Raw genomic sequence first — 72,089 nt, forward strand, 5'->3', positions numbered from 1 at the left:
TAGACAGTTGATATGGATGGTATAGACAGTTGATATGGATGGCATAGACAGTTGAAATGGATGGTATAGACAGTTGATATGGATGGTATAGACAGTTGATATGGATGGTATAGACAGTTGATATGGATGGTATAGACAGTTGATATGGATGGTATAGACAGTTGAAATGGATGGTATAGACAGTTGATATGGATGGTATAGACAGTTGAAATGGATGGTATAGACAATTGATATGGATGGTATAGACAGTTGATATGGATGGTATAGACTCTATACCATCCATATCAACTGTCTATACCATCCATACCAACTGTCTATACCATCCATATCAACTGTCTATACCATCCATATCAACTGTCTATACCATCCATATCAACTGTCTATACCATCCATATCAACTGTCTATACCATCCATATCAACTGTCTATACCATCCATTTCAACTGTCTATGCCATCCATATCAACTGTCTATACCATCCATATCAACTGTCTATACCATCCATATCAACTGTCTATACCATCCATTTCAACTGTCTATACCATCCATATCAACTGTCTATACCATCCATATCAACTGTCTTTACCATCCATACCAACTGGAACCATCCATACCAACTGGAACCTGTCTTTACCATCCATACCATCTGGAAACTGTCTTTACCATCCATACCAACTGGAACCATCCATACCAACTGGAACCTGTCTATACCATCCATACCAACTGGAACCTGTCTATACCATCCATATCAACTGGAACCATCCATACCAACTGGAACCTGTCTTTACCATCCATACCAACTGGAACCTGTCTTTACCATCCATACCAACTGGAACCATCCATACCAACTGGAACCATCCATACCAACTGGAACCTGTCTTTACCATCCATACCAACTGGAACCTGTCTTTACCATCCATACCAACTGGAACCATCCATACCAACTGGAACCTGTCTTTTCCATCCATACCAACTGGAACCATCCATACCAACTGGAACCTGTCTTTACCATCCATACCAACTGGAACCTGTCTTTACCATCCATACCAACTGGAACCATCCATACCAACTGGAACCTGTCTTTACCATCCATACCAACTGGAACCATCCATACCAACTGGAACCTTTCTTTCCCATCCATACCAACTGGAACCTGTCTTTACCATCCATACCAACTGGAACCTGTCTTTACCATCCATATCAACTGGAACCATCCATATCAACTGGAACCATCCATACCAAATGGAACCTGTCTTTCCCATCCATACCAACTGGAACCATCTATACCAACTGGAACCTGTCTTTACCATCCATACCAACTGGAACCTGTCTTTACCATCCATACCAACTGGAACCTGTCTTTACCATCCATATCAACTGGAACCATCTATAACAACTGGAACCTGTCTTTACCATCCATACCAACTGGAACCTGTCTGTACCATCCATACCAAATGGAACCTGTCTTTACCATCCATACCAACTGGAACCATCCATACCAACTGGAACCTGTCTTTACCATCCATACCAACTGGAACCATCCATACCAACTGGAACCTGTCTATACCATCCATATCAACTGGAACCATCCATACCAACTGGAACCTGTCTTTACCATCCATACCAACTGGAACCTGTCTTTACCATCCATACCAACTGGAACCTGTCTTTACCATCCATACCAACTGGAACCTGTCTTTACCATCCATACCAACTGGAACCATCCATACCAACTGGAACCTGTCTTTACCATCCATACCAACTGGAACCTGTCTATACCATCCATACCAACTGGAACCTGTCTTTACCATCCATACCAACTGGAACCATCCATACCAACTGGAACCATCCATACCAACTGGAACCTGTCTATACCATCCATACCAACTGGAACCATCCATACCAACTGGAACCTGTCTTTACCATCCATACCAACTGGAACCTGTCTGTACCATCCATACCAACTGGAACCATCCATACCAACTGGAACCTGTCTTTACCATCTATATCAACTGGAACCTGTCTTTACCATCTATACCAACTGGAACCTGTCTTTACCATCCATACCAACTGTCTATACCATCCATATCAACTGTCTATACCATCCATATCAACTGTCTACACCATCCATATCAACTGTCTATACCATCCATATCAACTGTCTATACCATCCATATCAACTGTCTATACCATCCATTTCAACTGTCTATACCATCCATTTCAACTGTCTATACCATCCATTTCAACTGTCTATACCATCCATTTCAACTGTCTATACCATCCATATCAACTGTCTATACCATCCATATAAACTGTCTATACCATCCATTTCAACTGTCTATACCATCCATTTCAACTGTCTATACCATCCATTTCAACTGTCTATACCATCCATTTCAACTGTCTATACCATCCATATCAACTGTCTATACCATCCATATCAACTGTCTATACCATCCATATCAACTGTCTATACCATCCATATCAACTGTCTATACCATCCATATCAACTGTCTATACCATCCATTTCAACTGTCTATACCATCCATTTCAACTGTCTATACCATCCATTTCAACTGTCTATACCATCCATACCAACTGTCTATAGCATCCATTTCAACTGTCTATACCATCCATTTCAACTGTCTATACCATCCATTTCAACTGTCTATACCATCCATATCAACTGTCTATACCATCCATATCAACTGCCTATACCATACATTTCAACTGTCTATACCATCCATTTCAACTGTCTATGCCATCCATATCAACTGTCTATGCCATCCATATCAACTGTCTATACCATCCATATCAACTGTCTATACCATCCATTTCAACTGTCTATACCATCCATATCAACTGTCTATACCATCCATTTCAACTGTCTATACCATCCATTTCAACTGTCTATACCATCCATTTCAACTGTCTATACCATCCATTTCAACTGTCTATACTATCCATTTCAACTGTCTATACCATCCATTTCAACTGTCTATACCATCCATTTCAACTGTCTATACCATCCATTTCAACTGTCTACCATCCATTTCAACTGTCTATACCATCCATATCAACTGTCTATACCATCCATTTCAACTGTCTATACCATCCATTTCAACTGTCTATACCATCCATTTCAACTGTCTATACCATCCATTTCAACTGTCTATACCATCCATTTCAACTGTCTATACCATCCATATCAACTGTCTATACCATCCATTTCAACTGTCTATACCATCCATATCAACTGTCTATACCATCCATATCAACTGTCTATACCATCCATATCAACTGTCTATACCATCCATTTCAACTGTCTATACCATCCATATCAACTGTCTATACCATCCATATCAACTGTCTATACCATCCATATCAACTGTCTATACCATCCATATCAACTGTCTATACCATCCATATCAACTGTCTATACCATCCATATCAACTGTCTATACCATCCATATCAACTGTCTATACCATCCATATCAACTGTCTATACCATCCATACCAACTGTCTATACCATCCATATCAACTGTCTATACCATCCATATCAACTGTCTATACCATCCATATCAACTGTCTATACCATCCATATCAACTGTCTATACCATCCATATCAACTGTCTATACCATCCATTTCAACTGTCTATGCCATCCATATCAACTGTCTATACCATCCATATCAACTGTCTATACCATCCATATCAACTGTCTATACCATCCATTTCAACTGTCTATACCATCCATATCAACTGTCTATACCATCCATATCAACTGTCTTTACCATCCATACCAACTGGAACCATCCATACCAACTGGAACCTGTCTTTACCATCCATACCATCTGGAAACTGTCTTTACCATCCATACCATCTGGAAACTGTCTTTACCATCCATACCAACTGGAACCATCCATACCAACTGGAACCTGTCTATACCATCCATACCAACTGGAACCTGTCTATACCATCCATATCAACTGGAACCATCCATACCAACTGGAACCTGTCTTTACCATCCATACCAACTGGAACCTGTCTTTACCATCCATACCAACTGGAACCATCCATACCAACTGGAACCTGTCTTTACCATCCATACCAACTGGAACCATCCATACCAACTGGAACCATCCATACCAACTGGAACCTGTCTTTACCATCCATACCAACTGGAACCTGTCTTTACCATCCATACCAACTGGAACCATCCATACCAACTGGAACCTGTCTTTTCCATCCATACCAACTGGAACCATCCATACCAACTGGAACCTGTCTTTACCATCCATACCAACTGGAACCTGTCTTTACCATCCATACCAACTGGAACCATCCATACCAACTGGAACCTGTCTTTACCATCCATACCAACTGGAACCATCCATACCAACTGGAACCTTTCTTTCCCATCCATACCAACTGGAACCTGTCTTTACCATCCATACCAACTGGAACCTGTCTTTACCATCCATATCAACTGGAACCATCCATATCAACTGGAACCATCCATACCAAATGGAACCTGTCTTTCCCATCCATACCAACTGGAACCATCTATACCAACTGGAACCTGTCTTTACCATCCATACCAACTGGAACCTGTCTTTACCATCCATACCAACTGGAACCTGTCTTTACCATCCATATCAACTGGAACCATCTATAACAACTGGAACCTGTCTTTACCATCCATACCAACTGGAACCTGTCTGTACCATCCATACCAAATGGAACCTGTCTTTACCATCCATACCAACTGGAACCATCCATACCAACTGGAACCTGTCTTTACCATCCATATCAACTGTCTATACCATCCATATCAACTGTCTATACCATCCATATCAACTGTCTATACCATCCATATCAACTGTCTATACCATCCATATCAACTGTCTATACCATCCATATCAACTGTCTATACCATCCATATCAACTGTCTATACCATCCATATCAACTGTCTATACCATCCATACCAACTGTCTATACCATCCATATCAACTGTCTATACCATCCATATCAACTGTCTATACCATCCATATCAACTGTCTATACCATCCATATCAACTGTCTATACCATCCATATCAACTGTCTATACCATCCATTTCAACTGTCTATGCCATCCATATCAACTGTCTATACCATCCATATCAACTGTCTATACCATCCATATCAACTGTCTATACCATCCATTTCAACTGTCTATACCATCCATATCAACTGTCTATACCATCCATATCAACTGTCTTTACCATCCATACCAACTGGAACCATCCATACCAACTGGAACCTGTCTTTACCATCCATACCATCTGGAAACTGTCTTTACCATCCATACCAACTGGAACCATCCATACCAACTGGAACCTGTCTATACCATCCATACCAACTGGAACCTGTCTATACCATCCATACCAACTGGAACCATCCATACCAACTGGAACCTGTCTTTACCATCCATACCAACTGGAACCATCCATACCAACTGGAACCATCCATACCAACTGGAACCTGTCTTTACCATCCATACCAACTGGAACCTGTCTTTACCATCCATACCAACTGGAACCATCCATACCAACTGGAACCTGTCTTTTCCATCCATACCAACTGGAACCATCCATACCAACTGGAACCTGTCTTTACCATCCATACCAACTGGAACCTGTCTTTACCATCCATACCAACTGGAACCATCCATACCAACTGGAACCTGTCTTTACCATCCATACCAACTGGAACCATCCATACCAACTGGAACCTTTCTTTCCCATCCATACCAACTGGAACCTGTCTTTACCATCCATACCAACTGGAACCTGTCTTTACCATCCATATCAACTGGAACCATCCATATCAACTGGAACCATCCATACCAAATGGAACCTGTCTTTCCCATCCATACCAACTGGAACCATCTATACCAACTGGAACCTGTCTTTACCATCCATACCAACTGGAACCTGTCTTTACCATCCATACCAACTGGAACCTGTCTTTACCATCCATATCAACTGGAACCATCTATAACAACTGGAACCTGTCTTTACCATCCATACCAACTGGAACCTGTCTGTACCATCCATACCAAATGGAACCTGTCTTTACCATCCATACCAACTGGAACCATCCATACCAACTGGAACCTGTCTTTACCATCCATATCAACTGTCTATACCATCCATATCAACTGTCTATACCATCCATATCAACTGTCTATACCATCCATATCAACTGTCTATACCATCCATATCAACTGTCTATACCATCCATATCAACTGTCTATACCATCCATATCAACTGTCTATACCATCCATATCAACTGTCTATACCATCCATACCAACTGTCTATACCATCCATATCAACTGTCTATACCATCCATATCAACTGTCTATACCATCCATATCAACTGTCTATACCATCCATATCAACTGTCTATACCATCCATATCAACTGTCTATACCATCCATTTCAACTGTCTATGCCATCCATATCAACTGTCTATACCATCCATATCAACTGTCTATACCATCCATATCAACTGTCTATACCATCCATTTCAACTGTCTATACCATCCATATCAACTGTCTATACCATCCATATCAACTGTCTTTACCATCCATACCAACTGGAACCATCCATACCAACTGGAACCTGTCTTTACCATCCATACCATCTGGAAACTGTCTTTACCATCCATACCAACTGGAACCATCCATACCAACTGGAACCTGTCTATACCATCCATACCAACTGGAACCTGTCTATACCATCCATATCAACTGGAACCATCCATACCAACTGGAACCTGTCTTTACCATCCATACCAACTGGAACCTGTCTTTACCATCCATACCAACTGGAACCATCCATACCAACTGGAACCTGTCTTTACCATCCATACCAACTGGAACCATCCATACCAACTGGAACCATCCATACCAACTGGAACCTGTCTTTACCATCCATACCAACTGGAACCTGTCTTTACCATCCATACCAACTGGAACCATCCATACCAACTGGAACCTGTCTTTTCCATCCATACCAACTGGAACCATCCATACCAACTGGAACCTGTCTTTACCATCCATACCAACTGGAACCTGTCTTTACCATCCATACCAACTGGAACCATCCATACCAACTGGAACCTGTCTTTACCATCCATACCAACTGGAACCATCCATACCAACTGGAACCTTTCTTTCCCATCCATACCAACTGGAACCTGTCTTTACCATCCATACCAACTGGAACCTGTCTTTACCATCCATATCAACTGGAACCATCCATATCAACTGGAACCATCCATACCAATGGAACCTGTCTTTCCCATCCATACCAACTGGAACCATCTATACCAACTGGAACCTGTCTTTACCATCCATACCAACTGGAACCTGTCTTTACCATCCATACCAACTGGAACCTGTCTTTACCATCCATATCAACTGGAACCATCTATAACAACTGGAACCTGTCTTTACCATCCATACCAACTGGAACCTGTCTGTACCATCCATACCAAATGGAACCTGTCTTTACCATCCATACCAACTGGAACCATCCATACCAACTGGAACCTGTCTTTACCATCCATACCAACTGGAACCATCCATACCAACTGGAACCTGTCTATACCATCCATATCAACTGGAACCATCCATACCAACTGGAACCTGTCTTTACCATCCATACCAACTGGAACCTGTCTTTACCATCCATACCAACTGGAACCTGTCTTTACCATCCATACCAACTGGAACCTGTCTTTACCATCCATACCAACTGGAACCATCCATACCAACTGGAACCTGTCTTTACCATCCATACCAACTGGAACCTGTCTATACCATCCATACCAACTGGAACCTGTCTTTACCATCCATACCAACTGGAACCATCCATACCAACTGGAACCATCCATACAAACTGGAACCTGTCTATACCATCCATACCAACTGGAACCATCCATACCAACTGGAACCTGTCTTTACCATCCATACCAACTGGAACCTGTCTGTACCATCCATACCAACTGGAACCATCCATACCAACTGGAACCTGTCTTTACCATCTATATCAACTGGAACCTGTCTTTACCATCTATACCAACTGGAACCTGTCTTTACCATCCATACCAACTGTCTATACCATCCATATCAACTGTCTATACCATCCATATCAACTGTCTATACCATCCATATCAACTGTCTATACCATCCATATCAACTGTCTATACCATCCATATCAACTGTCTATACCATCCATTTCAACTGTCTATACCATCCATTTCAACTGTCTATACCATCCATATCAACTGTCTATACCATCCATTTCAACTGTCTATACCATCCATATCAACTGTCTATACCATCCATATAAACTGTCTATACCATCCATTTCAACTGTCTATACCATCCATTTCAACTGTCTATACCATCCATTTCAACTGTCTATACCATCCATTTCAACTGTCTATACCATCCATATCAACTGTCTATACCATCCATATCAACTGTCTATACCATCCATATCAACTGTCTATACCATCCATATCAACTGTCTATACCATCCATATCAACTGTCTATACCATCCATTTCAACTGTCTATACCATCCATTTCAACTGTCTATACCATCCATTTCAACTGTCTATACCATCCATACCAACTGTCTATAGCATCCATTTCAACTGTCTATACCATCCATTTCAACTGTCTATACCATCCATTTCAACTGTCTATACCATCCATATCAACTGTCTATACCATCCATATCAACTGTCTATACCATCCATGTCAACTGTCTATACCATCCATTTCAACTGTCTATACCATCCATATCAACTGTCTATACCATCCATATCAACTGTCTATACCATCCATTTCAACTGTCTATGCCATCCATATCAACTGTCTATGCCATCCATATCAACTGTCTATACCATCCATTTCAACTGTCTATACCATCCATTTCAACTGTCTATACCATCCATTTCAACTGTCTATACCATCCATATCAACTGTCTATACCATACATTTCAACTGTCTATACCATCCATTTCAACTGTCTATACCATCCATTTCAACTCTCTATACCATCCATTTCAACTGTCTATACCATCCATATCAACTGTCTATACCATCCATTTCAACTGTCTATACCATCCATATCAACTGTCTATACCATCCATTTCAACTGTCTATACCATCCATTTCAACTGTCTATACCATCCATTTCAACTGTCTATACCATCCATTTCAACTGTCTATACCATCCATTTCAACTGTCTATACCATCCATTTCAACTGTCTATACCATCCATTTCAACTGTCTATACCATCCATATCAACTGTCTATACCATCCATTTCAACTGTCTATACCATCCATTTCAACTGTCTATACCATCCATTTCAACTGTCTATACCATCCATTTCAACTGTCTATACCATCCATTTCAACTGTCTATACCATCCATATCAACTGTCTATACCATCCATTTCAACTGTCTATACCATCCATATCAACTGTCTATACCATCCATATCAACTGTCTATACCATCCATATCAACTGTCTATACCATCCATTTCAACTGTCTATACCATCCATATCAACTGTCTATACCATCCATATCAACTGTCTATACCATCCATATCAACTGTCTATACCATCCATATCAACTGTCTATACCATCCATATCAACTGTCTATACCATCCATATCAACTGTCTATACCATCCATATCAACTGTCTATACCATCCATATCAACTGTCTATACCATCCATATCAACTGTCTATACCATCCATATCAACTGTCTATACCATCCATATCAACTGTCTATACCATCCATATCAACTGTCTATACCATCCATATCAACTGTCTATACCATCCATACCAACTGTCTATACCATCCATATCAACTGTCTATACCATCCATATCAACTGTCTATACCATCCATATCAACTGTCTATACCATCCATATCAACTGTCTATACCATCCATATCAACTGTCTATACCATCCATTTCAACTGTCTATGCCATCCATATCAACTGTCTATACCATCCATATCAACTGTCTATACCATCCATATCAACTGTCTATACCATCCATTTCAACTGTCTATACCATCCATATCAACTGTCTATACCATCCATATCAACTGTCTTTACCATCCATACCAACTGGAACCATCCATACCAACTGGAACCTGTCTTTACCATCCATACCAACTGGAAACTGTCTTTACCATCCATACCAACTGGAACCATCCATACCAACTGGAACCTGTCTATACCATCCATACCAACTGGAACCTGTCTATACCATCCATACCAACTGGAACCTGTCTATACCATCCATATCAACTGGAACCATCCATACCAACTGGAACCTGTCTTTACCATCCATACCAACTGGAACCTGTCTTTACCATCCATACCAACTGGAACCATCCATACCAACTGGAACCTGTCTTTACCATCCATACCAACTGGAACCATCCATACCAACTGGAACCATCCATACCAACTGGAACCTGTCTTTACCATCCATACCAACTGGAACCTGTCTTTACCATCCATACCAACTGGAACCATCCATACCAACTGGAACCTGTCTTTTCCATCCATACCAACTGGAACCATCCATACCAACTGGAACCTGTCTTTACCATCCATACCAACTGGAACCTGTCTTTACCATCCATACCAACTGGAACCATCCATACCAACTGGAACCTGTCTTTACCATCCATACCAACTGGAACCATCCATACCAACTGGAACCTTTCTTTCCCATCCATACCAACTGGAACCTGTCTTTACCATCCATACCAACTGGAACCTGTCTTTACCATCCATATCAACTGGAACCATCCATATCAACTGGAACCATCCATACCAAATGGAACCTGTCTTTCCCATCCATACCAACTGGAACCATCTATACCAACTGGAACCTGTCTTTACCATCCATACCAACTGGAACCTGTCTTTACCATCCATACCAACTGGAACCTGTCTTTACCATCCATATCAACTGGAACCATCTATAACAACTGGAACCTGTCTTTACCATCCATACCAACTGGAACCTGTCTGTACCATCCATACCAAATGGAACCTGTCTTTACCATCCATACCAACTGGAACCATCCATACCAACTGGAACCTGTCTTTACCATCCATACCAACTGGAACCATCCATACCAACTGGAACCTGTCTATACCATCCATATCAACTGGAACCATCCATACCAACTGGAACCTGTCTTTACCATCCATACCAACTGGAACCTGTCTTTACCATCCATACCAACTGGAACCTGTCTTTACCATCCATACCAACTGGAACCTGTCTTTACCATCCATACCAACTGGAACCATCCATACCAACTGGAACCTGTCTTTACCATCCATACCAACTGGAACCTGTCTATACCATCCATACCAACTGGAACCTGTCTTTACCATCCATACCAACTGGAACCATCCATACCAACTGGAACCATCCATACAAACTGGAACCTGTCTATACCATCCATACCAACTGGAACCATCCATACCAACTGGAACCTGTCTTTACCATCCATACCAACTGGAACCTGTCTGTACCATCCATACCAACTGGAACCATCCATACCAACTGGAACCTGTCTTTACCATCTATATCAACTGGAACCTGTCTTTACCATCTATACCAACTGGAACCTGTCTTTACCATCCATACCAACTGTCTATACCATCCATATCAACTGTCTATACCATCCATATCAACTGTCTATACCATCCATATCAACTGTCTATACCATCCATATCAACTGTCTATACCATCCATATCAACTGTCTATACCATCCATTTCAACTGTCTATACCATCCATTTCAACTGTCTATACCATCCATATCAACTGTCTATACCATCCATTTCAACTGTCTATACCATCCATATCAACTGTCTATACCATCCATATAAACTGTCTATACCATCCATTTCAACTGTCTATACCATCCATTTCAACTGTCTATACCATCCATTTCAACTGTCTATACCATCCATTTCAACTGTCTATACCATCCATATCAACTGTCTATACCATCCATATCAACTGTCTATACCATCCATATCAACTGTCTATACCATCCATATCAACTGTCTATACCATCCATATCAACTGTCTATACCATCCATTTCAACTGTCTATACCATCCATTTCAACTGTCTATACCATCCATTTCAACTGTCTATACCATCCATACCAACTGTCTATAGCATCCATTTCAACTGTCTATACCATCCATTTCAACTGTCTATACCATCCATTTCAACTGTCTATACCATCCATATCAACTGTCTATACCATCCATATCAACTGTCTATACCATCCATGTCAACTGTCTATACCATCCATTTCAACTGTCTATACCATCCATATCAACTGTCTATACCATCCATATCAACTGTCTATACCATCCATTTCAACTGTCTATGCCATCCATATCAACTGTCTATGCCATCCATATCAACTGTCTATACCATCCATTTCAACTGTCTATACCATCCATTTCAACTGTCTATACCATCCATTTCAACTGTCTATACCATCCATATCAACTGTCTATACCATACATTTCAACTGTCTATACCATCCATTTCAACTGTCTATACCATCCATTTCAACTCTCTATACCATCCATTTCAACTGTCTATACCATCCATATCAACTGTCTATACCATCCATTTCAACTGTCTATACCATCCATATCAACTGTCTATACCATCCATTTCAACTGTCTATACCATCCATTTCAACTGTCTATACCATCCATTTCAACTGTCTATACCATCCATTTCAACTGTCTATACCATCCATTTCAACTGTCTATACCATCCATTTCAACTGTCTATACCATCCATTTCAACTGTCTATACCATCCATATCAACTGTCTATACCATCCATTTCAACTGTCTATACCATCCATTTCAACTGTCTATACCATCCATTTCAACTGTCTATACCATCCATTTCAACTGTCTATACCATCCATTTCAACTGTCTATACCATCCATATCAACTGTCTATACCATCCATTTCAACTGTCTATACCATCCATATCAACTGTCTATACCATCCATATCAACTGTCTATACCATCCATATCAACTGTCTATACCATCCATTTCAACTGTCTATACCATCCATATCAACTGTCTATACCATCCATATCAACTGTCTATACCATCCATATCAACTGTCTATACCATCCATATCAACTGTCTATACCATCCATATCAACTGTCTATACCATCCATATCAACTGTCTATACCATCCATATCAACTGTCTATACCATCCATATCAACTGTCTATACCATCCATATCAACTGTCTATACCATCCATATCAACTGTCTATACCATCCATATCAACTGTCTATACCATCCATATCAACTGTCTATACCATCCATATCAACTGTCTATACCATCCATACCAACTGTCTATACCATCCATATCAACTGTCTATACCATCCATATCAACTGTCTATACCATCCATATCAACTGTCTATACCATCCATATCAACTGTCTATACCATCCATATCAACTGTCTATACCATCCATTTCAACTGTCTATGCCATCCATATCAACTGTCTATACCATCCATATCAACTGTCTATACCATCCATATCAACTGTCTATACCATCCATTTCAACTGTCTATACCATCCATATCAACTGTCTATACCATCCATATCAACTGTCTTTACCATCCATACCAACTGGAACCATCCATACCAACTGGAACCTGTCTTTACCATCCATACCAACTGGAAACTGTCTTTACCATCCATACCAACTGGAACCATCCATACCAACTGGAACCTGTCTATACCATCCATACCAACTGGAACCTGTCTATACCATCCATATCAACTGGAACCATCCATACCAACTGGAACCTGTCTTTACCATCCATACCAACTGGAACCTGTCTTTACCATCCATACCAACTGGAACCATCCATACCAACTGGAACCTGTCTTTACCATCCATACCAACTGGAACCATCCATACCAACTGGAACCATCCATAACAACTGGAACCTGTCTTTTCCATCCATACCAACTGGAACCATCCATACCAACTGGAACCTGTCTTTACCATCCATACCAACTGGAACCTGTCTTTACCATCCATACCAACTGGAACCATCCATACCAACTGGAACCTGTCTTTACCATCCATACCAACTGGAACCATCCATACCAACTGGAACCTTTCTTTCCCATCCATACCAACTGGAACCTGTCTTTACCATCCATACCAACTGGAACCTGTCTTTACCATCCATATCAACTGGAACCATCCATATCAACTGGAACCATCCATACCAACTGGAACCTGTCTTTCCCATCCATACCAACTGGAACCATCTATACCAACTGGAACCTGTCTTTACCATCCATACCAACTGGAACCTGTCTTTACCATCCATACCAACTGGAACCTGTCTTTACCATCCATATCAACTGGAACCATCTATAACAACTGGAACCTGTCTGTACCATCCATACCAAATGGAACCTGTCTTTACCATCCATACCAACTGGAACCATCCATACCAACTGGAACCTGTCTTTACCATCCAGACCAACTGGAACCATCCATACCAACTGGAACCTGTCTATACCATCCATATCAACTGGAACCATCCATACCAACTGGAACCTGTCTTTACCATCCATACCAACTGGAACCTGTCTTTACCATCCATACCAACTGGAACCTGTCTTTACCATCCATACCAACTGGAACCTGTCTTTACCATCCATACCAACTGGAACCATCCATACCAACTGGAACCTGTCTTTACCATCCATACCAACTGGAACCTGTCTATACCATCCATACCAACTGGAACCTGTCTTTACCATCCATACCAACTGGAACCATCCATACCAACTGGAACCATCCATACCAACTGGAACCTGTCTATACCATCCATACCAACTGGAACCATCCATACCAACTGGAACCTGTCTTTACCATCCATACCAACTGGAACCTGTCTGTACCATCCATACCAACTGGAACCATCCATACCAACTGGAACCTGTCTTTACCATCTATATCAACTGGAACCTGTCTTTACCATCTATACCAACTGGAACCTGTCTTTACCATCCATACCAACTGTCTATACCATCCATATCAACTGTCTATACCATCCATATCAACTGTCTATACCATCCATATCAACTGTCTATACCATCCATATCAACTGTCTATACCATCCATATCAACTGTCTATACCATCCATTTCAACTGTCTATACCATCCATTTCAACTGTCTATACCATCCATTTCAACTGTCTATACCATCCATTTCAACTGTCTATACCATCCATATCAACTGTCTATACCATCCATATAAACTGTCTATACCATCCATTTCAACTGTCTATACCATCCATTTCAACTGTCTATACCATCCATTTCAACTGTCTATACCATCCATTTCAACTGTCTATACCATCCATATCAACTGTCTATACCATCCATATCAACTGTCTATACCATCCATATCAACTGTCTATACCATCCATATCAACTGTCTATACCATCCATTTCAACTGTCTATACCATCCATTTCAACTGTCTATACCATCCATTTCAACTGTCTATACCATCCATACCAACTGTCTATAGCATCCATTTCAACTGTCTATACCATCCATTTCAACTGTCTATACCATCCATTTCAACTGTCTATACCATCCATATCAACTGTCTATACCATCCATATCAACTGTCTATACCATCCATGTCAACTGTCTATACCATCCATTTCAACTGTCTATACCATCCATATCAACTGTCTATACCATCCATATCAACTGTCTATACCATCCATTTCAACTGTCTATGCCATCCATATCAACTGTCTATGCCATCCATATCAACTGTCTATACCATCCATTTCAACTGTCTATACCATCCATTTCAACTGTCTATACCATCCATTTCAACTGTCTATACCATCCATATCAACTGTCTATACCATACATTTCAACTGTCTATACCATCCATTTCAACTGTCTATACCATCCATTTCAACTCTCTATACCATCCATTTCAACTGTCTATACCATCCATATCAACTGTCTATACCATCCATTTCAACTGTCTATACCATCCATATCAACTGTCTATACCATCCATTTCAACTGTCTATACCATCCATTTCAACTGTCTATACCATCCATTTCAACTGTCTATACCATCCATTTCAACTGTCTATACCATCCATTTCAACTGTCTATACCATCCATTTCAACTGTCTATACCATCCATATCAACTGTCTATACCATCCATTTCAACTGTCTATACCATCCATTTCAACTGTCTATACCATCCATTTCAACTGTCTATACCATCCATCAACTGTCTATACCATTCAACTTTCTATACCATCCATTTCAACTGTCTATACCATCCATATCAACTGTCTATACCATCCATTTCAACTGTCTATACCATCCATATCAACTGTCTATACCATCCATATCAACTGTCTATACCATCCATATCAACTGTCTATACCATCCATTTCAACTGTCTATACCATCCATATCAACTGTCTATACCATCCATATCAACTGTCTATACCATCCATATCAACTGTCTATACCATCCATATCAACTGTCTATACCATCCATATCAACTGTCTATACCATCCATATCAACTGTCTATACCATCCATATCAACTGTCTATACCATCCATATCAACTGTCTATACCATCCATATCAACTGTCTATACCATCCATATCAACTGTCTATACCATCCATATCAACTGTCTATACCATCCATATCAACTGTCTATACCATCCATTTCAACTGTCTATACCATCCATATCAACTGTCTATACCATCCATATAAACTGTCTATACCATCCATTTCAACTGTCTATACCATCCATTTCAACTGTCTATACCATCCATTTCAACTGTCTATACCATCCATTTCAACTGTCTATACCATCCATATCAACTGTCTATACCATCCATATCAACTGTCTATACCATCCATATCAACTGTCTATACCATCCATATCAACTGTCTATACCATCCATTTCAACTGTCTATACCATCCATTTCAACTGTCTATACCATCCATTTCAACTGTCTATACCATCCATACCAACTGTCTATAGCATCCATTTCAACTGTCTATACCATCCATTTCAACTGTCTATACCATCCATTTCAACTGTCTATACCATCCATATCAACTGTCTATACCATCCATATCAACTGTCTATACCATCCATGTCAACTGTCTATACCATCCATTTCAACTGTCTATACCATCCATATCAACTGTCTATACCATCCATATCAACTGTCTATACCATCCATTTCAACTGTCTATGCCATCCATATCAACTGTCTATGCCATCCATATCAACTGTCTATACCATCCATTTCAACTGTCTATACCATCCATTTCAACTGTCTATACCATCCATTTCAACTGTCTATACCATCCATATCAACTGTCTATACCATACATTTCAACTGTCTATACCATCCATTTCAACTGTCTATACCATCCATTTCAACTCTCTATACCATCCATTTCAACTGTCTATACCATCCATATCAACTGTCTATACCATCCATTTCAACTGTCTATACCATCCATATCAACTGTCTATACCATCCATTTCAACTGTCTATACCATCCATTTCAACTGTCTATACCATCCATTTCAACTGTCTATACCATCCATTTCAACTGTCTATACCATCCATTTCAACTGTCTATACCATCCATTTCAACTGTCTATACCATCCATTTCAACTGTCTATACCATCCATTTCAACTGTCTATACCATCCATTTCAACTGTCTATACCATCCATATCAACTGTCTATACCATCCATTTCAACTGTCTATACCATCCATATCAACTGTCTATACCATCCATATCAACTGTCTATACCATCCATATCAACTGTCTATACCATCCATTTCAACTGTCTATACCATCCATATCAACTGTCTATACCATCCATATCAACTGTCTATACCATCCATATCAACTGTCTATACCATCCATATCAACTGTCTATACCATCCATATCAACTGTCTATACCATCCATATCAACTGTCTATACCATCCATATCAACTGTCTATACCATCCATATCAACTGTCTATACCATCCATATCAACTGTCTATACCATCCATATCAACTGTCTATACCATCCATATCAACTGTCTATACCATCCATATCAACTGTCTATACCATCCATATCAACTGTCTATACCATCCATATCAACTGTCTATACCATCCATATCAACTGTCTATACCATCCATATCAACTGTCTATACCATCCATATCAACTGTCTATACCATCCATTTCAACTGTCTATGCCATCCATATCAACTGTCTATACCATCCATATCAACTGTCTATACCATCCATATCAACTGTCTATACCATCCATTTCAACTGTCTATACCATCCATATCAACTGTCTATACCATCCATATCAACTGTCTTTACCATCCATACCAACTGGAACCATCCATACCAACTGGAACCTGTCTTTACCATCCATACCAACTGGAAACTGTCTTTACCATCTATACCAACTGGAACCATCCATACCAACTGGAACCTGTCTATACCATCCATACCAACTGGAACCTGTCTATACCATCCATATCAACTGGAACCATCCATACCAACTGGAACCTGTCTTTACCATCCATACCAACTGGAACCTGTCTTTACCATCCATACCAACTGGAACCATCCATACCAACTGGAACCTGTCTTTACCATCCATACCAACTGGAACCATCCATACCAACTGGAACCATCCATACCAACTGGAACCTGTCTTTACCATCCATACCAACTGGAACCTGTCTTTACCATCCATACCAACTGGAACCTGTCTTTACCATCCATACCAACTGGAACCATCCATACCAACTGGAACCTGTCTTTACCATCCATACCAACTGGAACCATCCATACCAACTGGAACCTTTCTTTCCCATCCATACCAACTGGAACCTGTCTTTACCATCCATACCAACTGGAACCTGTCTTTACCATCCATATCAACTGGAACCATCCATATCAACTGGAACCATCCATACCAACTGGAACCTGTCTTTCCCATCCATACCAACTGGAACCATCTATACCAACTGGAACCTGTCTTTACCATCCATACCAACTGGAACCTGTCTTTACCATCCATACCAACTGGAACCTGTCTTTACCATCCATATCAACTGGAACCATCTATAACAACTGGAACCTGTCTTTACCATCCATACCAACTGGAACCTGTCTGTACCATCCATACCAAATGGAACCTGTCTTTACCATCCATACCAACTGGAACCATCCATACCAACTGGAACCTGTCTTTACCATCCATACCAACTGGAACCATCCATACCAACTGGAACCTGTCTATACCATCCATATCAACTGGAACCATCCATACCAACTGGAACCTGTCTTTACCATCCATACCAACTGGAACCTGTCTTTACCATCCATACCAACTGGAACCTGTCTTTACCATCCATACCAACTGGAACCTGTCTTTACCATCCATACCAACTGGAACCATCCATACCAACTGGAACCTGTCTTTACCATCCATACCAACTGGAACCTGTCTATACCATCCATACCAACTGGAACCTGTCTTTACCATCCATACCAACTGGAACCATCCATACCAACTGGAACCATCCATACCAACTGGAACCATCCATACCAACTGGAACCTGTCTATACCATCCATACCAACTGGAACCATCCATACCAACTGGAACCTGTCTTTACCATCCATACCAACTGGAACCTGTCTGTACCATCCATACCAACTGGAACCATCCATACCAACTGGAACCTGTCTTTACCATCTATATCAACTGGAACCTGTCTTTACCATCTATACCAACTGGAACCTGTCTTTACCATCCATACCAACTGGAACCATCCATACCAACTGGAACCATCCATACCAACTGGAACCATCCATACCAACTGGAACCTGTCTTTACCATCCATACCAACTGGAACCATCCATACCAACTGGAACCTGTCTTTACCATCTATATCAACTGGAACCTGTCTTTACCATCTATATCAACTGGAACCTGTCTATACCTTCTATATCAACTGGAACCTGTCTATACCATCCATATCAACTGGAACCTGTCTGTACCATCCATATCAACTTCGCACAGCCGTTGAAGAGGAGTGGGGCAACATTCCACAATCAACAGCCTGATCAACTCTATGTGAAGGAGATGTGTCCTGCTGCATGAGGCAAATGGTGGTCACACCAGATACTGACTGGTTGTCTGGAATTTATTTCAATTGACTGATGTCCTTTATATGAACTGTAACTCTGTAAAATCCTTGAAATTGTTGTGTGTCTATATTTTTGTTCAGTGTATATAGCATTTGTAAACACTGTTAGGCTACACCTGTTGTTTACAAAGCATGTGACAAATACAATTTAGTTTGATTTCGCCCCCCAAAAAACATGATTACTTGCCTCTGAAATGAAACCATCAATATGATATATTTAAACAAATGCAAGTCTGTCATTGAACAAGCCACGATTAGATAGTAAAAAACAACATATATTTCATATATTTATTTAAACAACAAAAAGAAGCGGTCGCTAATTGGTTGAATTTCTGAAATTTGATATACAGCGTTTTGGAAAGAAACCCTTCACGCGGAGGAGGGAAAGAAGCGGTCGCTGATTGGTTGAATACCAGGGGGGCAAGATTGAGTTGTCAACAAATCACATGACAGAAATATGATGCCAAGTTTTGAAGCTATATAAAGTGATCTGTGCATTTGAACAACGGCATAAATACACCTATTTCACAATGTTCATGCCAACAACCGAATGACCACTGCTGCACATGTAACAGTATACCTTTAGACCGTCCCCTCGCCCATACCCGGGCGTGAACCAGGGGCCCTCTGCACACATCAACAACTGACACCCACGAAGCATCGTTACCCATCGCTCCACAAAAGTCTCAGAGCAAGTGACGTCACCGATTGAAACACTATTTAGCGCTAACTAAGATAGCCGTTTCACATCCGTTACACACATGCTGCCACTGTTTTGAACAAAATAGATAACGAACAGCCAGGTCGCGAATGAACGAGTGTCACCAGGCAGAACACAACAAACAATAAGTGAAAACACATGATCTAACTGGGGCTAGCTAGCTAACATAACATCACAAAGCATGATGCGCTAACCAGTTAATGTTCATTCTGAAATAACGTAATATTTCCAGTTAGCTATGAGTTTGGAAAGACTTGATATTGGCATGGTGGATAATTTGATTAGAAAAATAATCGACCAAACTATTTCTCGATGTTTCTCAAAATTACTGTAGCTGGGTAATTAATTTGATTATGCTTTGTCATAGACCCGGCTTTATGCTGTTTTTGTCCACAAAATATGTCGCCCTGTCAACATCTGATCCTGGGCTGAATCACAACCGGCGGTGATCGGGAGTCCCATTGGGCGGGGCACAGCGTCGTCCGGGTTAGGTGAGGGTTTGGCCAGGGGAGGGTTTGGCTGGGGTAGGCCGTCATTATAAATAATAATTTGTTCTTAACTGACTAAAAAATAAAAACACGTCGCCTAAAATTGAACCTGACAAACAACGCCAGGAGGTAACAATAAAATTGGCCATGCTTTTTTGTCCTACCAGATCCCTGATGAGATGGCTCTTGCTATTGTAACCATCTGTCCTTTTTTGGATGTAGTTTTCAGGTTTCTCAGGTCCCAGGCTCCTATAATGAGGTACTAGATTTTAAAAACCAGACATTCGCCATTAGCCTATTTAAAGGTTGACAACAATGTACATTCCTCTTTGATTACTACGAAGGATCGTTCACGAGCAAATGTTTTTGTTAGGGACCGGACATATGAAGTCAAGTGTTGATTTGATAGAAATAAACGAATCATAAACAATTGCATTTAAATATCTTGTTCGCTATAACTATTGCATTGAAGTGCAAATTGCAAAAAAACAACAACAACAACACCATCTGTCCTACTTTTACAACTTTTGATTTGCATAAAACAACAAGTGTTCATTTGATTGAAATAATCAAATCATATAAAAATGCATTTCAATCTGTTGTTCGCAGTAACTTTTTAAATTTGTTGTCATAGAAACATCAAAACAAGTGCAAAATATTCTAAAAACATCTGGGAAAGATACTCAAAGAAGAAACATACACTTTAGTTGGAGAAACAGAACGGAAACCGGAAGGAAGAAAACAGGGCGGATGGACATCAAGAAGAGGACAACAGGATGCAGACAATATTTAAACATTTCATGATTAATCCTGTCGTCAATGCTTCACCCTTTATTATATAGAAACTCCCACTGTCTCCTTCCTAGAAAATGTCAACCTTCTAAACTGTAAACCATTTGTCAACAGTATCTGTTGAATCTCAATTGCTCAAACAGTATGCCGCATTAGGCTATAAACTCCACAGCACATTTTCAAAGCGTTGTGTAAAAAGGAATTGAACCCCAGTGTGACGTTTGCCAATGCGCGTCACAGTTCACAACATTAATGAATGTTGAATGTCAACACTTTATTTTATAATTTCACTGACAGGGCAGTTTCTGAAACATTTCAACATTTATTTTTCAATAGTTTCAATAAACTACTAACCTAAGTAACCCATATGCCACTTGGGTGAGTTACGTTTTCATTGTTTTTAGGCAGGTTTTATTATCTGGTTGTTGCCGGTGCGTCTTGGTCAATGCATTAGTCGATTAGCAGACGCTCTTATTCAGAGCGACTCATAGGAGCAATTAGGGATAAGTACCTTGCTCAAGGGCACATCGGTAGATTTGTCACCTATCCGGCTCTGGCATTCGAACCACCAACACTCTTAACCACTAGGCCACCTGCCACCTGATTTATTTTCAGAAAAATGTCGCCCTCATCAATCTGTCACGTAATCCTGCCTAATGGGAAGGTCAGCCCTGGAGGAAAGTATTGGCTGTAAGAAGTAAGAGAACATAACATCTGGTTGTTTTAAATGACTTCTTATAACATTGCATGAATAAACAATGTAATTAATATTTTTCCCAATCTGCGTTTCCAGTCAGCAGATGGCGATATGATTCTTTCAGGGGCGGCAGCGTAGCCTAGTGGTTAGAGCGTTGGGCTAGTAACCGGAAGCTGTACCTCCCGAGCTGACAAGGTACAAATCTGTCATTCTGGCCCTGAACAGGCAGTTAACCCACTGTTCCTAGGCCGTCATTGAAAATAAGAATTTGTTCTTAACTGACTTGCCTAGTTAAATAAAGGTAAAATTTAAAAAAAGGTGATGCTTCTTGCGTGACGTATAATCTAGTGGACGGAACTGGACGCTTCAACTGCGACAACAGGATTGGATTCAACCACCTTGGTAGCAAACATAAAACCGAAACATTGAAGCGATTTAGACCAATCTTGTGTATATTAATCTGTGTTTTTAACATTCTGTTTACGTATTTACTAGTTAACAAACGCAATTTGCTTGTTATATGACATTTGTTAATTTGCTAAATTGATACAGAACAGAGTCTATCACTTTTCAAGTCGCTAACTAGCTAACATCCCCGACCATGAGCTCACTAAATTACTCGCCCCTTGCTAAAGAAGAGGGGGTCTGCTGGACGGAGAAAGAATCTCTGGGGCTGAACATTATTGTGAAAGAAGAAGACGATGAGATTCCAGTGGATGGAGAAGAAGAACCCTTTGGAGTGAAAGAGGAAGAGGGGGAGGTAGAACCGTTTAGAAATATTAAGGAGGAAGAGGAGGCTATCGCATTGAAAGAAAAGGAGGATGATATAGTGAAAGAGGAGGAAGAACCTTTTGGAGTGAAAGAGGAAGAGGAGGCTATCGCAATAAAAGAGGAGGAAGACGTTTTGGGAGTGAAAGAGGAGGAGACTGAAGATGAGGAGACTGACGATGAGGAGACTGAATATGAGAAGAATGAAGATCTGAATAACACCAGTGAGTATTATCTTTAAGAAACAGGGGCATAGACTCTGGACTTGTTGAACTAATGTGTTTTTACGGGGTTTTCTACTGTAGTTCTACACAGGAATATGTTCAGTACTGTAGAAATAGTTGAATAAGTAATCTGGGATTGGTATATGCAGGCTGGGTAAAATCTGTGGAACGTTCCAACAGGAATCTGTTCCAAAAACGTCATGCACAAGGATGCCAACAAACAACGCATACAAAGTAGCATGATCAAATCACCTAGCTAACTAGCTGCTGAATAGGCATCAACTCACCACGTAGTTTATTCTTAATGTTTGTCCATATTCTTAATGTTTGTCCGTAGGCTACCAGAGTGGATAAACGTGGTGAGTGAAAAAACGTAATGAAATAACCCACTCTCTACCCGGTATCTTATTCTGCCTCTATACAACTGCGCTGTTTGTTACAGATTCCTGTTGGAACGTTCCACAAATTATACCCACCCGTATATGCATTTTTTTTAAAAACTTGTTAATTAATGATATATAGGCCTGGCGTAGTCCGTTCATAGACGCTAACTAGCCATACATTGGTGCCCTCGGCAAAACAGTATCTTGTTTACGGAGGGAGTTTTGTTACGAGCAACTATGCTCGGGCTGAACGTTAATTAACACCGATCGGTTGCTGTACGGTCCTGGAAACATAAGCATATATTTTACACCAGCAAGAATTACTTTTCAAAAAAACAAAATAAGTGTTCTCAAGAGTATAACCTAATCTTAGACCCCTTTTCTTGAATTACTTCATTTATTAATAAGACGGGTCTAATGACATTGTACAACGATTCGCATTCGAGGTAACTCACGTCTAAAATCTGTATCTGTGTAGCCACACTTGTCCCACTTTAGAATTAGTATCCATTGTCAGTTCAGTTCTACTTAAAAGGTTGTTACTTACGTCACTGAGCGCTGCCCAGGAAATAATTAAATCCTATTGTTAGATGCTAGATTTGCAAGGTATCTTATTGATGTGAACTGACTCACTCAAGGATATATATATATATTTTTTTAAAGTTCGGGTGGGGTAGATCAGCTTTAATATTCTAGATTGTTGCTTCTATCAATGTAATCGCCTGCTTCATTTCCAATCCCCCATATATTTTCTTGTAAATGTACATAATATACACACACACACACACACACACACACACACACACACACACACACACACACACACACACACACACACACACACACACACACACACACACACACACACACACACACACACACACACACCCAGTACCAGTCAAAAGTTTGGACACACCTACTCATTCAAGGGTTTTTATTTTTTCTATTTTCTACATTGTAGAATAATAGTGAGGACATCAAAACTATCAAATAACACATATGGAATCATGTAGTAACCAAAAAAGTGTTAAACAAATCAAAAAATATATATATTTTAGCCACCTGGCGACTGCTTTGCACACTCTTGGCATTCTCTCAACCAGCTTCACCTGGAATACTTTTTCAACAGTCTTGAAGGAGTTCTCACATATGCTGAGCACTTGTTGGCTGCTTTTCCTTCACTCTGTGGTCCAATTCATCCCAAATCATCTCAATTAGGTTGGGGTCGGGTGATTGTGGAGGCCAGGTCATCTGATGCAGCACTCCATCACTCTCCTTCTTGGTCAAATAACCCTTACACAGCCTGGAGGTGTGTTGGGCCGTTGTCCTGTTGAAAAACAAATGATAGTCCCACTAAGTGCAAACCAGATGGGATGGTGTATCACTGCAGAATACTGTGGTAGCCATGCTGGTTAATAAGTGTGCCTTGAATTCTAAATAAATCACTGACAGTGTCACCAGCGAAGCACCATCACACCTCCTCCTCCATGCTTCACGGTGGGAACCACACATGCGGAGATCATCCGTTCACCTACTCTGTGTCTCACAAAGACACGGCCGCTGGAACCAAAAATCTCAAATCAGACCAAAGGACAGATTTCCACCAGTCTAACGTCCATGGCTCATGTTTCTTGGCCGAAGCAAGTTTATTCTTCTCATTGGTGTCCTTTAGAAGTGGTTTCTTTGCAGCAATTCGACCACCAAGGCCTGATTCATGCAGTCTCCTCTGGGTCTTCCTTTCCTGTGGAGGTCCTCATGAGAGCCAGTTTCATCATAGCAGAGGTAACTCTGGGTCTTCCTTTCCTGTGGAGGTCCTCATGAGAGCCAGTTTCATCGTAGCAGAGGTAACTCTGGGTCTTCCTTTCCTGTGGAGGTCCTCATGAGAGCCAGTTTCATCGTAGCAGAGGTAACTCTGGGTCTTCCTTTCCTGTGGAGGTCCTCATGAGAGCCAGTTTCATCATAGCAGAGGTAACTCTGGGTCTTCCTTTTCTGTGGAGGTCCTCATGAGAGCCAGTTTCATCGTAGCAGAGGTAACTCTGGGTCTTCCTTTCCTGTGGAGGTCCTCATGAGAGCCAGTTTCATCATAGCAGAGGTAACTCTGGGTCTTCCTTTCCTGTGGAGGTCCTCATGAGAGCCAGTTTCATCATAGCAGAGGTAACTCTGGGTCTTCCTTTCCTGTGGAGGTCCTCATGAGAGCCAGTTTAATCATAGCAGAGGTAACTCTGGGTCTTCCTTTCCTGTACAGGTCCTCATGAGAGCCAGTTTCATCATAACTCTTGATGTTTTTTGTGACTGTACTTGAAGAAACATTGAAAGTTCTTGACATTTTCTTGGATTGATTGACCTTCATGTCTTAAAGTAATGATGTACTGTCATTTCTCTTTGCTTATTTGAGCTGTTCTTGCCATAATATGTTCTTGGTCTTTTACCAAATAGGGCTATCTTCTGTATATCACCCCTACCTTGTCAAAACACAACTGATTGGCTCGAATGCATTAAGAAGGAAAGAAATTCCACATATGAACTTTGATCAAGGCACACCTGTTAATTGAAATTGAAATGCATTCCAGGTGATTACCTCATGAAGCTGGTTGAGTCATCAAGGCAAAGGGTGGCTACTTTGAAGAATCTAAAATAGAATCTAAAATATATTTTGATTTGTTTAACACTTATTCTTTTGGTTACTACATGATTCCATATGTGTTATTTTATAGTTTTGATGTCGTCACTATTATTCTACAATGTAGAAAAGAGTAAAAAATAAAGAAAAACCCTAGAATGAGTAGGTGTGTCCAAACTTTTCACTGGTCCTGTATGATTTAAAAAAGATAAATGTACCCCACCGGAATCCCCTCCGGCGATACGAGGTCGTCAAGGTTCTCTTTAACAGCTTTCAGAAAATCCTTGTAGATTATGCTCTCCCATCCGGGGGGCTTCGACTTTTATAGGACCAACCCTGCCAGGAAGGCTCAGGCTATTGAGTGGGTGGTGCTGCTTCAGTGGGTCTCTGACAGCGTCCACCTTTTTTTGTCTTGGCTGCATAGACTACTTGCATTAGGCCTGTAAAACAGATAAGGACTTCTCCTTGGTGGGTGGGTCGCTCAGGTGGGTGTCTAGGATATAGGGCTGGCAGCGTTCCTTCATAATAGGACAAAAAAATAAACACACATTATATTTGTATGTCCCATTTCTGTGCGAAAGTGAAGACTCTCGCTCTGTCATTACTTCTGCTCACAGACACACGTGGGTTTTGGCAATTGCAGCCATTTTCCTTACTCGCTCATCACACTTTTCCAATCACACAAACACACGGACGCCCCATCTTCCAACACACCCGCACTCGCCGCACACAGTGTTTTCTGAAAGAATTCAAACCCCTTGACTTTTTCCACATTTTGTTACGTTACAGCCTTATTCTAGAATGGATTCAATTGTTTTTCCCCTCATCAACACAATAGCCCATAATGACATCACAATAGCCCATAATGACATCACAATAGCCCACAATGGGGAAAAAAAACGGAAATATATCGTTTACATTAGTATTCAGACCCTTTACTCAGTACTTTGTTGAAGCATCTTTGGCAGCGATTACAGCATCGAGTCTTCTTGGGTATGACGCTACAAGCCAAGGCTGGGCAATATGGCAATATGCCAAACGTCAGCCTCGAAACCTTAATGATTTGGAGAAGAGGAGTGGGACAAAATCCCTCCTGAGATGTGTGCAAACCTGGTGGCCAACTACAAATACTTATTTCCCTCGTTAAAATGCAAATCAATTTATAACATTTTTGACATGTGTTTTTCTGGATTTTTGTTGTTGTTATTCTGTCACTCGCTGTTCAAATAAACCATTAAAATTACAGACTGATCATGTCTTTGTCAGTGGGCAAACGTACAAAATCAGCAGGGGATCAAATACTTTTTTCCATCACTGTGTATATATATATATATATTTTTTTTTTCATTCGATAATGATAATTATCCCGATATTAATCAAATAATGTTTAAAAGGTGCCTATCAGCTTCACACTCAAGAATGCCTGAACAAACCAAAGGCTTTCATGTTTCTCATTTATTGTCAGAAGTAGAACTCACCAATGACATTTTAAATCCACTTTTTTTGTTTTAAAGCTGTAAACCCTTACAAATCATGAGCAAGAAATTAATAAATAAAATAGTGCAAGTCAATATGCATTATAACCGTTATAACTGTTTACAACTGTTAGCCTAATGGTACATCACAGTTGGGGTAGTTGTTTATAACTGTTAGCCTAATGGTACGTCACAGTTGGGGTAGTTGTTTATAACTGTTAGCCTAATGGTACGTCACAGTTGGGGTAGTTGTTTATAACTGTTAGCCTAATGGTACATCACAGTTGGGGTAGTTGTTTATAACTATTAGCCTAATGGTACATCACAGTTGGGGTAGTTGTTTATAACTATTAGCCTAATGGTACATCACAGTTGGGGTAGTTGTTTATAACTGTTAGCCTAATGGTACATCACAGTTGGGGTAGTTGTTTATAACTGTTAGCCTAATGGTACATCACAGTTGAAGTTGGGGTAGTTGTTTATAACTGTTAGCCTAATGGTACATCACAGTTGAAGTTGGGGTAGTTGTTTATAACTGTTAGCCTAATGGTACATCACAGTTGGGGTAGTTGTTTATAACCGTTAGCCAAATGGTACATCACAGTTGAAGTTGGGGTAGTTGTTTATAACTGTTAGCCTAATGGTACGTCACAGTTGGGGTAGTTGTTTACAACTATTAGCCTAATGGTACGTCACAGTTGGGGTAGTTGTTTATAACTGTTAGCCTAATGGTACGTCACAGTTGGGGGAGTTGTTTATAACTATTAGCCTAATGGTACGTCACAGTTGGGGTAGTTGTTTATAACTGTTAGCCTAATGGTACATCACAGTTGAAGTTGGGGTAGTTGTTTATAACTGTTAGCCTAATAGTACATCACAGTTGGGGTAGTTGTTTATAACTGTTAGCCAAATGGTACATCACAGTTGGGGTAGTTGTTTATAACTGTTAGCCTAATGGTACGTCACAGTTGGGGTAGTTGTTTATAACTGTTAGCCTAATGGTACGTCACAGTTGGGGTAGTTGTTTATAACTGTTAGCCTAATGGTACATCACAGTTGGGGTAGTTGTTTATAACTATTAGCCTAATGGTACATCACAGTTGGGGTAGTTGTTTATAACTATTAGCCTAATGGTACATCACAGTTGGGGTAGTTGTTTATAACTGTTAGCCTAATGGTACATCACAGTTGGGGTAGTTGTTTATAACTGTTAGCCTAATGGTACATCACAGTTGAAGTTGGGGTAGTTGTTTATAACTGTTAGCCTAATGGTACATCACAGTTGAAGTTGGGGTAGTTGTTTATAACTGTTAGCCTAATGGTACATCACAGTTGGGGTAGTTGTTTATAACCGTTAGCCAAATGGTACATCACAGTTGAAGTTGGGGTAGTTGTTTATAACTGTTAGCCTAATGGTACATCACAGTTGGGGTAGTTGTTTATAACCGTTAGCAAAATGCTACATCACAGTTGAAGTTGGGGTAGTTGTTTATAACTGTTAGCCTAATGGTACATCACAGTTGGGGTAGTTGTTTATAACCGTTAGCCAAATGGTACATCACAGTTGAAGTTGGGGTAGTTGTTTATAACTGTTAGCCTAATGGTACATCACAGTTGGGGTAGTTGTTTATAACCGTTAGCCAAATGCTACATCACAGTTGAAGTTGGGGTAGTTGTTTATAACTGTTAGCCTAATGGTACATCACAGTTGGGGTAGTTGTTTATAACTATTAGCCTAATGGTACATCACAGTTGAAGTTGGGGTAGTTGTTTATAACTGTTAGCCTAATGGTACATCACAGTTGGGGTAGTTGTTTATAACTGTTAGCCTAATGGTACATCACAGTTGGGGTAGTTGTTTATAACTGTTAGCCTAATGGTACATCACAGTTGGGGTAGTTGTTTATAACTGTTAGCCTAATGATATGTCACAGTTGGGGTAGTTGTTTATAACTATTAACCTAATGGTACATCACAGTTGGGGTAGTTGTTTATAACTATTAGCCTAATGGTACGTCACAGTTGGGGTAGTAGTTGTGTGTTTCTTCCACCAATCCAGTGGATTTGGTTTCTCTGTCAGCATCAGGAGACTGAAGGTAGCAGCGGAGTTCCTTGTCTACCAGCTGGAGTTCACTAAGACCTGTGGTGGTGGAGCATGGCTTTATGAAAAAACTGCCCAGTGACTTTTCTCTTTGTAGCTGTCAGTTGTGTTGAAGCAGCAGCAACGTCTCCCAGTGCTGGGTTTGGGTTTTCATGCCCCTTACTTGACCATCTCTGAGACGGCTCTTATGTGGCCCACCTTCTCCTCTTTGATGCAATGTGTTTTAAACCGAGGGTCGACCAACGAGGCCTTGTCCAGGAGGTCATCTGTGACTAGGTCATCATCTCATTCAGATAGTCCATGACAGTCGTTTTGATGTTTTACTTTTTTATTCAACCAGGCAAGTCAGTTAAGAACAAATTCTTATTTTCAATGACATCCTAGTGGGTTAACTGCCTGTTCAGGGGCAGAACGACAGATTTGTACCTTGTCAGCTCGGGGGTTTGAACGTGCAACCTTCCGTTTACTAGTCCAACGCTCTAACTACTAGGCTACCCTGCCGTCCCTACACTCTAACCACTAGGCTAACCTGCCGCCCCTACACTCTAACCACTAGGCTAACCTGCCGCCCCTACACTCTAACCACTAGGCTACCCTGCCGCCCCTACATTCTAACCACTAGGCTAACCTGCCGCCCCTACACTCTAACCACTAGGGTACCCTGCCGCCCCTACACTCTAACCACTAGGCTACCCTGCCGCCCCTACACTCTAACCACTAGGCTACCCTGCCGCCCCTACACTCTAACCACTAGGCTAACCTGCCGCCCCTACACTCTAACCACTAGGCTACCCTGCCGCCCCTACACTCTAACCACTAGGCTACCCTGCCGCCCCTACACTCTAACCACTAGGCTAACCTGCCGCCCCTACACTCTAACCACTAGGCTACCTGCCAACCCTACACTCTAACCACTAGGCTACCCTGCCAACCCTACACTCTAACCACTAGGCTACCCTGCCGCCCCTACACTCTAACCACTAGGCTAACCTGCCGCCCCTACACTCTAACCACTAGGCTACCTGCCAACCCTACACTCTAACCACTAGGCTACCCTGCCGCCCCTACACTCTAACCACTAGGCTAACCTGCCGCCCCTACACTCTAACCACTAGGCTACCCTGCCGCCCCTACACTCTAACCACTAGGCTACCCTGCCGCCCCTACACTCTAACCACTAGGCTACCTGCCGCCCCTACACTCTAACCACTAGGCTACCCTGCCGCCCCTACACTCTAACCACTAGGCTACCCTGCCGCCCCTACACTCTAACCACTAGGCTACCTGCCGCCCCTACACTCTAACCACTAGGCTACCTGCCAACCCTACACTCTAACCACTAGGCTACCCTGCCGCGCCTACACTCTAACCACTAGGCTACCCTGCCGCCCCTACACTCTAACCACTAGGCAACCTGCCAACCCTACACTCTAACCACTAGGCTACCCTGCCGCCCCTACACTCTAACTACTAGGCTAACCTGCCGCCCCTACACTCTAACCACTAGGCTACCCTGCCGCCCTACACTCTAACCACTAGGCTACCTGCCGCCCCTACACTCTAACCACTAGGCTACCTGCCAACCCTACACTCTAACCACTAGGCTACCCTGCCGCCCCTACACTCTAACCACTAGGCTACCTGCCAACCCTACACTCTAACCACTAGGCTACCCTGCCGCCCCTACACTCTAACCACTAGGCTAACCTGCCGCCCCTACACTCTAACCACTAGGCTACCCTGCCGCCCCTACACTCTAACCACTAGGCTACCCTGCCGCCCCTACACTCTAACCACTAGGCTACCTGCCGCCCCTACACTCTAACCACTAGGCTACCCTGCCGCCCCTACACTCTAACCACTAGGCTACCCTGCCGCCCCTACACTCTAACCACTAGGCTACCCTGCCGCCCCTACACTCTAACCACTAGGCTACCCTGCCGCTCCTACACTCTAACCACTAGGCTACCCTGCCGCCCCTACACTCTAACCACTAGGCTACCTGCCAACCCTACACTCTAACCACTAGGCTACCCTGCCGCCCCTACACTCTAACTACTAGGCTAACCTGCCGCCCCTACACTCTAACCACTAGGCTACCCTGCCGCCCTACACTCTAACCACTAGGCTACCTGCCGCCCCTACACTCTAACCACTAGGCTACCTGCCAACCCTACACTCTAACCACTAGGCTACCCTGCCGCCCCTACACTCTAACCACTAGGCTACCTGCCAACCCTACACTCTAACCACTAGGCTACCCTGCCGCCCCTACACTCTAACCACTAGGCTAACCTGCCGCCCCTACACTCTAACCACTAGGCTACCCTGCCGCCCCTACACTCTAACCACTAGGCTACCCTGCCGCCCCTACACTCTAACCACTAGGCTACCTGCCGCCCCTACACTCTAACCACTAGGCTACCCTGCCGCCCCTACACTCTAACCACTAGGCTACCCTGCCGCCCCTACACTCTAACCACTAGGCTACCTGCCGCCCCTACACTCTAACCACTAGGCTACCTGCCAACCCTACACTCTAACCACTAGGCTTCCCTGCCGCTCCTACACTCTAACCACTAGGCTACCCTGCCGCCCCTACACTCTAACCACTAGGCTACCTGCCGCCCCTACACTCTAACCACTAGGCTACCTGCCAACCCTACACTCTAACCACTAGGCTACCCTGCCGCCCCTACTACAGGTGTAGTACTGGCTTCAGATAAGACACACGGACATAAGACTCACCAGACAGAGCATCTGTGAATTCTAGGAGTGCTAAGGGTTCTAGGGTTCAATAACTGGTTGATGGACTCCAGAACATCTCTATCTGTGTAGGTGGGAGCTCAGTGCCGGGGCTTCTGGTCTCTGACCTGTGAAATGTCTTTCTACTGCTCCTCCTGGCACCATGTTTTGACCTGATCCCCACTTGGTAGGCGACTCTGTCACCAACTTGTTCTGAGGTAGAGGTTGTGTTCTTTTTGGCGCAACTGTCAGGTCTCTCTTCTTTTTCCACCAATTAGGAAAAGGCACCTACCACTTTCTTACACACTTCAATTGCATCGATCCACCCGTTTTGTCTCTACCCCACTCTCTCTAAGAGAAATCAAGATCTTTTAATCAAATGTTAATCACAATAATCCCTTTAGTTATGTACAAATGTAATTTAATTTTATCAGTTGATGGGGGAAAAAAATTCACATTTTAGTTTCATCTAACCAATCACTTCAATATACACAATTGACAAGGTTACTTTACCAATGGCCAAGTGCAGACGATGTCCAAAACATTGCAGTCGGGTCCATTTGTTGATTAGAGCGGCTTTCACCACGTTCGCACCCTTATCCGTTGTAATGCAGACCTGTCTGTCTCGACTGAGTCCCCAGGAAGCGAGAGCGTCAGGAGGCATGAGTCCCTCTGCTATATGTGGTCGTCGGGAAAGTATGTTTCAAGGCATTTATTTAGAAGATTCCAGTCTGTCAATATAGTGGATAGATTCCGCTCTTTGTCAGTATAGTGGATAGATTCCGCTCTTTGTCAGTATTGTGGGTAGATTCCGCTCTTTGTCAGTATTGTGGGTAGATTCCGCTCTGTCAGTATAGTGGATAGATTCCGCTCTGTCAGTATAGTGGATAGATTCCGTTCTGTCAGTATAGTGGATAGATTCCGCACTTTGTCAGTATAGTGGATAGATTCCGCTCTTTGTCAGTATAGTGGATAGATTCCGCTCTTTGTCAGTATAGTGGATAGATTCCAGTCTTTGTCGGTATAGTGGGTAGATTCCAGTCTTTGTCAGTATAGTGGGTAGATTCCAGTCTTTGTCAATATTGTGGGTAGATTCCGCTCTGTCAGTATAGTGGATAGATTCCGCTCTGTCAATATTGTGGCTAGATTCCGCTCTGTCAATATTGTGGCTAGATTCCGCTCTGTCAATATTGTGGCTAGATTCCGCTCTGTCAGTATTGTGGCTAGATTCCGCTCTGTCAGTATAGTGGATAGATTCCGCTCTGTCAGTATAGTGGATAGATTCCGTTCTGTCAGTATAGTGGATAGATTCCGCTCTTTGTCAGTATAGTGGATAGATTCCGCTCTTTGTCAGTATAGTGGATAGATTCCAGTCTTTGTCGGTATAGTGGGTAGATTCCAGTCTTTGTCAGTATAGTGGGTAGATTCCAGTCTTTGTCAATATTGTGGGTAGATTCCGCTCTGTCAGTATAGTGGATAGATTCCGCTCTGTCAATATTGTGGCTAGATTCCGCTCTGTCAATATTGTGGCTAGATTCCGCTCTGTCAATATTGTGGCTAGATTCCGCTCTGTCAATATTGTGGCTAGATTCCGCTCTGTCAGTATAGTGGATAGATTCCGCTCTGTCAGTATAGTGGATAGATTCCGCTCTGTCAGTATAGTGGATAGATTTCGCTCTTTGTCAGTATTGTGGGTAGATTCCAGTCTTTGTCGGTATAGTGGGTAGATTCCAGTCTTTGTCAGTATAGTGGGTAGATTCCAGTCTTTGTCAGTATAGTGGTTGGATTCCAGTCTTTGTCAGCATAGTGGGTAGATTCCAGTCTTTGTCAGTATAGTGGGTAGATCACAGTCTTTGTCAGTATAGTGGGTAGATTCCAGTCTTTGTCAGTATAGTGGGTAGATTCCAGTCTTTGTCAGTATAGTGGGTAAATTCCAGTCTTTGTCGGTATAGTGGGTAGATTCCAGTCTTTGTCAGTATAGTGGGTAGATTCCAGTCTTTGTCAGTATAGTGGGTAGTGAGGCTAATATAAGACTCTGACGTGCGACTAGACCACAGATCGGTATTCGTAGCAAAATACATCAAATCTGTCTTGAGCAGTTCCTCAACATTTTCCCTACACTCGGCGTAGAGTTTACGCAGTGCGTTGTGAGAGAAATGTTTGCAGCCAGGGGAGCACGTACCTGGGGTCAATTCAATTGGTAAGCCTCTTGGAACCTCCCTTTTCGACTGTGCTAATAGGTAGCATGTCCTTAGCAATGCAATGCACAATAGCATGTGTGATGTCTTTTGTGTCTTTTCGATGTTTGCTCGCAGGGCATAAACGCTGTCAGTGTTGACTGCTTCGGGCGAACGTCCCTAGATCGTCTGGTGCTCGCAGGGCATAAACGCTGTCAGTGTTGACTGCTTCGGGCAAACCTCCCTAGATTGTCTGGTGCTTGAGGGGCGTTTATCAACACCGTGGAGCAAACTCAAACATCCCTAGATTGGCTGGTGCTTGAGGGGCGTTTATAACCTTAAGGAATACGTTTTTGAAGTGTCCAAACTTTTGACTGGTACTATATATAGACTGGATAACAATAATATATATATATATATATATATATATATTATATATATATATATATAATAATATATATATATATATATATATATATTTATATATTTTTTATACCTAAAGGGGTCCTAGAAATAAAAATCAAACGGCTAAATACTCCACAGTATGGCCATCTTAAAACAATTCCAACCAATAAAATACAGCTAAATTTGGAGAGGACAGCATTCGGAAATCCAGATTTTGTTACGTTACAGCCTTATTCTAAAATGGATTCAATTAAGTTTTTCCGTCATCACAATAACCCATAATGACATCACAATAACCCATAATGACATCACAATAACCCATAATGACATCACAATAACCCATAATGACATCACTATAATCCATAATGACATCACTATAACCCATAATGACATCACTATAACCCATAATGACATCACTATAACCCATAATGACATCACAATAACCCATAATGACATCACTATAACCCATAATGACAAAGCAAAAACATGTTTTTAGGAATTTGAACTGAAATACTATATTTACATAAGTATTCAGACCCTTTACTCAGTACTTTGTTGAAGCACCTTTGGCAGTGATTACAGCCTCAAGCCTTCTTGGGTATGACGACACAAGCTTGGCACACCTGTATTTGGGGAGTTTCTCCCATTCTTCTCTGCAGATCCTCTCATGCTCCGTCAGGTTGGATGGGGAGTGTCACTGCACAACTATTTTCAGGTCTCTCCAGAGGTGTTCAATCAGGTTCAAGTCCGGGCTCTTGAAGGGCCACTCAAGGACATTCAGAGACTTGTCCTGAAGCCACTCCTTTGTTGTCTTGGCTGTGTGCTTAGGGTCATTGTCCTGTTGGAAGGTGAACCTTCGCCCCAGTCTGAGGTCCTGAGCGGTCTGGAGTAGGTTTTCATCAAGGATCTCTCTGCACTTTGCTCCGTTCATCTTTCCATCAATCCTGACTAGTCTCTCAGTCCCTGCAACTGAAAAACTTCCCCACAGCATGACGCTGCCACCACCATGCTTCACCGTAGGAGTGGTACCAGGTTTACTCCAGACCTGACGTTTGGCATTCAGGCCAAAGATTTCAATCTTGGTTTCATCAGACCAGAGAATCTTGTTTCTCATGGACTGAGAGTCCTTTAGGTGCTTTTTGGCAAACTCCAAGCGGACTGTCATGTGCCTTTTACTGACGAGTGGCATCCGTCTGGCCACTCTACCATAAAGGCCTGATTGGTGGAGTGCTGCAGAGATCGTTGTCTTTATGGAAGGTTCTCCCATCTCCACAGAGGATCTCTGTCAGTGACCATTGGCTTCTTGGTCATGTCCCTGACTAAGGCCCTTCTCCCCCGATTGCTCAGTTTGCCCAGGCAGCCAGCTCTAAGAAGATCAATCCATCAAATGTTGAAACTGGAGCAGCATCACGGACAGGTGGACTGGGGACAGCCAGGAGTCATCAGGCCATGTAGTCCTGAGGCATGGTCCCAGGGCTCAGGTTCTCCGTGAGGGGAGGGAGAGAGAGAGAATTTGAGGGAGCATACTTAAATTGACACAGGACAAAAGACAAGACAGGAGAATTACACCAGATATAACAGACTGACCCTGGCACATAGGCAGCTGTGGCCCCGACATCAACATCCTGTATAATAATAATAATATGTAGTATCCACACCACCACAACCTCAACATCCTGGATAATAATAATATGTAGTATCCTCACCACCACAACCTCAACATCCTGGATAATAATAATAATATGTAGTATCAACACCACCACAACCTCAACATCCTGGATAATAATAATATGTAGTATCCACACCACCACAACCTCAACATCCTGGATAATAATAATAATATGTAGTATCCACACCACCACAACCTCAACATCCTGGATAATAATAATAATATGTAGTATCCACACCACCACAACCTCAACATCCTGGATAATAATAATAATATGTAGTATCCACACCACCACAACCTCAACATCCTGGATAATAATAATAATATGTAGTATCCACACCACCACAACCTCAACATCCTGGATAATAATAATAATATGTAGTATCCACACCACCACAATCTCAACATCCTGGATAATAATAATAATATGTAGTATCCACACCACCACAACCTCAACATCCTGGATAATAATAATAATATGTAGTATCCACACCACCACAATCTCAACATCCTGGATAATAATAATAATATGTAGTATCCACACCACCACAACCTCAACATCCTGGATAATAATAATAATAATAATAATAATATGTAGTATCCACACCACCACAACCTCAACATCCTGGATAATAATAATATGTAGTATCCACACCACCACAACCTCAACATCCTGGATAGTAATAATATGTAGTATCCACACCACCACAACCTCAACATCCTGGATAATAATAATAATATGTAGTATCCACACCACCACAACCTCAACATCCTGGATAATAATAATAATATGTAGTATCCACACCACCACAACCTCAACATCCTGGATAATAATAATATGTAGTATCCACACCACCACAACCTCAACATCCTGGATAATAATAATATGTAGTATCCACACCACCACAACCTCAACATCCTGGATAATAATAATAATATGTAGTATCCACACCACCACAACCTCAACATCCTGGATAATAATAATAATATGTAGTATCCACACCACCACAACCTCAACATCCTGGATAATAATAATAATATGTAGTATCCACACCACCACAACCTCAACATCCTGGATAATAATAATAATATGTAGTATCAACACCACCACAACCTCAACATCCTGGATAATAATAATATGTAGTATCCACACCACCACAACCTCAACATCCTGGATAATAATAATAATATGTAGTATCCACACCACCACAACCTCAACATCCTGGATAATAATAATATGTAGTATCCTCACCACCACAACCTCAACATCCTGGATAATAATAATAATATGTAGTATCAACACCACCACAACCTCAACATCCTGGATAATAATAATATGTAGTATCCACACCACCACAACCTCAACATCCTGGATAATAATAATAATATGTAGTATCCACACCACCACAACCTCAACATCCTGGATAATAATAATAATATGTAGTATCCACACCACCACAACCTCAACATCCTGGATAATAATAATAATATGTAGTATCCACACCACCACAACCTCAACATCCTGGATAATAATAATAATATGTAGTATCCACACCACCACAACCTCAACATCCTGGATAATAATAATAATATGTAGTATCCACACCACCACAATCTCAACATCCTGGATAATAATAATAATATGTAGTATCCACACCACCACAACCTCAACATCCTGGATAATAATAATAATATGTAGTATCCACACCACCACAATCTCAACATCCTGGATAATAATAATAATATGTAGTATCCACACCACCACAACCTCAACATCCTGGATAATAATAATAATAATAATAATAATATGTAGTATCCACACCACCACAACCTCAACATCCTGGATAATAATAATATGTAGTATCCACACCACCACAACCTCAACATCCTGGATAGTAATAATATGTAGTATCCACACCACCACAACCTCAACATCCTGGATAATAATAATAATATGTAGTATCCACACCACCACAACCTCAACATCCTGGATAATAATAATAATATGTAGTATCCACACCACCACAACCTCAACATCCTGGATAATAATAATATGTAGTATCCACACCACCACAACCTCAACATCCTGGATAATAATAATAATATGTAGTATCCACACCACCACAACCTCAACATCCTGGATAATAATAATAATATGTAGTATCCACACCACCACAACCTCAACATCCTGGATAATAATAATAATATGTAGTATCCACACCAACACAACCTCAACATCCTGGATAATAATAATAATATGTAGTATCCACACCACCACAACCTCAACATCCTGGATAATAATAATAATATGTAGTATCCACACCACCACAACCTCAACATCCTGGATAATAATAATAATATGTAGTATCCACACCACCACAACCTCAACATCCTGGATAATAATAATAATATGTAGTATCCACACCACCACAACCTCAACATCCTGGATAATAATAATAATATGTAGTATCCACACCACCACAATCTCAACATCCTGGATAATAATAATAATATGTAGTATCCACACCACCACAACCTCAACATCCTGGATAATAATAATAATAATAATAATAATAATAATAATATGTAGTATCCACACCACCACAACCTCAACATCCTGGATAATAATAATATGTAGTATCCACACCACCACAACCTCAACATCCTGGATAATAATAATAATATGTAGTATCCACACCACCACAACCTCAACATCCTGGATAGTAATACTATGTAGTATCCACACCACCACAACCTCAACATCCTGGATAATAATAATAATATGTAGTATCCACACCACCACAACCTCAACATCCTGGATAATAATAATAATATGTAGTATCCACACCACCACAACCTCAACATCCTGGATAATAATAATAATAATATGTAGTATCCACACCACCACAACCTCAACATCCTGGATAATAATAATAATATGTAGTATCCACACCACCACAACCTCAACATCCTGGATAATAATAATAATATGTAGTATCCACACCACCACAACCTCAACATCCTGGATAATAATAATAATATGTAGTATCCACACCACCACAACCTCAACATCCTGGATAATAATAATAATATGTAGTATCCACACCACCACAACCTCAACATCCTGGATAATAATAATAATATGTAGTATCCACACCACCACAACCTCAACATCCTGGATAATAATAATAATATGTAGTATCCACACCACCACAACCTCAACATCCTGGATAATAATAATATGTAGTATCCACACCACCACAACCTCAACATCCTGGATAATAATAATAATAATAATAATAATAATATGTAGTATCCACACCACCACAACCTCAACATCCTGGATAATAATAATAATATGTAGTATCCACCCCACCACAACCTCAACATCCTGGATAATAATAATAATATGTAGTATCCACACCACCACAACCTCAACATCCTGGATAATAATAATAATATGTAGTATCCACACCACCACAACCTCAACATCCTGGATAATAATAATAATATGTAGTATCCACACCACCACAACCTCAACATCCTGGATAATAATAATAATATGTAGTATCCACACCACCACAACCTCAACATCCTGGATAATAATAATAATATGTAGTATCCACACCACCACAACCTCAACATCCTGGATAATAATAATAATATGTAGTATCCACACCACCACAACCTCAACATCCTGGATAATAATAATAATATGTAGTATCCACACCACCACAATCTCAACATCCTGGATAATAATAATAATATGTAGTATCCACACCACCACAACCTCAACATCCTGGATAATAATAATAATATGTAGTATCCACACCACCACAATCTCAACATCCTGGATAATAATAATAATATGTAGTATCCACACCACCACAACCTCAACATCCTGGATAATAATAATAATAATAATAATAATAATAATAATATGTAGTATCCACACCACCACAACCTCAACATCCTGGATAATAATAATATGTAGTATCCACACCACCACAACCTCAACATCCTGGATAATAATAATAATATGTAGTATCCACACCACCACAACCTCAACATCCTGGATAGTAATACTATGTAGTATCCACACCACCACAACCTCAACATCCTGGATAATAATAATAATATGTAGTATCCACACCACCACAACCTCAACATCCTGGATAATAATAATAATAATATGTAGTATCCACACCACCACAACCTCAACATCCTGGATAATAATAATAATAATATGTAGTATCCACACCACCACAACCTCAACATCCTGGATAATAATAATAATATGTAGTATCCACACCACCACAACCTCAACATCCTGGATAATAATAATAATATGTAGTATCCACACCACCACAACCTCAACATCCTGGATAATAATAATAATATGTAGTATCCACACCACCACAACCTCAACATCCTGGATAATAATAATAATATGTAGTATCCACACCACCACAACCTCAACATCCTGGATAATAATAATAATATGTAGTATCCACACCACCACAACCTCAACATCCTGGATAATAATAATATGTAGTATCCACACCACCACAACCTCAACATCCTGGATAATAATAATATGTAGTATCCACACCACCACAACCTCAACATCCTGGATAATAATAATAATAATAATAATAATATGTAGTATCCACACCACCACAACCTCAACATCCTGGATAATAATAATAATATGTAGTATCCACCCCACCACAACCTCAACATCCTGGATAATAATAATAATATGTAGTATCCACACCACCACAACCTCAACATCCTGGATAATAATAATAATAATAATATGTAGTATCCACATCACCACAACCTCAACATCCTGGATAATAATTCTGCCAGAAACACTGTACCCTTTTTTACAACCAACAACTAAGGTAAAAATATTCCACAATAAACACATGCTGGAGACACTCTGGCCAATCAGAAGCCAACCAGACTGTATCTGGACATGCCCCCAGCCATCAACTCGGAACTCAAAAACATTTTTTGAAAAAGTGGACATCCTAAATAACATAATTTATCCTGGAATTACTCCAGAAACACTCAACAACACAGACAAACTATCGTTCTAGCCTCAAGAATGAAAACAATAACGAGACACTGACGATCACCTCCAATACCTCCTGGACTGGACCAACAACATCCATCACCTCCAATACCTCCTGGACTGGACCAACAACATCCATCACCTCCAATACCTCCTGGACTGGACCAACAACATCCATCACCTCCAATACCTCCTGGACTGGACCAACAACACCAATGACATCCATCACCTCCAATACCTCCTGGACTGGACCAACAACATCCATCACCTCCAATACCTCCTGGACTGGACCAACAACATCCATCACCTCCAATACCTCCTGGACTGGATCATCATCACCTACAACATCCATCACCTCCAATACCTCCTGGACTGGACCAACATCACCAACAACATCCATCACCTCCAATACCTCCTGGACTGGACCAACATCACCAACAACATCCATCACCTCCAATACCTCCTGGACTGGACCAACAACATCCATCACCTCCAATACCTCCTGGACTGGACCAACAACATCCATCACCTCCAATACCTCCTGGACTGGACCAACAACATCCATCACCTCCAATACCTCCTGGACTGGACCAACAACATCCATCACCTCCAATACCTCCTGGACTGGACCAACAACATCCATCATCTCCAATAACTCCTGGACTGGACCAACAATATCCATCACCTCCAATACCTCCTGGACTGGACCAACAATATCCATCACCTCCAATACCTCCTGGACTGGACCAACAACATCCATCATCTCCAATACCTCCTGGACTGGACCAACAACATCCATCACCTCCAATACCTCCTGGACTGGACCAACAACACCAATATCATCCACGACATGGAAAAAAATAAGTGTCAATTTGCCTGAAACTGGACCCTGTCCATGCAACAGACCACAGATTACAGACCAATGAAACACACTTAAAGGATGCACATGTGAAGAGGAATAGCACACCAGGGTGAAGATGGAGGACCTCTCCCATCATCCTAGACAAATGTATATGTTTCAAAAATAAATCAGAATTGTATTTTATTAAATAATATAGGTAAAATGGTTTTATCCTATACTATTGCCTAGAAAAAGACGGTGGTTATTATTTAATGCCCAATAGAAATGAAAAAGGTAAATCATGTATTTTGCTGGTGTGGAAGTTTCATTCAGGGTCATATTCGTTAGTCCACACAGTTGCAGAAGGTTTTGCAACAGAAGACAACAACCCTCCCCCATTTTGTCCCTCCCAGTTTCGGTCCGTTTGCTTCAGTTTAATTTCTATTGAACATGACCCTGATCTCTTTGTTATACTAAATAATCTGTTTTTGACAGGAGAGAGGCCAGACACAGAGGAACCAGAGCCAGAGACGTCCAAACCAGCAAGACCACACCACTGCTCCCTCTGTGGAAAGAGTTTTAGCCAGTTAATGAATCTGAAAAGACACGAGAGAACACACATAGGAGATAAGCCTCATCACTGCTCCCATTGTGGGAAGAGTTTTACCCGATTAGAACACCAGAAAAAACACGAGAGAACACACACAGGAGAGAAACCTTTCCACTGCTCCCAGTGCGGAAATAATTTTACCCGGTTAGGGAGCCTGAATGAGCATAAGAGAATTCACACAGGAGAGAAACCTTTCCACTGTTCCCTGTGTGGAAAGAATTTTACCTGGTTAGCAAGCCTGAATGAGCACAAGAAAATTCACACAGGAGAGAAACCTTTCCACTGCTCCCAGTGTGGAAAGAATTTTGCCCGGTTATGGAACCTAAAGGAGCATGAAAGAATACACACTGGAGAGAAGATATACAAATGTTCTCAGTGTGGAAAGAGTTTTACCTGGTTAGGTGATCTGAAAAGACATAAGAGGACACACACAGGAGAGAAGCCTTAGCAAGGCTCCCACTGTGGAAAGAGATTCACCCGGGCATGAGGGAACACGCAGACAAGAAAGCCTTACCACTGTACCCCAGATGGAGAGAGATTTACCCAGTTAGGGAAAGACCATGAGGGAACACACAGACAAAAAGCCTTACCGCTGCTCCCAGGGTGTAGAGCGATATCAAATCACATGGACCTGAAGTTCACAAGAGCACACACACTGCTCTGACATTTGTATTCTATATATTAAATGTGTTTTTTGTTATATGCCACATTAACTCAATTATACAGAATGTAATAAAACATAAACATTTTTTTTATACACATGAATTGAATATCTTGTATGTCTGTTTTAAATGTAGAATAAACCATCAGTTTGAATGAATACTCTCTCAAACTCTGTCTCTCTGTGTGTGTTTCATCTGTATGTGGAGGAGTAATAACACCTGACTACTAGCTACAGTGTGGGGGGGGGGGGGGGGATACACAGAGCTGATCCATAAGAAAGGTTCTACTGTCCCCCCCCCCCCCCCCCCCCCCCCCCCAGAAAATAATCTGATAGGATCATTCTGATCCAGATGCCACAATATCACAGAATCACAGAGGCTGTCACAGTGGTAGAGGAGGAGAAAGGATCATTCAGAATGAAAAAAGGGAGGAAGAGGAGGCTGTTATAGTGAAAGAAGAACCTTTTAGAGAAGAAGAGGAGTCTGTCACATTGAAAGGAGAAGATGAGGATTTCATAGTGAAAGAAGAGGAAAGGTCCTTTTAGAGTGAAAGACGAAGAGGAGACTGGAGATCTGATAAACACTAGTGAGTACTATCTCAAAAACAGGAGCACCAACTTTGCCATTGTTCAACTAATGTATGAATTTTAATAAGAGGCGTTCTACTGACGTTTTACACTTGAATATGTTATTCGGGGGGTGCGTTCAGTACGAGAGAACAGTGTTCGGCGTTGAATTAAACAGTGTGATTGTGCTTTCAAATGGTCACATCCATATTAAAGGAGAAATGTGCCTTTTTTTATTTTATATAACAAAATGTATATTTTTGATGTAAATGTTATAGAAAGGTCCAGACACTTGTTTTTGCGATTTCACTTGTTCTTGAGAAATTACCCCAACCATTGATTAGGGATGGACACAGTTAGTTGAATATTCTTTACATTAAATAACCTTACACCCTCTGTGACATTTCTCCATGCAAGGATACAAGGATAGACCACGACAGTTTCATGAGTGCGCCCTGTAAAATATACATACCGGTAGCCGACACACTTTTCATACGTGTAGCTTCTTCTTGTCAGCCAATCAAAGCAGCTCTACAGTCAGAGACTCCATGTGAATTACAATTACGGAATGAAGTTGGTTAAATGACAAAGAGACGGCTACAATGACCAACCAAGCGGTAGGCTGCTGTTTAATCTGAATGGAGTTGTTGTAGACATGGACAGGTAAGGCAGAGAAATAGCCTCATTTAGCCTCGCTAGCTTCTTCACACTGCAGCTTTAAAGTCAGAGTCTCCATGTGAAAAAAGTATGGATATTAGTCCTATAGGGAAATCATTTCAAATGCCCTCCTCTACCATCTATTCATTTCCTCCTCCTTGTTGTGCAGTAGGGGGGTTCTGAACTAACATGGACAACGTCTCCAAAAACACACAAATACGTTTTTTTAGGAAAAAATTACGACTAAATAACGACTAGATGATGTCTGTATCATGTAGGGTACAGAGGTCATGGGGTCTGACAGTATAATGACTAGATGATGTCTGTATCATGTAGGGTTCAGAGGTCATGGAGTCTGACAGTATAATGACTAGATGATGTCTGTATCATGTAGGGGTCATGGGGTCTGACAGTATAATGACTAGATGATGTCTGTATCATGTAGGGGTCAGAGGTCATGGGGTCTGACAGTATAACGACTAGATAATGTCTGTATCATGTAGGGGTCAGAGGTCATGGGGTCTGACAGTATAATGACTAGATGATGTCTGTATCATGTAGGGTACAGAGGTCATGGAGTCTGACAGTATAATGACTAGATGATGTCTACATCATGTAAGGGTCAAAGGTCATGGGGTCTGACAGGAGGCATGTAGAGGTCTGAAAAGGGCCTAAAATGGCCACTTTCATCCTGATTTTCTCAGAAAGAGAATCTGAGATAACAAAAATATTATCTTGGGGTGGAATCTGCCTCTTATCGTGTGGAAGTTTCATTCAGGGTCATATTCATTAGTCCACACTGTAGCAAAAGGTGTTGCAAACAGAAGACAAAAACCCTCCCTGTTTCGTCCCCATTTCAGACCACTTGCTTCTGTTTCATTTCTATTGAACAGGACCCTGATCTCGCTGTTAAACTAAATAATCTGTCTTTGGCAGGAGAGAGACCCGACTCAGAGGAACCAGAGCCAGAGACGTCCAAACCAGCCAGACGACTCCACTGCTCGCTGTGTGGAAATAGTTTCACCCGGTTAGACAGCCTGAAACGACATGAAAAAAGACACACAGGAGAGAAGCCTCATCACTGCTCCCACTGTGGAAAGCGATTTAGCCAGTTAGTGAACCTGAAAGAACACAATAAATTGCACACAGAGGAGAAGCCTTACCATTGCTCCCTGTGTGAACAGAGTTTTAAACGGTTAGGGCACCTGAAAAGACATGAGAGAACACACATAGGAGATAAACCTCATCACTGCTCCCAGTGTGGGAAGACTTTTACTCGATTAGAACACCAGAAAGAACATGAGAGAACACACACAGAAGAGAAACCTTTTCAATGCTCCCAATGTGGAAAGAATTTCACCCGTTTAGAACACAAGAAAGAACATGAGAGAACACACACAGGAGAGAAACCTTTCCATTGCTCACAGTGTGGGAAGAATTTTACCCGTTTAGGGAGCCTGAATGAGCATAAAAAAATTCACACAGGAGAGAAACCTTTCTACTGCTCCCTGTGTGGAAAGAATTTTACCCGGTTATGGAACCTGAAAACGCATAAGAGAATGCACACAGGGGAGAAGGCTTACCACTGCACCCAGTGTGGAAAGAGTTTTAGGTGGTTATGGAATCTAAAGGAGCATGAAAGAATACACACCGGAGAGAAGATTTACCAATGTTCTCAATGTGGAAAGAGTTTTACCTGGTTAGGTGACCTGAAAAGACACGAGAGGACACACACAGGAGATAAGCCTCATCAATGCTTCCATTGTGGAAAGAGTTTTACAGAGTTAGGTAGCCTGGAAAAACACAGGGGACTGCACACCGAAGAGAAGCCCCAATGTGCTCCCAATGCTCCCAATGTGAAAATGTTTTTACCCAGGTAAGACATCTGAAAAGACATGAGAGGACACACACAGGAGAGAGGCCTTTCCACTGCTCTCTGTGCAGAAAGAGTTTTTCAGAGTTAGGGAATCTGAAAAGACATGAGAGGACACACACAGGAGAGAAGCCTTAGCAATGCTTTCAATGTGGAAAGAGATTTATCCTGGTTGGGAGCATGAAAATACATAAGAAACTAAATTCTGGAGAGAAGCCTCATCAATGCTCTTTGTGTGGAAAGATATTTACCTGGTTAAGGCGACTGAGAGAACATGAAAGAATCCAAACCTGATAAAATGTTTTGAATGCTCCCAGTGTGGAAAGATATTTACCCAGTTAGGGAAAGACCATGTGGGAACACGCAGACAAGAAGCCTTACCACTGCTCCCAGGGTGGAAAGAGATTTCAAATCACATTGACCTAAAGTTCAGCACACACACTGCTCCGACATTTGACTTCTATTTTTTTTTAAATGTGTGTGTTTTTTTATGCCACATTAACTACATTATTTTAAAACCATGAATTTAATATTTAGTATGTCTGTTTAAAATGTAGAGTACGTCAGTCTGAATGAACACACTCTCAAACTCTGTCTCTGTGTGTTTTCTCTGTGTGTGTTTGTTTCATCTGCGTGTCTTTCCTCCAGCACTACAGATAATCAAGTGATGCATTTGTTCCATTGTTAACATCTGTATCCTACAGAGCCTTTAAAGGGAATAGTCTGTTCACATCTAGACAAGACATACAGGTAGTGGTGGAGTATTAATACCTGGGTGTTGTTCAGGGACATAGAGGTAGTAGAGGAGTATTAATACCTGGGTGTTGTTCAGGGACATAGAGGTAGTGGTGGAGTATTAATACCTGGGTGTTGTTCAGGGACATACAGGTAGTGGTGGAGTATTAATGCCTGGGTGTTGTTCAGGGACATAGAGGTAGTAGAGGAGTATTAATACCAGGGTGTTGTTCAGGGACATAGAGGTAGTAGAGGAGTATTAATACCTGGGTGTTGTTCAGGAACATAGAGGTAGTAGAGAAGTATTAATACCTGGGTGTTGTTCAGGAACATAGAGGTAGTAGAGGAGTATTAATGCCTGGGTGTTGTTCAGGGACATAGAGGTAGTAGAGGAGTATTAATACCTGGGTGTTGTTCAGGGACATAGAGGTAGTAGAGGAGTATTAATACATGGGTGTTGTTCAGGGACAAGACATAGAGGTAGTAGAGGAGTATTAATACCTGGGTGTTGTTCAGGGACATAGAGGTAGTAGAGGAGTATTAATACCTGTGTGTTGTTCAGGGACATAGAGGTAGTAGAGGAGTATTAATACCTGGGTGTTGTTCAGGGACAAGACATAGAGGTAGTAGAGGAGAATTAATGCCTGGGTGTTGTTCAGGGACATAGAGGTAGTAGAGGAGTATTAATACCTGGGTGTTGTTCAGGGACATAGAGGTAGTAGAGGAGTATTAATACCTGGGTGTTGTTCAGGGACATAGAGGTAGTAGAGGAGTATTAATACCTGGGTGTTGAACTTGACCACAAGCTACAGTGGGGAGAAATACACAGAGCACATATACAAGAAAGGACAGCAGAGGCTCTACTGGTTGTTTTCAGAAAATAATCTGATAGGATGATTCTGATTCTGATACCACAATATCAAGATCACAGATTCTGTATTTTCAGAGCTTTGGCCTCCACTTCTCCATCTACTGGACAGGTTGTGTTACTACTTCTACACTGGAAACAGATGAGTCAACTACTCTGAGTGTACAAAACACGGTTTTTCCATAACATAGACTATCCAGCTGATATCACCAAATCCACTTCAATCAGTGTAGGTCAAGGAAACTGGTAAAACAAGGAGTTTTATGCCTTGAGACAAATGAGACATGGATTGTGGATGTTTGCCATTCAGAGGGTGAATGGTCAGGACAAAATAATTAAGTGCCTATGAACAGGGTATGGTAGTAGGTGCCAGACGCACTGGTTTGAGTGTGTCAAGAACTGCAATGCTGCTGTGTTTTTTCACGCTCTACAGTTTCCTGTGTGTATCAAGAATGGTCCACCACCCAAAGGACATCCAGCCAACTTGACACAACTGTTGGACGGATTGGAGTCAACATGAATTGAGTCTGTTCTGAGGGCAAAGTGGGATGCAACTCAATATTAGGAAGGTGTTCTTAATGTTTTGTTCACTCGGCGTGCATGAATGAAGATTGATTATAAATAATAGAGCCTACATATGATTTATAATCAGTATATGCATTTATCTGACACGTCTCAATATAACAAATACCAAATATCTAAACATAACTGACCATATATCTACACATACCTGACCATATATCTACACATACCTGACCATATATCTAAACATACCTGACCATATATCTAAACATACCTGACCATATATCTACACATACCTGACCATATATCTATATCTACACATACCTGACCATATATCTACACATACCTGACCATATATCTATATCTAAACATACCTGACCATATATCTACACATACCTGACCATATATCTACACATACCTGACCATATATCTACACATACCTGACCATATATCTATATCTACACATACCTGACCATATATTTAAACATACCTGACCATATATCTACACATACCTGACCATATATCTACACATACCTGACCATATATCTATATCTACACATACCTGACCATATATCTACACATACCTGACCATATATCTATATCTAAACATACCTGACCATATATCTACACATACCTGACCATATATCTACACATACCTGACCATATATCTACACATACCTGACCATATATCTATATCTACACATACCTGACCATATATTTAAACATACCTGACCATATATCTACACATACCTGACCATATATCTAAACATACCTGACCATATATCTAAACATACCTGACCATATATCTACACATACCTGACCATATATCTAAACATACCTGACCATATATCTAAACATACCTGACCATATATCTAAACATACCTGACCATATATCTACACATACCTGACCATATATCTATATCTATACATACCTGACCATATATCTACACATACCTGACCATATATCTATATCTACACATACCTGACCATATATCTAAACATACCTGACCATATATCTAAACATACCTGACCATATATCTACACATACCTGACCATATATCTAAACATACCTGACCATATATCTAAACATACCTGACCATATATCTAAACATACCTGACCATATATCTACACATACCTGACCATATATCTACACATACCTGACCATATATCTATATCTACACATACCTGACCATATATCTAAACATACCTGACCATATATCTACACATACCTGACCATATATCTATATCTACACATACCTGACCATATATCTAAACATACCTGACCATATATCTACACATACCTGACCATATATCTAAACATACCTGACCATATATCTACACATATCTGACCATATATCTATCTATATCTATACATACCTGACCATATATCTAAACATACCTGACCATATATCTACACATACCTGACCATATATCTACACATACCTGACCATATATCTAAACATACCTGACCATATATCTACACATACCTGACTATATATCTAAACATACCTGACCATATATCTACACATACCTGACCATATATCTAAACATACCTGACCATATATCTAAACATACCTGACCATATATCTACACATACCTGACCATATATCTATATCTACACATACCTGACCATATATCTAAACATACCTGACCATATATCTAAACATACCTGACCATATATCTACACATATCTGACCATATATCTAAACATACCTGACCATATATCTAAACATACCTGACCATATATCTAAACATACCTGACCATATATCTACACATACCTGACCATATATCTACACATACCTGACCATATATCTATATCTACACATACCTGACCATATATCTAAACATACCTGACCATATATCTACACATACCTGACCATATATCTAAACATACCTGACCATATATCTACACATACCTGACCATATATCTATCTATATCTATACATACCTGACCATATATCTAAACATACCTGACCATATATCTACACATACCTGACCATATATCTAAACATACCTGACCATATATCTACACATACCTGACCATATATCTAAACATACCTGACCATATATCTACACATACCTGACCATATATCTATATCTACACATACCTGACCATATATCTAAACATACCTGACCATATATCTACACATACCTGACCATATATCTAAACATACCTGACCATATATCTACACATACCTGACCATATATCTATCTATATCTATACATACCTGACCATATATCTAAACATACCTGACCATATATCTACACATACCTGACCATATATCTAAACATACCTGACCAAGTATCTACACATACCTGACCATATATCTAAACATACCTGACCATATATCTACACATACCTGACCATATATCTATATCTACACATACCTGACCATATATCTAAACATACCTGACCATATATCTACACATACCTGACCATATATCTAAACATACCTGACCATATATCTAAACATACCTGACCATATATCTACACATACCTGACCATATATCTATATCTACACATACCTGACCATATATCTAAACATACCTGACCATATATCTAAACATACCTGACCATATATCTACACATATCTGACCATATATCTAAACATACCTGACCATATATCTAAACATACCTGACCATATATCTAAACATACCTGACCATATATCTACACATACCTGACCATATATCTACACATACCTGACCATATATCTATATCTACACATACCTGACCATATATCTAAACATACCTGACCATATATCTACACATACCTGACCATATATCTATATCTACACATACCTGACCATATATCTAAACATACCTGACCATATATCTACACATACCTGACCATATATCTATATCTACACATACCTGACCATATATCTAAACATACCTGACCATATATCTACACATACCTGACCATATATCTATATCTACACATACCTGACCATATATCTAAACATACCTGACCATATATCTACACATACCTGACCATATATCTAAACATACCTGACCATATATCTAAACATACCTGACCATATATCTACACATACCTGACCATATATCTATATCTATACATACCTGACCATATATCTACACATACCTGACCATATATCTATATCTACACATACCTGACCATATATCTAAACATACCTGACCATATATCTAAACATACCTGACCATATATCTAAACATACCTGACCATATATCTACACATACCTGACCATATATCTATATCTATACATACCTGACCATATATCTACACATACCTGACCATATATCTATATCTACACATACCTGACCATATATCTAAACATACCTGACCATATATCTAAACATACCTGACCATATATCTACACATACCTGACCATATATCTAAACATACCTGACCATATATCTAAACATACCTGACCATATATCTAAACATACCTGACCATATATCTACACATACCTGACCATATATCTACACATACCTGACCATATATCTATATCTACACATACCTGACCATATATCTAAACATACCTGACCATATATCTACACATACCTGACCATATATCTATATCTACACATACCTGACCATATATCTAAACATACCTGACCATATATCTACACATACCTGACCATATATCTAAACATACCTGACCATATATCTACACATATCTGACCATATATCTATCTATATCTATACATACCTGACCATATATCTAAACATACCTGACCATATATCTACACATACCTGACCATATATCTACACATACCTGACCATATATCTAAACATACCTGACCATATATCTACACATACCTGACCATATATCTAAACATACCTGACCATATATCTACACATACCTGACCATATATCTATATCTACACATACCTGACCATATATCTAAACATACCTGACCATATATCTACACATACCTGACCATATATCTAAACATACCTGACCATATATCTAAACATACCTGACCATATATCTACACATACCTGACCATATATCTATATCTACACATACCTGACCATATATCTAAACATACCTGACCATATATCTAAACATACCTGACCATATATCTACACATATCTGACCATATATCTAAACATACCTGACCATATATCTAAACATACCTGACCATATATCTAAACATACCTGACCATATATCTACACATACCTGACCATATATCTACACATACCTGACCATATATCTATATCTACACATACCTGACCATATATCTAAACATACCTGACCATATATCTACACATACCTGACCATATATCTATATCTACACATACCTGACCATATATCTAAACATACCTGACCATATATCTACACATACCTGACCATATATCTAAACATACCTGACCATATATCTACACATACCTGACCATATATCTATCTATATCTATACATACCTGACCATATATCTAAACATACCTGACCATATATCTACACATACCTGACCATATATCTACACATACCTGACCATATATCTAAACATACCTGACCATATATCTACACATACCTGACCATATATCTAAACATACCTGACCATATATCTACACATACCTGACCATATATCTATATCTACACATACCTGACCATATATCTAAACATACCTGACCATATATCTACACATACCTGACCATATATCTAAACATACCTGACCATATATCTACACATACCTGACCATATATCTATCTATATCTATACATACCTGACCATATATCTAAACATACCTGACCATATATCTACACATACCTGACCATATATCTAAACATACCTGACCATATATCTACACATACCTGACCATATATCTAAACATACCTGACCATATATCTAAACATACCTGACCATATATCTACACATACCTGACCATATATCTATATCTACACATACCTGACCATATATCTAAACATACCTGACCATATATCTAAACATACCTGACCATATATCTACACATATCTGACCATATATCTAAACATACCTGACCATATATCTAAACATACCTGACCATATATCTAAACATACCTGACCATATATCTACACATACCTGACCATATATCTACACATACCTGACCATATATCTATATCTACACATACCTGACCATATATCTAAACATACCTGACCATATATCTACACATACCTGACCATATATCTATATCTACACATACCTGACCATATATCTAAACATACCTGACCATATATCTACACATACCTGACCATATATCTATATCTACACATACCTGACCATATATCTAAACATACCTGACCATATATCTACACATACCTGACCATATATCTAAACATACCTGACCATATATCTACACATACCTGACCATATATCTAAACATACCTGACCATATATCTACACATACCTGACCATATATCTATCTATATCTATACATACCTGACCATATATCTAAACATACCTGACCATATATCTACACATACCTGACCATATATCTACACATACCTGACCATATATCTAAACATACCTGACCATATATCTACACATACCTGACCATATATCTAAACATACCTGACCATATATCTACACATACCTGACCATATATCTATATCTACACATACCTGACCATATATCTAAACATACCTGACCATATATCTATATCTACACATACCTGACCATATATCTACACATACCTGACCATATATCTATATCTAAACATACCTGACCATATATCTACACATACCTGACCATATATCTACACATACCTGACCATATATCTACACATACCTGACCATATATCTATATCTACACATACCTGACCATATATTTAAACATACCTGACCATATATCTACACATACCTGACCATATATCTAAACATACCTGACCATATATCTACACATACCTGACCATATATCTATATCTACACATACCTGACCATATATCTAAACATACCTGACCATATATCTATATCTACACATACCTGACCATATATCTACACATACCTGACCATATATCTATATCTAAACATACCTGACCATATATCTACACATACCTGACCATATATCTACACATACCTGACCATATATCTACACATACCTGACCATATATCTATATCTACACATACCTGACCATATATTTAAACATACCTGACCATATATCTACACATACCTGACCATATATCTACACATACCTGACCATATATCTATATCTACACATACCTGACCATATATCTACACATACCTGACCATATATCTATATCTAAACATACCTGACCATATATCTACACATACCTGACCATATATCTACACATACCTGACCATATATCTACACATACCTGACCATATATCTATATCTACACATACCTGACCATATATTTAAACATACCTGACCATATATCTACACATACCTGACCATATATCTAAACATACCTGACCATATATCTAAACATACCTGACCATATATCTACACATACCTGACCATATATCTAAACATACCTGACCATATATCTAAACATACCTGACCATATATCTAAACATACCTGACCATATATCTACACATACCTGACCATATATCTATATCTATACATACCTGACCATATATCTACACATACCTGACCATATATCTATATCTACACATACCTGACCATATATCTAAACATACCTGACCATATATCTAAACATACCTGACCATATATCTACACATACCTGACCATATATCTAAACATACCTGACCATATATCTAAACATACCTGACCATATATCTAAACATACCTGACCATATATCTACACATACCTGACCATATATCTACACATACCTGACCATATATCTATATCTACACATACCTGACCATATATCTAAACATACCTGACCATATATCTACACATACCTGACCATATATCTATATCTACACATACCTGACCATATATCTAAACATACCTGACCATATATCTACACATACCTGACCATATATGTAAACATACCTGACCATATATCTACACATATCTGACCATATATCTATCTATATCTATACATACCTGACCATATATCTAAACATACCTGACCATATATCTACACATACCTGACCATATATCTACACATACCTGACCATATATCTAAACATACCTGACCATATATCTACACATACCTGACTATATATCTAAACATACCTGACCATATATCTACACATACCTGACCATATATCTAAACATACCTGACCATATATCTACACATACCTGACCATATATCTAAACATACCTGACCATATATCTAAACATACCTGACCATATATCTACACATACCTGACCATATATCTATATCTACACATACCTGACCATATATCTAAACATACCTGACCATATATCTAAACATACCTGACCATATATCTACACATATCTGACCATATATCTAAACATACCTGACCATATATCTAAACATACCTGACCATATATCTAAACATACCTGACCATATATCTACACATACCTGACCATATATCTACACATACCTGACCATATATCTATATCTACACATACCTGACCATATATCTAAACATACCTGACCATATATCTACACATACCTGACCATATATCTATATCTACACATACCTGACCATATATCTAAACATACCTGACCATATATCTACACATACCTGACCATATATCTAAACATACCTGACCATATATCTACACATACCTGACCATATATCTATCTATATCTATACATACCTGACCATATATCTAAACATACCTGACCATATATCTACACATACCTGACCATATATCTAAACATACCTGACCATATATCTACACATACCTGACCATATATCTAAACATACCTGACCATATATCTACACATACCTGACCATATATCTATATCTACACATACCTGACCATATATCTAAACATACCTGACCATATATCTACACATACCTGACCATATATCTAAACATACCTGACCATATATCTACACATACCTGACCATATATCTATCTATATCTATACATACCTGACCATATATCTAAACATACCTGACCATATATCTACACATACCTGACCATATATCTAAACATACCTGACCAAGTATCTACACATACCTGACCATATATCTAAACATACCTGACCATATATCTACACATACCTGACCATATATCTATATCTACACATACCTGACCATATATCTAAACATACCTGACCATATATCTACACATACCTGACCATATATCTAAACATACCTGACCATATATCTAAACATACCTGACCATATATCTACACATACCTGACCATATATCTATATCTACACATACCTGACCATATATCTAAACATACCTGACCATATATCTAAACATACCTGACCATATATCTACACATATCTGACCATATATCTAAACATACCTGACCATATATCTAATACATACATACCTGACCATATATCTAAACATACCTGACCATATATCTACACATACCTGACCATATATCTACACATACCTGACCATATATCTATATCTACACATACCTGACCATATATCTAAACATACCTGACCATATATCTACACATACCTGACCATATATCTATATCTACACATACCTGACCATATATCTAAACATACCTGACCATATATCTACACATACCTGACCATATATCTATATCTACACATACCTGACCATATATCTAAACATACCTGACTATATATCTACACATACCTGACCATATATCTATATCTACACATACCTGACCATATATCTAAACATACCTGACCATATATCTACACATACCTGACCATATATCTAAACATACCTGACCATATATCTAAACATACCTGACCATATATCTACACATACCTGACCATATATCTAAACATACCTGACCATATATCTAAACATACCTGACCATATATCTAAACATACCTGACCATATATCTACACATACCTGACCATATATCTATATCTATACATACCTGACCATATATCTACACATACCTGACCATATATCTATATCTACACATACCTGACCATATATCTAAACATACCTGACCATATATCTAAACATACCTGACCATATATCTACACATACCTGACCATATATCTAAACATACCTGACCATATATCTAAACATACCTGACCATATATCTAAACATACCTGACCATATATCTACACATACCTGACCATATATCTACACATACCTGACCATATATCTATATCTACACATACCTGACCATATATCTAAACATACCTGACCATATATCTACACATACCTGACCATATATCTATATCTACACATACCTGACCATATATCTAAACATACCTGACCATATATCTACACATACCTGACCATATATCTAAACATACCTGACCATATATCTACATATCTGACCATATATCTATCTATATCTATACATACCTGACCATATATCTAAACATACCTGACCATATATCTACACATACCTGACCATATATCTACACATACCTGACCATATATCTAAACATACCTGACCATATATCTACACATACCTGACCATATATCTAAACATACCTGACCATATATCTACACATACCTGACCATATATCTATATCTACACATACCTGACCATATATCTAAACATACCTGACCATATATCTACACATACCTGACCATATATCTAAACATACCTGACCATATATCTAAACATACCTGACCATATATCTACACATACCTGACCATATATCTATATCTACACATACCTGACCATATATCTAAACATACCTGACCATATATCTAAACATACCTGACCATATATCTACACATATCTGACCATATATCTAAACATACCTGACCATATATCTAAACATACCTGACCATATATCTAAACATACCTGACCATATATCTACACATACCTGACCATATATCTACACATACCTGACCATATATCTATATCTACACATACCTGACCATATATCTAAACATACCTGACCATATATCTACACATACCTGACCATATATCTATATCTACACATACCTGACCATATATCTAAACATACCTGACCATATATCTACACATACCTGACCATATATCTAAACATACCTGACCATATATCTACACATACCTGACCATATATCTATCTATATCTATACATACCTGACCATATATCTAAACATACCTGACCATATATCTACACATACCTGACCATATATCTACACATACCTGACCATATATCTAAACATACCTGACCATATATCTACACATACCTGACCATATATCTAAACATACCTGACCATATATCTACACATACCTGACCATATATCTATATCTACACATACCTGACCATATATCTAAACATACCTGACCATATATCTACACATACCTGACCATATATCTAAACATACCTGACCATATATCTACACATACCTGACCATATATCTATCTATATCTATACATACCTGACCATATATCTAAACATACCTGACCATATATCTACACATACCTGACCATATATCTAAACATACCTGACCATATATCTACACATACCTGACCATATATCTAAACATACCTGACCATATATCTAAACATACCTGACCATATATCTACACATACCTGACCATATATCTATATCTACACATACCTGACCATATATCTAAACATACCTGACCATATATCTAAACATACCTGACCATATATCTACACATATCTGACCATATATCTAAACATACCTGACCATATATCTAAACATACCTGACCATATATCTAAACATACCTGACCATATATCTACACATACCTGACCATATATCTACACATACCTGACCATATATCTATATCTACACATACCTGACCATATATCTAAACATACCTGACCATATATCTACACATACCTGACCATATATCTATATCTACACATACCTGACCATATATCTAAACATACCTGACCATATATCTACACATACCTGACCATATATCTATATCTACACATACCTGACCATATATCTAAACATACCTGACCATATATCTACACATACCTGACCATATATCTAAACATACCTGACCATATATCTACACATACCTGACCATATATCTAAACATACCTGACCATATATCTACACATACCTGACCATATATCTATCTATATCTATACATACCTGACCATATATCTAAACATACCTGACCATATATCTACACATACCTGACCATATATCTAAACATACCTGACCATATATCTACACATACCTGACCATATATCTAAACATACCTGACCATATATCTACACATACCTGACCATATATCTATATCTACACATACCTGACCATATATCTAAACATACCTGACCATATATCTAAACATACCTGACCATATATCTACACATATCTGACCATATATCTAAACATACCTGACCATATATCTACACATACCTGACCATATATCTAAACATACCTGACCATATATCTAAACATACCTGACCATATATCTATATCTATACATACCTGACCATATATCTATATCTATACATACCTGACCATATATCTATATCTATACATACCTGACCATATATCTACACATACCTGACCATATATCTATCTATATCTATACATACCTGACCATATATCTAAACATACCTGACCATATATCTAAACATACCTGACCATATATCTACACATACCTGACCATATATCTATATCTACACATACCTGACCATATATCTAAACATACCTGACCATATATCTACACATACCTGACCATATATCTAAACATACCTGACCATATATCTACACATACCTGACCATATATCTATCTATATCTATACATACCTGACCATATATCTAAACATACCTGACCATATATCTACACATACCTGACCATATATCTACACATACCTGACCATATATCTATATCTACACATACCTGACCATATATCTAAACATACCTGACCATATATCTACACATACCTGACCATATATCTACACATATCTGACCATATATCTAAACATACCTGACCATATATCTACACATACCTGACCATATATCTAAACATACCTGACCATATATCTACACATACCTGACCATATATCTATATCTACACATACCTGACCATATATCTAAACATACCTGACCATATATCTACACATACCTGACCATATATCTAAACATACCTGACCATATATCTAAACATACCTGACCATATATCTACACATACCTGACCATATATCTATATCTACACATACCTGACCATATATCTAAACATACCTGACCATATATCTAAACATACCTGACCATATATCTACACATATCTGACCATATATCTAAACATACCTGACCATATATCTACACATACCTGACCATATATCTAAACATACCTGACCATATATCTAAACATACCTGACCATATATCTATATCTATACATACCTGACCATATATCTATATCTATACATACCTGACCATATATCTATATCTATACATACCTGACCATATATCTACACATACCTGACCATATATCTATCTATATCTATACATACCTGACCATATATCTAAACATACCTGACCATATATCTACACATACCTGACCATATATCTACACATACCTGACCATATATCTATATCTACACATACCTGACCATATATCTAAACATACCTGACCATATATCTACACATACCTGACCATATATCTAAACATACCTGACCATATATCTAAACATACCTGACCATATATCTACACATACCTGACCATATATCTATCTATATCTATACATACCTGACCATATATCTACACATACCTGACCATATATCTAAACATACCTGACCATATATCTACACATACCTGACCATATATCTACACATACCTGACCATATATCTATATCTACACATACCTGACCATATATCTACACATACCTGACCATATATCTACACATACCTGACCATATATCTACACATACCTGACCATATATCTATATCTACACATACCTGACCATATATCTACACATACCTGACCATATATCTATACATACCTGACCATATATCTATATCTATACATACCTGACCATATATCTACACATACCTGACCATATATCTATATCTATACATACCTGACCATATATCTATATCTATACATACCTGACCATATATCTATATCTAAACATACCTGAACATATATCTATATCTAAACATACCTGACCATATATCTATATCTAAACATACCTGACCATATATCTATATCTAAACATACCTGACCATATATCTAAACATACCTGACCATATATCTATCTATATCTATACATACCTGACCATATATCTATCTATATCTATACATACCTGACCATATATTTAAACATACCTGACCATATATTTAAACATACCTGACCATATATCTAAACATACCTGACCATATATCTACACATACCTGACCATATATCTACACATACCTGACCATATATCTACACATACCTGACCATATATCTAAACATACCTGACCATATATCTACACATACCTGACCATATATCTAAACATACCTGACCATATATCTATACATACTGGAGTCAAATTAACACAATGATCCTTTGGTTTTCAGATTTAAGAATGTTTTCTAAACCTCCTCACCTTAGCTCCATAGAAATGTATTGGTATCTGACCGTCCGACTGGACCCATCTGGTTGGCTGGCCGACTGGACCCATCTGGTTGGCTGGCCGACTGGACCCATCTGGTTGGCTGGCCGACTGGACCCATCTGGTTGGCTGGCCGACTGGACCCATCTGGTTGGCTGGCCGACTGGACCCATCTGACCGGCCGACTGGACCCATCTGGTTGGCTGTCCGACTGGACCCATCTGGTTGGCTGGCCGACTGGACCCATCTGGTTGGCTGGCCGACTGGACCCATCTGGTTGGCTGGCCGACTGGACCCATCTGGTTGGCTGGCCGACTGGACCCATCTGGTTGGCTGGCCGACTGAACCCATCTGACCGTCCGACTGATCCTAATAAAGTGTCTTTGTAAAACGCAAAAAAACACATTTAATCCTGATTAAAGGTGAGATTGGATTATCAAATCCTTATCCCTATACAGAGGATCAGAATCTCATGTTTCAGTTTTTGAAAACGTTTAATCCTATCCGATAGGGGAAATCCTAGCAGATAACTTTAGAAAAATTGGGCAAGGATATAACAGGAACACAACCAAACAATCCCTTATCCCAGTGTCAATAAGGCTGAATGATAATCACTAGTGAGTTCAGCAGCACAATAAGGCTGAATGATAATCACTAGTGAGTTCAGCAGCACAATAAGGCTGAATGATAATCACTAGTGGGTCCAGTGTCAACAAGGCTGAATGATAATCACTAGTGAGTTCAGCAGCACAATAAGGCTGAATGATAATCACTAGTGGGTCCAGTGTCAACAAGGCTGAATGATAATCACTAGTGGGTCCAGAGGTACAATAAGGCTGAATGATAATCACTAGTGGGTCCAGAGGTACAATAAGGCTGAATGATAATCACTAGTGAGTTCAGCAGCACAATAAGGCTGAATGATAATCACTAGTGGGTCCAGTGTCAATAAGGCTGAATGGTAATCACTAGTGGGTCCAGTGTCAATAAGGCTGAATGATAATCACTAGTGGGTCCAGTGTCAATAAGGCTGCATGATAATCACTAGTGGGTCCAGGGGTACAATAAGGCTGAATGATAATCACTAGTGGGTCCAGGGGTACAATAAGGCTGAATGATAATCACTAGTGGGTCCAGGGGTACAATAAGGCTGAATGATAATAACTAGTGGGTCCAGCAGGCCTGTCTACAATAGTTACGGATACAAGTATCCTGTGTGTGTATTTTGTTTTCTTTCCTTCTGCCCTAGTCAAAGGTGTCACTCATCAGTCACCAATCAAAAGACACACCTGCTCCTTTTCCCTTACCCAATCACATCCCCTTTCCCGTAGTTTAAAAGAATTACGGGTTATGGGTCTCGTAACCCCCCCACCCCCCCACCCCCCCCAAAGGGGTTCGTAACAACACTGGAAAGAAAGTTCAAAGTTTATTTGTCATAAAACAGTAGCGAGGCTACATACAGGCACAGGTTAGTCGGGCTGACTGAGGTAGATATGGTTAAAGTGACTATGTTTATATGATCAAATTTATTGTCTGCAGTTGTATTGACGTCATTTGTATGCTTGTTATGTGTATTATGTACATAGAGCCGCATACAGAATTTCCCAGTGGGCATGATAAAGTCATGATCTTATCTTGTGTAGAGGAAAATCTTGGCTGTAAGGGGTAAGAGAAAACGTATTTGTTCATTTTTCAAATGATTTGTTAGGGTTTTCTTTTTTTTGTGAATAACTGCTTTGCCAACTCCAGTCAGCAGATGGCGACTTAAGTATTTCAGGTGATGCTCCTTGTGTGACGTATAATCTAGTGGACGGAACACTTCTGCAACAACAACTCGGCTACTGATGCAGCCAGTTCCGTATCTTACTCGTCAACATAAAACCGACAAAATTCAAGCTTCTTTGTCCGTATTTGTGTATATTAATCTGTGTTTTTTTACGCATTTTTCTTTGCATATCTCCTAGTTAAATTGTAAAATAGCTTGTTAGATTTACTAATTCGTTAAGATTGATGCTTAGCCCAGTACTAGGCACGTCGCTAATTCTAGCTAGCTTTCATCCCCGATCTAGGAGTGAAGTTGAGTCCGCTATCCTTGCTCGACCATGAGCTCACTAAGCTACTCCCTCCCTGCTAAAGAAGAAGAGGTCGGATGGACGGAGAAAGAAGATCTGTACATTGTCGTGAAAGAAGACGAGGAAGTGAAAGACGAGAAAGAGCCTTTTGGAGTGAAAGAGGAAGAGGGGATAGAGGCTGTCACAGTGGAAGGAGAGGAGGTAGAAGCTTTCAGAATGAAAAAGGAGGAAGAGGAGGCTATCACATTGAAAGAAGAGGAGGATGTTACCGTGAAATACGAGAAAGAGCCTTTAGGAGTGAAACACGAAGATGGGATAGAGGCTGTCACAGTGGAAGAGGAGGAGGTAGAAGCTTTCAGAATGAAAAAGGAGGAAGAGGAGGCTGTTAAAGTGAAAGAAGAAGAGGAGGCTGTTATAGTGAAAGAAGAACCTTTTAGAGAGGAAGAGGATGCTGTCACATTGAAAGAAGAAGAAGAGTATTTTATAGGAAAAGAAGAGAAAGGACCTTTTGGAATGAAAGACGAAGAGGAGACTGGAGATCTGATTAACACTAGTGAGTACTATCTCAAAAACAGGAGCACAAACTTTGCCATTGTTCAACTAATGTATGAATTTTATTAAGAGGCGTTCTACTGACGTTTTACACTTGAATATGTTATTCAGGGGTGCGTTCAGTATGAGAGAACAGTGTTCAGTGTTGAATTAAACAGTGTGATTGGTGTCCCGGAGATTGTGCTTTCAAATGGTCACATCCATATTAAAGGAGAAATGTGCAATACCTCAATTTGTGGGTCACGAAGCAACAACAAAAAAACAACGTTTATTTAAGCATTAACAAACACACTCTGTGTGACAGACAGACACTTTGGCTGGATCAGAGTACCCCAAAGGAAGGTTCCTTAGTGGCTAGATTATTAGAACCATAATCTACAGGTTAAGTAAGGAGAAATGCTGCATCTTTTTGACTATTCGGATTCAGCCACTCACCATACAGCCCAGGAAGGGTGGCCTAGTTGTTAGAACGTTGGACTCGTAACCGGAAGGTTGCAAGTTCAAATCCCCGAGCTGACAAGGTGCAAATCTGTCGTTCTGCCCCTGCTAACCCACTGTTCCTAGGCCGTCATTGAAAATAAGAATTTGTTATTTAACTGATTTGCCTAGTTAAATAAAGGTAAAATAAAAAAATCTCACAAGTTCATTGATGAATTCGCATGCAACTCACTCCTAAAATCTCCCCAGGTGGATCATTCTATCAAACCTCATTGTACATATTTGTTAATATGGTCCTCCTGACTACCAAATAAGATTTGAAGAGAAGAGTTGATATCGCAAATGTTTTTCAATCCAATGAAACTTGATTTTCCCCAAATCAGTTTTTGAAAAGGTTTGTCGGTGCGCTCACTAGGAATCTGCTGTTTATATGTTCAGATATACAATGGGGTCCGAAATGATTGACTCTTGATGAAGATGAGTAAAAAAAGATTGTAAAATAAATACAGATATTGAGCTAAATGGTGTGCTAAATTTTTTTGGGGGAAATTATATGTCTAATACAATTGTTCGGAGATAAATGATTAAATCCCATATTTTCAGTACCTTTCAATACCTCACCTTATGAGGAAAACAGCGCTGAGACTTTTTTCTAAAATGTTTTATGTGATCGTCGAAGATCCTTTCCAATGTGTTCAACAGTCTTTCCAGCTTCAGTTTGAAGGGATTGTGTTACCCATGTTACCCGTGTTGGCTGTGTTGGCTGTGATACCCATGTTGGCCGTGTTGGCTGTGTTACCCATGTTGGCCGTGTTGGCTGTGTTACCCATGTTATCCGTGTTGGCTGTGTTGGCTGTGTTACCCATGTTGGCCGTGTTGGCTGTGTTACCCATGTTGGCCGTGTTGGCTGTGTTACCCATGTTATCCGTGTTGGCTGTGTTGGCTGTGTTACCCATGTTGGCTGTGTTGGCTGTGTTACCCATGTTGGCTGTGTTGGCTGTGTTGGCTGTGTTACCCATGTTATCCGTGTTGGCTGTGTTGGCTAGCTCCTCCGAACAGTGTCCTGACGAGAGAGCACATGTTCTATGCCAGGCAAAATCACGCATCATTAGCTTATTGTTATGGATGTATCACAAGTAAATGTCACAAGAAAACATCTTAAACAAACGCAAATGCAGCTACTTTGTTGTCATTCTGTTTGACGTGACCGTGTTAGCCATAGTTGGCTAGCTCGCAAGCGAGGGATAAGAAACATTACAAATGAGCGACCGCGTTGCATCCATAGATAGACAACTAAAAGAAGTGGGTCGCGTCTCCCGGCAATTTAACCGATAGAATGAATGACCATTCGGCTTGTCTAGCAGCCATAGATTTGTGTCGGGATTATATCTCATGGAAGGATTAAACAGAATGAATACATTCATTAAAATAAATATTTTAATGAAAATATGTCAATCATTATTTCGATATGTAGGTATCCCGTTGTATAAAAGTGATAATGCCCATGAATATGGCGTTTGGAGGATATATTGGCACGATATATAGACAGAGACGGAACAACTGTGTCAATATAACTTTCAAACACTGTCTTCTCAGACGTTATCACTTTAACACTACAGCCACTCTGTGATGAAGCACTCTGCTGGTCAATATTTACATTTCAGGCATTTAGCAGACTCTGATCCAGAGACTTACGGTACTGAGTCATTTAGCAGACTCTCTGATCCAGAGACTTACAGTACTGAGTCATTTAGCAGACTCTCTGATCCAGAGACTTACAGTACTGAGTCATTTAGCAGACTCTCTGATCCAGAGACTTACGGTACTGAGTCATTTAGCAGACTCTCTGATCCAGAGACTTACGGTACTGAGTCATTTAGCAGACTCTCTGACCCAGAGACTTACAGTACTGAGTCATTTAGCAGACTCTCTGATCCAGAGACTTACAGTACTGAGTCATTTAGCCGACTCTCTGATCCAGAGACTTACGGTACTGAGTCATTTAGCAGACTCTTATCCAGAGAGACTTACAGTACTGAGTCATTTAGCAGACACTCTTATCCAGGGAGACTTACAGTACTGAGTCATTTAGCAGACGCTCTGATCCAGAGAGACTTACAGTACTGAGTAATTTAGCAGATTATCTTATCTAGAGAGACTTACAATACTGCATTCATATTATTAAGATAGCTAGGTGAGACAACAAGATATCACAATCATAACAAATAAATTTTCCCTCAACAACGTAGTTATCAGCAAAATCAGTGTAAGCGAAGGAGGGGACATGGGGTTTATTTAAGATACTCTTTAAAGAGGTAGGGTTTCAGATGTTTTCAGAAGATGGGGAGGGACTCTGCTGTTCTGACATCAGGGGAAGCTTGCTCCACCAATGGGGTGCCAGGACAGAGAAGAGCTTTGACTGGGCTGATCGGGAGCTGACCTCCATTAGGGGTGGGAGGGCCAAGAGACCAGAGGTGGCAGAACAGAGTTTTCTGATTGGGTTGTTAAGAACCCTATTCTGATGATAATCCCCTATTGGATTTTGACCTCCTAGGTACCCTCTCTAAGGTCGGAGGTCACCATAAAGCAGGTCTTAGTGATTGGTACATCAACCCATGGGTGTCCTGAAGTGACTCAAATGTAACGTCTATTCAACCCCCCTCAAGGCAGCATTGATTTAATGTTTTAACCCAGGGAAGGATGAAACAAGGAACTGTTAAGGCCTAAGTATTTAGGTCTGCCCTCCGCTCACAAGGGTGGCAGATTGTTACAAAGTTTTATTGAGGGATCTTGTCTAGATTAAACCTTGTAGAAAGCGTTTTATCATGTAGAAGTTTCATTCAGATCTTTCTGTTTAAGCAAATACTCTGTTTGTCTTTTTAGCAGGAGAGAGACCAGACTCTCACCCTGACCGTGGGAAGAGTCCAGACCCAGAGATGACCAAACCAGCAAGACCATACCACTGTTCCCAGTGTGGAAAGAGATTTATTCAGTCATCGCATTTGAAAGAACATGAGAGAATACACACAGGAGAACAGCCATTCCAATGTTCCCAGTGTGGAAAGAGTTTTACAAATGTAGGGAACCTGAAAACGCATGAGATGACGCACACGGGAGAGAAGCCTTTCTACTGCTCCCAGTGTGGAAAAAGGTTTACCCAGTTAGGGAATTTGAAAACACATGAGATGACACACACAGGCGAGAAGCCTTATCACTGCTCCCATTGTGGAAAGAGTTTTAGACACTCAGGGCATCTAAAAGTGCATGAAAGAACACACACGGGAGAGAAGCCATATCAATGCTCCCAGTGTGGAAAGGGTTTTGGACACTCATGGCATCTTAAAGTGCATGAAAGAACACACACTGGAGAGAAGCCGTATCAATGCTCCCAGTGTGGAAAGGGTTTTGGACACTCAGGGCATCTAAAAGTGCATGAAAGAACACACACTGGAGAGAAGCCATATCAATGCTCTCACTGTGGAAAGAGATTTATCCAGTCATTGCACCTGAAAGAGCATAAGAGAAAACACACAGGAGAGAAGCCTTTCCAATGTTCTCAGTGTGGAAAGAGTTTTATCCAGTCATCGCATCTGAAAGAGCATAAGAGGATACACACAGGAGAGAAGCCATTCCAATGCTCTGAGTGTGGAAAGACTTTTAGCCAGATAGGGCAGCTGAAATATCATGAAAGAAAACATACAGGGGAGAAGCCTCATCACTGTTCCCAGTGTGGAAAGGGTTTCAGATACTCAGGGCATCTAAAAGTGCATGAAAGAACACACACTGGAGAGAAGCCGTATCAATGCTCCCAGTGTGGAAAGGATTTTAGACACTCAGGGCATCTTAAAGATCATGAGAAAATACACACAGGAGAACAACCATTCCAATGCTCTCTGTGTGGAAAGAGTTTTACCCATTTAGGGAACCTGAAAATGCATGAGATGACACACACAGGAGAGAAGCCTTTTCACTGCTCCCACTGTGTAAAAAGTTTTACCCAGTTAGGGAACTTGAAAACGCATGAGATGACACACACAGGAGAGAAGCCTTTCCACTGCTCCAAGTGTGAAAAGGGTTTTAGAACCTCTGGGAACCTGAAAACGCATGGAATGTCACACACAGGAGAGAAGCCTTTCCAATGCTCCCAATGTGGAAAGAGTTTTACCCAGTTAGCGAGCCTGAAAAGGCATGAAGGAACACACACGGGATAGAATCCTTTCCAGTGTTCTCAGTGTGGAAAGACATTTTCCTGGTCAGAAAGACCTGAAAATCACACGAGAGAAGAGAGACACTGTTGTGGGTGGCAGAATGTGGGGTGAGCTGTTGTAACTTCTCCAGGTTGATGCTCTGTTCTGTGATGAACTGCATTTCATAAACTACTATGCCTATTACCTGTCTGCACCCTAACACATTGTTGCCATTGTCGTCTGTAACTGTTGCATTAATTAAGTACTATTATCACCTTCCTTATGAGGGGACATGCAACTATCTGCATTTTTTTGTTGAGTTCTTCCCTGACTGATCAGCGAGACAGATCTCACTTGCTTGTATTTAAGATGTACTATTATCACACCTTAAATAGTCTCTGATCTTTGGGATTGAGTGTGTTCTAACTTTAAAAAGAAATTGCAATGGGTTTCTTTGGTTTGTGGCCACATGAAATCAAATTGTATGAAAACTTACTCAAAAAACAGGCCTATTTTGTTAGCCGGACCTTTACGTCTCCAAGCAACAAAAAAATAAAAACAGAACATATTTAAAATGTATTTGACTTTGATTCATTTGTCACTGTATCTTATTTAGTTAATTTGTGTAGAAGTTATCAAGCTAAACATGTATGAAAATGTGACGACGTTGTTATGACAACAGTTGTTGACTGGGAAACCCAGACGCGAGCTGCCCAGTGACGCGAGCTTACCAGACAGGCTAAATGCCTTTTTATGCTCGCTTCGAGGCAAGCAACACTGAAGCATGCACGAGAGCACCAGCTGTTCTGGATGACTGAGTGATAACCCTCTCGGTAGCCGATGTGAGCAAGACCTGTAAACAGGTCAACATTCACAAAGCCACGGGGCCAGACGAATTACAAGGACGTGTACTCAAAGCATATGCGGACCAACTTGCAAGTGTCTTCACTGACATGTTCAACCTCTTCCTGAGTCTGTAATACCTACATGTTTCAAGCAGACAACCATAGTCCCTGTGCCCAAGGAAGCGAAGGTAACCTTCCTAAATGATTACCACCCGTAGCACTCACGTTGGTAACCATGAAGTGCTTTGAAAGGCTGGCCATGGCTCACATCAACAGCATCCTCCCAGATACCCTAGACCCACTCCAATTCGCATATCGCCCAAACAGATC

The 72,089-nt window shown here is 39.9% G+C and overlaps 2 protein-coding genes across 3 annotated transcripts; both read left to right on the forward strand.

The window, feature by feature from the left end:
* The first annotated feature begins 23,505 nt into the window (after nt 1–23,505).
* LOC139370092 (zinc finger protein 135-like) lies at nt 23,506–48,141 on the forward strand. Its single transcript, XM_071109410.1, has 5 exons — nt 23,506–23,886; nt 23,965–24,139; nt 44,131–44,691; nt 47,208–47,913; nt 48,012–48,141. Exons 1-5 carry the CDS (start codon nt 23,749–23,751, stop codon nt 48,139–48,141), a joined length of 1,710 nt encoding a protein of 569 aa, XP_070965511.1. The 5' UTR covers nt 23,506–23,748.
* Nucleotides 48,142–65,767: 17,626 nt separating this feature from the next.
* LOC139370079 (zinc finger protein 431-like) lies at nt 65,768–70,938 on the forward strand. Of its 2 annotated transcripts, XM_071109395.1 has the most exons (3): nt 65,768–66,121; nt 66,185–66,290; nt 69,611–70,938. In XM_071109395.1, exons 1-3 carry the CDS (start codon nt 65,768–65,770, stop codon nt 70,936–70,938), a joined length of 1,788 nt encoding a protein of 595 aa, XP_070965496.1. The 2 variants fall into 2 exon arrangements, with proteins under 2 accessions (XP_070965496.1, XP_070965495.1); XM_071109394.1 differs by having other exon boundaries at nt 65,768–66,290; nt 69,614–70,938.
* Nucleotides 70,939–72,089: the final 1,151 nt, after the last annotated feature.

This window comes from Oncorhynchus clarkii, chromosome 17 (genome assembly GCF_045791955.1).
Source record: "Oncorhynchus clarkii lewisi isolate Uvic-CL-2024 chromosome 17, UVic_Ocla_1.0, whole genome shotgun sequence".
NCBI classification, from domain to species: domain Eukaryota; kingdom Metazoa; phylum Chordata; class Actinopteri; order Salmoniformes; family Salmonidae; genus Oncorhynchus; species Oncorhynchus clarkii.

Excerpts from the sequence above, each read along its gene's own strand:
- LOC139370092 (XM_071109410.1), top strand. The coding sequence starts at position 23,749 with ATGAGCTCACTAAATTACTCGCCCCTTGCTAAAGAAGAGGGGGTCTGC. Across the intron at positions 23,887-23,964 it reads GAGAAGAAGAACCCTTTGGA|GAGGATGATATAGTGAAAGA; the intron begins GTGAAAGAGGAA and ends TTGAAAGAAAAG. Across the intron at positions 47,914-48,011 it reads TGTGGAAAGAGTTTTACAGA|ACATCTGAAAAGACATGAGA; the intron begins GTTAGGTAGCCT and ends TACCCAGGTAAG.
- LOC139370079 (XM_071109394.1), top strand. The coding sequence starts at position 65,768 with ATGAGCTCACTAAGCTACTCCCTCCCTGCTAAAGAAGAAGAGGTCGGA. Across the intron at positions 66,291-69,613 it reads TGGAGATCTGATTAACACTA|GAGAGAGACCAGACTCTCAC; the intron begins GTGAGTACTATC and ends TCTTTTTAGCAG.